At 45.4% G+C, this 72,089-nt stretch overlaps 1 protein-coding gene across 1 annotated transcript; it reads right to left on the reverse strand.

Moving 5' to 3' along the window:
- Window positions 1-19,909: 19,909 nt before the first annotated feature.
- Window positions 19,910-46,287, reverse strand: LOC147673411 (mucosal pentraxin-like). Its single transcript, XM_086947278.1, has 2 exons — window positions 46,212-46,287; window positions 19,910-21,391 (listed from the first exon to the last, which is right to left on the reverse strand). The coding sequence occupies exons 1-2, from the start codon at window positions 46,267-46,269 to the stop codon at window positions 20,724-20,726; spliced, it is 726 nt and encodes a 241-aa protein (XP_086803404.1). The 5' UTR covers window positions 46,270-46,287; the 3' UTR covers window positions 19,910-20,723.
- Window positions 46,288-72,089: the final 25,802 nt, after the last annotated feature.

The raw sequence follows: 72,089 nt of genomic DNA on the forward strand, positions 1-72,089 counted from the left end.
ATCTGGAACCCCCCTACTGTCCCCAGGGCTTGTGAAGCCCCACTTCAGGAGTTCAGGCTGCCGTGTGGGAGGAGGCCACGCTGCAGTGGGGATGGTGAAAGCCTGCCACCCTGCTTTGATGATGCCCCCACTACCTGCTGACCTGGCCCAGTAGTGCCTACTGCTCTGTCCCCCGGGCCCCTGAAGGAGGGCGCCCCCCAGGTCCCTGAAGCTGCCGGGACCCTGCCCACGCAAGCGCTGCGCAAAGAAGCACCTAGAAGGGAAGGAGCATCTTGGACCCCCCCCCCCAGGAGGTGAGGAGTGTTACCCCGGGGCTTGCTGCTGGGACTGTCCACCCCCCTTGCGCTGTGTGCCTGGAAGTCCTGGCCTGCAGAAGACTGCTTGTGTCCCAAGAGCGCTGTGACCAAGACTGCCCTGCTGATTGCCTGCCAAGCCCTATAATATGGGAAGCGCTGTCCTGTTAAAGAACTGAATTGATGAGTGCCGCCTGCTAAGCGCTATAATCCTGGAAGCGCTGTGCTGCAGAAGCCATGGGTAGTCCTAAATTGCCTGGCCCTGGATAAGTGCTGCCTGCTAAGCGCTGTGATCTAGAAGCGCTGTATGAGGGGCTGGGCTGAGGAGAAGCGCTGTGTGGTGGCTAGCGCTGCACAGCTGGAAGAGGCTGCTTTTGTGTTCCAAAGCGCTACTGCGCCAGATCCTGCCGCCTCTCAGCCTTGTAAATAGGGCAGGAGCCTACCCCACCTCCGCTCAGGGAGCAGGGTCTGCATCTGTCTGGTGAGGCCTCGAGGCACATTGTCGGTGCCTGCCTCCCAGCCTACTGCCCAGGAAGCGAGGAGCAGAAGCGTGGAGACATTGCCAAGAGCCCGGTGAGTGGGGCCACAAACAGACTGTGTGGAGGGGTGGAGAGGGTAACAGGGCACAGGGTCGGTGCTCTTCCCCCCTCCCCTTCTCTTGGGAGACTGTTGTCGGGCCCTGGTGGCCCCCACTAGGCGACTGAACTGGGCAGGAGCCCGCCTTAAGTGCTGAGTGACAGACAGTTGGTAGAGTGAATCCCTGGCTAAGGAGTCATGTTCCCCAGGTCTTTTCCCTAAGGCTACAGCACTGGGGTTCTGCATGCCCTGTAGATCTTGTGAAGGCGGCCTAATGGTCCTATGGTTATACCCGCCTGCTATTAGATGCTGGGATGCCATGATGTCTTTCCTTACAGGGGTTATGTCTAATGTTGTATTTTGCAATTACCGCCTACTACCAAGGATTAGGGCCCGAGTTGGCCCCGCCGTATTGACCCCAGGTTTAATGTCAATTTAATCACATTCTTTTCATTTCAGCCACGGACTCATGGACTCAACCATTTTTCCCATTGTCCCCTTGTAAATAATCCCCCCGGATATACTTGGCTCTGGCGCCAGTTGGCGCTCTGTTGTGATTACCACTGTTTTGCATTTTTGCCTTGCAGGTTAGAGATACTACTAAACTACCTCTTGTTTTTCCAACTCAAGCTGGTGTCCTGCCTCTTTTGTGGTGTGCCTGGTGTGTCGTCTGTGGGTACTGCGTGAGTGCTTCACATGTCCTCCGAAGTTTGGCCTGCCCGCTTGGTTCCGTACTACCCCCCTGGAGATTTGGCAACCCCATTCCTTACACTGGGAGATTAAGTTATTTGCCCAGAATCACAAGATGTTGAGCCGACGCTGAGATTCGAACCAGGTTCCCCAGCTTCAAAGTCAGCAGCTCTGGCTGTTTAGGCCACAACCTCTCCGCACGTCCTGCGCCATCACCCTGAGCCAACCCCCCCCCCCCCAAAAAGGCTGCAAATGAGCATTTCATGGTCGCTCACACATGCAGGTGCCACTCTACATAGTAAGCGCTACCCCCGGTACAGCGTGCTACCCCTCTCACTTATGCTCGTCGGCACACCACAAGAAAGTAGGAAGCTCTATATAAAGGCTACTGCTACAAAAGACATAGTAATGGGGCGGTTGATGATGTATGAAAATGAGAGAGCGCAATTTGAATAAAACGTATATCCGAGTCATATTTACAAGCATATCGTATAAACGTAGAAATGAAATGCATACTGTAACGTGAAATAACACTTATAGCATAAAGTTAGCCAATGTAACCAATGTAATGGGAAATGTATTTGTATATACTTTAGAAATGCATTAGAATTAGAAAGACCCGTATATATAGTGGGCTAATGTAGAAATGTATAGAAATGCTTAAGAACTGAAGAACGTGCAAAGTAGAGTTCATGTCTGTATGTAACTTTAAATGGAGAAACGGCGAGAAATGTAAATGAAGAAATGTGCAGAGAGCATATATAACGATGTAACAAATGAGAATATAAAGTTGTATTCTATGTACTTTATATTCTATGTAAAATGTATTCACTTATAACCAATGATTAGCTAAAGACGATTACATATATAAATGTGTGTTAAAGGTTATACTGTGTAGAAGAGTTTGTAGGAATGTTAGAAGAGTTTGGTCATGTGTGATTTTAACCTGACTTGACCAAGGGTTCGCAGGAGTGTAGTCCGCTGTATGTGATTTAGTGGGCTCACAGGAGTCGTGAATAGCTTGATCTGAACGTGCGAGCCAAAAGTCTAGGGTTTTGTTAGATTTAAGGTGACAATGCCGGACGAAGTTTATGGTCTAAACGTGATAAGAGACGCTTGGAATTTGAGTCTTGTTTTGAAATGACCAGTCGCAGTACCAAGGAAGGTTAAAAACATAGTCGTAAAGAGTAGAGTTCTGCTGAGGTGATAGACTTTTGCTCCGAAAGTGTCAAATGAAGTCACCAGCACGAAGACGAAGATGGCGCCGAAGGAGAAAGGTCAACTTAACGGACGACGTGAAGAGATGAAGTTATGGAAAGAGCTAGAAATGACATCATGAGAATGTACGTGGTGGGAGTCAAAGGGGCGTTCCATCCATACTGTGATTGTGTATTTAGGGACAGCACCCTGGGGAGAAGTCAGCGGAGAGCGAAGAGCTCAGAGCGCAAGCAAGTTAGGAACAGCAAGAGAGCAGTAGGCCGAGGACCCTTAGAGAGCGGATGGGTAGGCAGAGAGGGTACTGCTTCTCAACATAAATTACCATTAGGAGTTAAGAGAGTTTGAACTTCTTTGGAAGTCAAACTGCTGACACCTTTTTTAGGTAAGGAACTTGCGAAGTAGGGAAGTCACTTAGCATAGAGTAGGGACAGATTTAACTTGTTTATTCTTTTCTTAGATGACGCAACGGAACCACATCATATCTATGCTTTTTAATTTGTTGATTCTGGAACTGACTTTAATTGTATTCGTTTGTAGACTGAGGTTCTTTAGGGAATTTATGTTCCTTCTAGTTCCTGTATATTTGGTGAATCTTATCCTGCGAGGATTGTATATGCAACTGATCTTGATTTTATATTAAACTCTTAAAACTTTATCAGTTGTAAGTGGTTCTTCAGAGTTGCGTCAGTCAATGGGGTTGATCTAACCTATGCGGGGTTTGTCTTTTACTCAACGACAGAAAATAACCGATCCAAAAAGAACGAATGAGATAGGTATCTAGGTAATCAGAAAAGATATCAAAATCTCATTCCCCGCAGTTGGTAGCAGAGAAAGATGGTTTTCTTCTTGAGGAAGACAACCTAGGTCAGGTCTAGATTACCCCAAGGTCCCTAGTCATCGACGACCAGAAGAAGAATCCCTGCCGAAGAAGGTGCTGACGGTGCGTCGAGAGAAACGCAGCAGAGTCGGTCGAGAGTGAGTATAAGGGTCATGCGTTGCCAGATTGCGGTGTTTTATGTTGTACCTGTGTTGTAATGTCAAGCGGAGTTGAATGCCTGTAGAGTGATTGAGGGAAGGTTGTGAGCGCGCGCAACCGGATAAAATCTTGAGTCCAGAGAGGGCTTAAGTGGTTCGGGTGTATCGAACACCCAGAGTAATTTGTCTACCATTGAAAGGGGGTCATGAGGTACCATTGATCGCCCGCAGACCGATGATAGGGGGAGTGTTTGAGTGAGTGTATGAGTAAACGGACGCTGGTCGTACGTTTACTGTGTGTAAGTAACCTATCATTTAAGGCGAACGTCCGAAGTGAGAGGAAGACGTTTCGCCAGTTGAGGTGACAATTACAGTTAGACTGTGGACGTACAGTCAGAGAAAAGTGATCGCTTGGACGGAAGTAGTCATTTTTCAGCGTGTGAATGAGACGTATGCAAGACCGCGAGGCAAGCTGAGAAAGGAGGGGAACTGCTGCAGAGGGGACGAGTGACGTCAGCGTAGAGCCGCGCTGAGATTGGCCGGTTGGTATAGAACCGTGCTGAGATAGGCCGATTAGCGAGAGTCGCACAGGGATTGGTGGTTGTCATCGGGACGTAAACAAGGAAGAGAATTAAAAGGAAAATCGTAGATTATTGAAGATGAAGTGTTTTAAGCGTTTAAGGGCGATCTTTAAGAGAGATAAAAGAAACTTGTATGCAGGAGAAGAAGCTCCACCAGAAGGCACACCAGCTTATCATATGGCAGTAAATGTAGGCTTACACTCAATACTACGGATCTCTGAGTGGAATAAGCTAACAGAAGGGAATAAGGAACTGACGTTCCCGAGATACGGGACGTTTAAGTTAGAAGTGTTGAACCAACTGAAAGCGGTAATGCTCGCAACAAAACCTCTACCGAGGCCAACACAGTTCGAAGCCCTTAGTGCATGGTTCAGAGCAGCACACGAAAAGAGCGTAAAGAGGCACCAAGAAAGAGTGAGACGATCGGTAAAAGCATTGCAGGATGCTAAATGGGATGATGAAGCTAAAAAGTGGAGGGTGCAAAAGATAGAAGCAGACAAATTGTACCCAATGCTTGAGGTTACGGGAGAAAAGAAACTTCTAGAAGAAGATGAGGATAGCGAGACAGAAGAGGATCTGATAGAGAGGCTATTATTAGATAGACCACCTCCGTACAATAGGGAAGCTGAAAGTCCCGTACTACAGCAAGGGGACGGAGCTAGATGGGGGGAATATACACCACTCCCGGTAACAGAGTGGGATACCAGGAAAGGTGAGGAAGTACCTCAATTTAGTCCCGAACAGAGAGTAGTAGGAAGAGTCGTGGTCCAGAAGGTGCCAGAAACGGAGCACGCAAGGTCATATCAATTGCCAGATGCTCTACAAGTACCTGTTACCATAGGTCCTATAGTGTCAATCTACAACCCAGAGGGAGTCCAGCAGGAGGAACAGGCACGGTGGGACAGGGAAAGGGCAGAGATGGAGAATAGGAATAATACGATCAATTCCCAAAGGCAGTTGCTAGGACCAAAGAATCGGAGTACCCCATTAGATTCAGCAACGGGTCCCTGGATAGAACAAGGGGGTCAAAGAGGACAGATGGATTTGAGGGGACCAAAACCAAAATCCTATAAGGAATTAAGGGAATATCTGAGAGAATGGGATGCTGCCGAAGAGACACAGAATAAAAGATTAGAAACAGGAGCAGAATGGAGAGAACAGGATAACAGGATCCTCTCTCATTGTGGAGCTGGCGAAAGCAGCCCGGAGTGGGAGAGAGGGAGTCAAGGAAGCAGGGGAGATACTTGCCATACTACCAGTGGCAATAGGCAAATGTGCGATGACAGGAGTGCAGGGTGTGGGGAAGTGCCTCGTGTCACCTTCAGTGAGGGAGAACGAAGGACGCAAGAGTACCGAAATAGTTTAAGGTGCACTCACCATGCCCCGGACGAAAATTTGCGACATTGGAATCACGTGAACATGGAGAGTCGCGAAGGGTCTCGCCATGCATCTGGTGATCATGGACGAAGTCATGAGAATATAGGGAGTCGCGAAACGTCTCGCCATACATCCGGTGATCACGAATGAGATCGCGGGAACATGGAGGGCCGTGAAGGACCTTATCGTTTATTGAGCGACACTAGACAGCAAGCGAGTTACAGTGGTTTAGAACAGAACGGGGGATCCTATCTCGTATCTGGAGAAACCGAGCCAAAGAAACGGAATGTAGTGATGGGGGAGGGAGCATTGTTCCACCATACCCCAAGGGAAGATGGAAAGGCTTGGGATCTAGAGAGATGGGAACAAAGAGATGCAAAGAGAATTCCTCACAACTCACCTGTGCTTAGACGTAGGGCGCATAGTGGAGGTGAGAGGGACGTAAGAGAACAGCCTAGGACTGACGTACTGAGAGCCGAAATAAAAGCAAGACGGCTCGATGTAATGAGTTTAAAATCAGACTTGGATGAAATAATAGACGGCACAGTGGCAATAGAAAGGTTAGAGCTGTACGAACGAGATGAAATACTGTTTTTATCTAAGGATGTTACTCGAAAAGCAAGGGCAGCTCATGAGAAATTATCTGAATTAGCAGACAAGTACATGATAGACATGTCACGAACTAAAGCCTTACAGGCCAACCATAGGCTGAATTGCACGGATCAGGATCTAGATGAGCGGAGGACGATCGGGCTAAGAGTACACATAAGGGAACTAATCATGTGTATCAGAATATGGAGGGATCTGGATAGATGGGAAGAAAGATGGTCCAAGAGGGGATCTGTCAGAAGGAGTACACTTGCGAAGTCCCAGGATGGAGACCTAATGCGAATGGAAGCTTTCCCTTTGCGAGAAATCGCGAACGGAAACTACGTCCATGTGCCCTGGAGTAGGGGGGATTTAGCGGCATTTACTAATTCTTTCCCCAAGTTAAGAGAGAACCCCGTGGAGTGGTACAAGCAGGTAGAGAGATTCGTGAAGATCTCTAAGGTGCTGTGGATCGATCTGAACACCCTATTTGATATCGTAGTACCCGGAGATTTGTGGACGGCATGCAAACTTAGTATCGAATGGCCCACTTGTGAGCCACCGAGAGATACTCAGATAAATGGTCCATCAGATAGAGTCATGGAAAAGTACGAAAGGGTAATAGCATGGTTAAAAGAGAAAGTGCCGGTGCAAGACATAGACTGGGTTAAGATAGATCGAACAACTCAGGAGCCTAAAGAGACCGTTCACGAGTTCTATGAGAGATTGCTGAAAGCATTCAAACAGTATAGTGGGTTGGATGTGATGGATCCTAAAGACATAGGACAGTTTGTGTCGAAGTTTGTTTTAGGATTGAGACCAGACATAAGCCTGATGATTCAACAGCATTTGATTTGTTGGCAGAACAAACCTTTAGATGAGATTCTGAGGTATGCAAGGTACTGTAGCGACGAAATAGATTCGAAGGCAAAGAAGCTTAAGGAAAAGCTGATGTTGGTGCAGATGCAATCAGCTGGAAAGGGTGGACAGCGACAACAGGGAACAGGAACACAAGGAAAGAAACAGAATAATCAGAGCAGAGATGAGGAAGAAAGACCGAGACCAAGATTAGATATCGCGACACTGAAAAGGACAACGAGGTGTCATCAGTGTAACGAGGTGGGACATTGGAGACGCGAGTGTCCTTATAATGTTGAGACAGGGGAATTAGAACAGGAGGAGGATGAGGTTCAGAACAACGTGGTTAAGGGAACAGCAGTCCCGAAAGGAAAGTTTGTTAAAGGGGGGACTCAGACTCTTCGAGCCCCGTTCCCTCAACCGCCTCGCATTACAAATGGAGGGAAAACCTATAGACAAATGCCATTGTTTGTAGGAGGAGAAGAATGCTACTACGTTGATCCTCTTACAGGGCAACGAGTGAATAGGGAAGAAGACTGTACTCTAGGAGCAGCCCTGGAGGTAGATCAGAGAGGACCATACATAGAAGCTGAAGTAGCTGGATGTCCTACGACCTTTTTGGTGGATACAGGGGCCACTCGATCCACGTTGAGATCAGCGGTAGTCCCAGGTCTGCCAATGTCGGGAGAAACGATTCAGGTGGTAGGAGTCGCAAACAGGAGGATGACGAATCCTCTGACAGAACCAGTGTCAGTGAAGATAGGGAATTACAGTGACGAACACCAGTTTGTGATCTGTGATTCTAGCCCTGTGTGTTTGCTAGGAAGAGATTTATTGTGTAAACTGAATTGCACAATACATTGCACACCTGAAGGAGTAGAAGTACAGACCAACGATGAGGATGCCGATTTTAAGGTTGTAAACTCGCAGGAATGTGTGGAACTATATCCTACCTTAACAATGGAGGAGCTTCCACAGGATTTGAGGGAGAAAGTGTCAGCTGAGGTGTGGGATTTTACTGGCGAAGAAATAGGATTGATCAAAGGGGTAGAACCAGTAAAGATCATGGTAAAACCCAATGCCGAGTACCCAAGAACACCACAATACAAGTTGACCCCGGAGACGATTGCAGGAATAAAGCCTGTGATCGAGTCCATGATTAGACAGGGAATACTGAAGGAAATCGTGGGAAGTCCATGTAACTCCCCGATTATGGGTTTGCAGAAGCCTAGTGGGAAATACAGAATAGTGCAGGATCTTCGAAAGATTAATAATATCGTTGTCTCATGTTGTCCAGTGGTACCGAATCCATCAGTGATATTGTTTCAGATACCGTTCCAAGCTGAATGGTTCACAGTGATAGACTTGTGCCAGGCTTTCTTTTCGATTCCTTTAGATGAGGAGAGCCAGTATCTTTTCGCTTTTAAGCTGGAAGATCGCGTTCTAACATGGTGTCGTATCCCCCAGGGGTATACAGAAAGCCCATCGATTTTTAACCAGCTACTGAAGAAAAATCTTGAAAGTCTAGTACTGCCCATGAACTCGATTCTGGTCCAGTACATAGACGACCTCCTAGTTGCGTCAGAAACTGAGGAAGCTTGCAAGGTAGACACCATCACCTTGTTGAATCACTTGGCCGAGAACGGACACAAGGTGTCTCCAAGTAAATTGCAGTATTGTCTGACTGAAGTGCAATACTTGGGTCACAGGATTGAAAAGGGAAAACGGAAGGTGTCTCCAGACAGAATAGAGGCGATCATGAAAATGAACGCGCCTAAAACACAAAGAGAAGTCAGGATGTTTCTAGGCATGGTTGGTTATTGTCGGCAGTGGATAGCCAACTTTTCACTGAAGGCAAACCCTTTACTACAACTGACGCACAAAGGAGTGAGTGATCCGGTACCATGGGACAAGGATTGTTTGATGGCGTTTTTGCAGCTGAGGGAGGACTTATGTCGCGCCCCGGCTTTAGGAATGCCTGATTACACAAAACCATTTTTGCTTTACTGCTGCGAGAGAGAGGGATGCGCTTTAGCAGTTTTGGCCCAGATACACGGAGATGCGCGTAGGCCAGTTGCTTATTTTTCGGCTACATTAGATCCAGTAGCCGCAGCGTTGCCCGGATGTCTCAAATCCGTAGCTGCAACGGGTGTCAGCATTGAAAGATGTGAAAGTGTGGTAATGGGACATCAGTTAGTGGTGTACGTACCGCATTCTGTGGAATTGCTAATGACCAGGACTAAGACCCAGCATCTGACGAATAGCAGGCTCACACGCTACGAGCAAGTCATATTGGCTGCCGAGAATGTGACCCTAAAGAGATGCTCCGTCTTGAATCCTGCTACTTTGATGCCACTTCCAAATGAGAGTGATGATGAAATTTGTACAGATCATGACTGCCTTGATGTGACGGAACTATGTACCAAACCGAGACCTGATATCGTAGATGAGCCATTGACTGACCCCGATGAAATATACTTTGTTGATGGTTCATGTGTAAGAGACGATATCGGTCAGCTGAGAGCAGCATATGCAGTTTGTACTATTACCAGAGTTGTGGAAGCCGCTTGCCTGGAAGGAGTACATTCCGCTCAGGTAGCTGAAATTGTCGCTTTGACGCGTGCCTGTTTAGCAGGTAACAAAATTCGAGTCACCATATACACCGATAGCCAGTATGGTTTCGGGGTAGTTCACGATTATGGGCAGTTATGGTCTCAAAGAGGTTTCATGACCTCCTCGGGTTCTCCCATTAGGAATGGAGAATTCGTGAGACTTTTGTTAGAAGCATTGCAAGGTCCAACAGCCATAGCAGTTGTCAAATGTGCTGCGCACACAAAAACATGGATTTTGTGTCGCTAGGAAACCGCTATGCCGATGAAGTAGCACGCTATTGTGCAGAACAGGGATATTCTCACACCGATGTAAAAGTGGGGGGAATACAAGAAAGAACTGAGTTAACAATGTTGTTAGATACTGTAGATACGTGGGACGAATTAAAATGTGTACAGGATAATGCACCAGATGATGAGAAAAAGAGCTGGGAGACAGCTGGATGTACTAAAAGTGAAATGAACTTTTGGATATCTGCAGATGGGAGAGCAGTCTTACCAAACGAACTTGTTAGTCCAATGGCAAGGAAATTGCATGGATCAGCACACATAGGTAGAGATGCTATGGTGAGAGTATTCAGACAAACATGGTTTAACCCGAAGTTTAGAGTAGCGGCAGAAGCAGTATGTCAGCGATGTGCGATCTGTCAGCAACTAAACGTAGGGAAGAGAACACCAGTCACATTGAGTCACATAGGAAGGTCTGGGGGGCCTTTCAATAGAATGCAGCTGGATTTTATTGAAATGCCTAAATGCAATCGACTCAGATACGTTTTGGTGATTGTCTGTATCTTTTCTAGATGGGTTGAAGCTTACCCTACACGTAGGTGCGATACACTTACAGTAGCAAAATTGTTACTTAGAGAGTTGATACCGAGGTTTGGGGTGCCATCCTCTTTGGAATCGGACAGAGGAACTCATTTTAACAGCGAAATAGTGAAGATGCTGTGTTCAGCTTTGGGTATCGATCAGAAGTTACATTGTAGCTATCGACCAGAAGCTTCAGGGATTGTAGAACAAATCAACAGCACAATCAAGTCCAGACTCGCCAAAGTTTGTTCATCAACATCCCTGAGTTGGCCAGACGCACTTCCAGTGGTTCTTATGAGCATACGTAGCACACCAGATAGAAAAACAGGTCTCTCTCCACATGAAGTGCTAATGGGGAGAGCTATGAGACTGCCATCAGTTCCGACTGCAGCATTATTGAACATCACAGACGATTTGATCTTGGACTACTGCAAGGGACTATCTGATGCCATTAATTCTGTGTCCCTCCAGGTCCAGGCTGCAGAGGTTCCATCAGCACAAGACTTGTGCCATGACCTGTGTCCGGGGGACTGGGTCCTGGTGAAGAAGCATGTCAGGAAGAACTGTTTAGACGTGCGCTGGCGAGGACCGTTTCAAGTCATACTAGTTACGAACACTGCAGTAAAGTGCGGAGGCTTACCAAACTGGATACACGCCTCACACACCCGAAGAGTGCCAACACCTCTAGAAGAAACAGCTCCTCTCTCAGATGAAAATCCAGCGGAAAGCGGAGAAGCTACAGAGGGGGAAAGCCAAGCTGTAGAGGTGATCGAAGAGGCTGAGCCTGTATCAGAACATGTTGATGACGGTCAAGACACTAGTGGGACCGAAGTCGCCTCAGGAGAAGAGAGTACCTGGGAGCTCGAATCAGATACCGAACAAACTATAAGTGATCAAGAGACGAGTCCAAGGACAAGGAGTGGGAGGACAAAGAATGGAGAAGCCAGTTGGCCGGAGAGAAGGAGAAGGCCAAGCTTAAAGGCAAATCAAGAGAAAACCCTTGTCCCGATCTCTGAAGATTCGGACCAAGAGGAAGAAACTACAGATTCAGGCACTGAGAGTCCAAGAAGATCAAGAAGGGTACGTGTGCCCTGCAGAAGGTACGCCACCCCAGAGTGGACTTATCTAGCAGATGTCTTGGGGACAGAAATCTGGGAGAGTGAGAGACGTGAAAGTGATCGATCTCGATCCATTTGTGGCAGTGGAGATATGGATGTTGACGCCTGGACTCGAGACTGAGGGGTTACTGACTTTCACACTTCCCATACCCCCATACTTGAGTCGGATCAAAGATCTAGTGCTAAATCGATTAGAGTTTCCGACTTTTGGTCATCAAATACCAGAACAAGAAGAAAAAGTCATTCGTTTTGAATTATTGGAACTTGTTATTAAAGCTGCAGGTACGAGAATTATTGTGGATGCATAAAGACTTTTGTGTTTAAGCTATAAAGAAGAAGATAACCTAGCGCCGAGAGGAAAGAAGAATACAATTAGGGATTACATTTAGAGGACGGAGAAGGGTTAGGGTTGTCTGTTGCTAAAGATAAAAAGACATTGTTGTGAAAAGAGACTTTGTTGATTAAGAGCACTTTACAGACTGAGAAAGAAAATAAAGCAAACAAAGACTGAAAAGAAAGACTTTTTTTCTCAGAAAGGAAAGAGCTACGCTGTTTGATAACATGGAGAACGGCAACCCAAACCGAAAAGCCAAATGCATAATAGGAACACTAATAGCAGTAGTAATTTTTCTCATTATTATAGTAGTGACCATATAATACATAGTAGGACATGAAAGTGATAAAGAAACAGCAGATGTAAAGCCTGTAACGACTTTGAAACCTGCTCTTGTTGGGAAGAAGGAGGAGAGCAATGTTATCCGTGAAAAAGCGTTACTGGCAAAAGAAGCTCGTAGGTTACACGTAGACGAGTCACAGGGAAATTTTAGATCAAACGCATATGCCAAGTTATTGTACGAGTATATCGATGCCATGGAGGCCAAAGATTGCTATGTTTGTATGCAATTGCCGGCTTCTGTAGATGAAGGCATCAGATATCATCATCTCCCACTGACATATGGGATAACATGTAGTTTATTGCTCAGTATATTTTATGGTAGAGAAGGGTTTGAGTACTACTTTTCAAATTATGATTCGGTACTGCCTGAAGTCCCGAATTATAAACAAATGAATAAGTGGGACTATCACAAAAAGGAAGATAGATTAGCAAAATTCTTTCTTCCTTGGGATACATTAGACACTTCATACGCACGCAGAAATAATCTGACTTGCAAAGTATCAGAGGTAGAGAAAAAGTTCATAGGACAAGTAGATGACAGATACAGAAGGCAGAATATTTAAAAAATGTCAGGACAGTGGAAAACAGATTGGACCGAAGAAGAAAAGGCACATAGAAGGAAAGGTAGTAATGGTCCAATAGCTTTGGATAGAACGCAGAAAGGAAAGTTATGTTTAACTCGAAGCAAGACATATTATGAGAGTGTATTTGTAGGTGAAGTAAATTGCGAACATGCTTTTAGGATAGAGTATTATACGAAAGATTTTATGAAAGGGATGCAAGCTATTCCTAACGTATATTTTGTATGTGGAAGAAATGCCTATGTAAAACTACCTGACAATTGGTATGGTTCGTGTTACTTGGCAATTGTCTTCCCCAAAATATATCATGCAAAGGATTTAGCAATCATAGAAGGAAAGGCTTCGATAAGAGCGAAAAGAGAAGTAGGAGATGCTGAAGTAGTTGGAGACATATTTGGAGCGATGTTTCCTATATTAGGTTTAATACTTAACGATGTTAAGATCAGGAGACTAGCTACAGTTGTAGATAGATTATCTGCAAGTACTGCAAGGTCATTGATGCTAGTAGAAGGAGAGATGCAGTCGATTAGAGCAATGGTTCTTCAGAACCGACTTGCTTTAGATGTTCTGTTAGCAAAAGAGGGCGGAGTTTGCAAGGCTTTGAAGGTCCAGGAATGTTGTACCTATATTCCTGATAATTCAAAACCACTTGAGAAAGTCATACAAAACATTACAGAGATACACCAAGAAATAGAAGATTTAACGAAAGTAAATGTTTGGGAAAAAGTAGGTCATGGAGTAGGAAAGGTTGGAAGTTGGTTTGCCAACCTAGGTAAAGGTATTGTGTGGTACATACTAAAACCTATTTTAATAATATTGATTTGCATAATCACATTGTTAGGATTGGTGAAATTGTATAAATGGTATAGGTCGAACCGGTTACAAAGGTCCATGAGAGAGCAAGAAAGGAGATTAGCTGCTTTACAAGATCAACAGTATAAAAGTTTAAGAGCTCTCGAAACGATAAAAAGAGGGAATCTTGTAACTAGTTCTGTGTAAGGTGTTATTCAAATTGCATTTAGTGATGACCCCTAGAGGTCATCAAAGGGGGGAACTGAGAGAGCGCAATTTGAATAAAACGTATATCCGAGTCATATTTACAAGCATATCGTATAAACGTAGAAATGAAATGCATACTGTAACGTGAAATAACACTTATAGCATAAAGTTAGCCAATGTAACCAATGTAATGGGAAATGTATTTGTATATACTTTAGAAATGCATTAGAATTAGAAAGACCCGTATATATAGTGGGCTAATGTAGAAATGTATAGAAATGCTTAAGAACTGAAGAACGTGCAAAGTAGAGTTCATATCTGTATGTAACTTTAAATGGAGAAACGGCGAGAAATGTAAATGAAGAAATGTGCAGAGAGCATATATAACGATGTAACAAATGAGAATATAAAGTTGTATTCTATGTACTTTATATTCTATGTAAAATGTATTCACTTATAACCAATGATTAGCTAAAGACGATTACATATATAAATGTGTGTTAAAGGTTATACTGTGTAGAAGAGTTTGTAGGAATGTTAGAAGAGTTTGGTCATGTGTGATTTTAACCTGACTTGACCAAGGGTTCGCAGGAGTGTAGTCCGCTGTATGTGATTTAGTGGGCTCACAGGAGTCGTGAATAGCTTGATCTGAACGTGCGAGCCAAAAGTCTAGGGTTTTGTTAGATTTAAGGTGACAATGCCGGACGAAGTTTATGGTCTAAACGTGATAAGAGACGCTTGGAATTTGAGTCTTGTTTTGAAATGACCAGTCGCAGGACCAAGGAAGGTTAAAAACATAGTCGTAAAGAGTAGAGTTCTGCTGAGGTGATAGACTTTTGCTCCGAAAGTGTCAAATGAAGTCACCAGCACGAAGACGAAGATGGCGCCGAAGGAGAAAGGTCAACTTAACGGACGACGTGAAGAGATGAAGTTATGGAAAGAGCTAGAAATGACATCATGAGAATGTACGTGGTGGGCGTCAAAGGGGCGTTCCATCCATACTGTGATTGTGTATTTAGGGACAGCACCCTGGGGAGAAGTCAGCGGAGAGCGAAGAGCTCAGAGCGCAAGCAAGTTAGGAACAGCAAGAGAGCAGTAGGCCGAGGACCCTTAGAGAGCGGATGGGTAGGCAGAGAGGGTACTGCTTCTCAACATAAATTACCATTAGGAGTTAAGAGAGTTTGAACTTCTTTGGAAGTCAAACTGCTGACACCTTTTTTAGGTAAGGAACTTGCGAAGTAGGGAAGTCACTTAGCATAGAGTAGGGACAGATTTAACTTGTTTATTCTTTTCTTAGATGACGCAACGGAACCACATCATATCTATGCTTTTTAATTTGTTGATTCTGGAACTGACTTTAATTGTATTCGTTTGTAGACTGAGGTTCTTTAGGGAATTTATGTTCCTTCTAGTTCCTGTATATTTGGTGAATCTTATCCTGCGAGGATTGTATATGCAACTGATCTTGATTTTATATTAAACTCTTAAAACTTTATCAGTTGTAAGTGGTTCTTCAGAGTTGCGTCAGTCAATGGGGTTGATCTAACCTATGCGGGGTTTGTCTTTTACTCAACGACAGAAAATAACCGATCCAAAAAGAACGAATGAGATAGGTATCTAGGTAATCAGAAAAGATATCAAAATCTCATTCCCCGCAAAAACGTACATGTCAGATGCGAAGCAACCGTCGTTGAAAACCAACTTTGTCAGAAAGTTGTTGACTGGACAGTAGCAGCACCTGCGTTTTATAGCCCCCATGTGAGATGCTTGTGACACATCAACCAATCCTATTTGCCCAAGTGTCAGCGGCAGAGGGCCATATATTTTGCAATCCAGCTCTCAAACATTGAGGAAGGGAAACTTTTGGGACGTTCGGGTGTCTTGAAGGAAGGCCGTTGACAGAACTCTTGATTCGTGTAGCAATAATCTGATTTTGATGATGTATACTCTTCTACTGAACTGAGCTGCCAACTTAAAGGCTGGCCCGGAAGATTTAGCTTTCAAAAACGTGGCTTGTCTTAGCATCCATGTGGGGTGAAAATTGCAAAAACCACAGTTGATGGACAGAATGTAGAACAATGTCATACATTCACCCCAGTACAAGGATCTGGGCCTAAATCCATCGTTTTTTTGCACTCCACACCACCCTAGGTCAGACAATGGCTATATGCAAATCAGCCTTGACCCTGTGCCTCATGGGAACAGTCCAGCCCGAACTACCAAGCCATGTCTTTCCTAGACCGGAATCAAGCATCCAAGGACCGGTTTCTGGCCATCAGCCTTCTTCAGCCTGTATAGCTTGACTCCAGTGATGTGGAGAGCCTGGGACTCACTTCTGAGCATACACATCCCACTCGGGGTGAAAATTGCTGCTCACAGGTGTACACAATTCTCCCCATGCCTTCAGGATCTACTGTGTTGTAGCCTTATTCTCACATCCTGCCTGTCAAAAGTTTTTCTGCATATACAAGCGGTTTAAGGCTGCAATAATATTTGGATCTAACTTAAAGTGACTTTTGTATGTGAAAGACCATCTACCCAGATTTTAAAGGAAGTGCTGTAACACTGCATATGGCCATGTCTGAATTGGGGTGGTGTGGAGTGCAAAAAAACGATGGATTTAGGCCCAGATCTCTGTACTGGGGTGAATGTATCACATTGTTCTGCATTCTGTCCATCAACTGTTTTTGCATTCGTCACCCCGAGTGGGACGGGTATGCCCAGACATGAGTCCCGTGCTCTCCACACCACTGCAGTCAAGCTATCCTGGCTGATGACGGCTGATAGCCAGAAACAGGTCCTATGATGCTGGATTCCGGTCCAGGGGAGACATGGCGTGGCAGTTCAGGCTGGACAGTTCCCATAAGGGTAAAGGGTCAAGGCTGATTTGCATATGACCATGTCTGAACTGGGGTGGTGTAGAGTGCAAAAAAAGCGATGATTTAGGCCCAGATCTTTGTACTAGGGTGAATGTAAGACATTGTTCTGCATTCTGTCCATCAACTGTGTTTTTTGCAATTTTCACCCCGAGTGGGCTGGGTATGCTCAGACGGAGTCCCAGGCTCTCCACATCACTGGAGTCAAGCTATCCAGGCTGAAGAAGGCTGATAGCCAGAAACCGGTCCTTGGATGCTTGATTTCGGTCTAGGAAAGACATGGCTTGGTAGTTCGGGCTGGTCTGTTCCCATGAGGCACAGGGTCAAGGCTGATTTGCATATAGCCATTGTCTGACCTAGGGTGGTGTGGAGTGCAAAAAAACGATGGATTTAGGCCCAGATCTTTGTACTGGGGTGAATGTAAGACATTGTTCTGCATTCTGTCCATCAACTGTGTTTTTTGCAATTAGCCTCCATGTGGGGCAGCCTGAAGCTAGGCCATCTCTCTGTAAACCCACATCACTGGAATAAACACCTCCAAGACTTACAAGTATCCTTCCACCTCAATTCCCAAGATTTACCAAGCAGTGGCAAAGCCAACAGGTCACATCTTGTGGTTTACACTGCCAACCTATTGGCTTTGCCAATGCTATTGCACGGTGTCCCAGCGTGATAACTTATACGTGTGCATGCATAACCATGCATGCTAGCACATCTGACAAGACATGGCTGACAATTATACAACAGTGAAAAATCAGATTTACGCACGGTCAAGTGTTGTGTGGTTCTGTAATTTCACAATAAACTCCAAATCTCATATTTCCAACCTGCCTCACTCTAGTGATCAACTGCCGACTTTCACCCAGTGTGATAAAAGAGAGTGGGAGGGGGTTTGATGCCACACATCTCTAAAAAGTCCTCCATTTGACACCATAGACGGTAACAACTTCCAATCGACATCTTCCTACGGTGATAGATGATTTTATCTCGTAAACCAACCACGGGCCATTTGGAAAAATAGTCTCTCCACTTCCTGAGATGAAATGGTAATTTGTAAACAAACTGTTGTCAACAGTTTGTTGGGTCATTCAAAAGTCGCTAAGTGGCCAAAATCAAAAGAAATTATTTGCTATTACTTCAGTAAGTCATGTTCCAGTAGCTTTGATCAATGTGTCTTAACGGGTGAGGCAATGTCAGTAGAAGGTGCATCCAGTGTACTCCCAAAATCTAGATACTGTGACCACTGCTTCTAGAAGACAATCTTTAGATTTTCCAGCCAATACCTAGAAAAGTAACTTGCGGGGACCAGTGCATCTTGGTCAGGCAAGGCAAGTGAAAAACCTTGTTCTGCTTTGATGATGGCTGCACCACGACGCCGGCACACTGGGCGACATCCAGCTCTCTCTTGCTGGACGTTCTTTAGAACACAGTTTCATAACATAAGTTTGGAAGTTACCATGTGTATCCGGATGCATGCTTTCTGGCTTGACCTTCTTTACCGGGGTGCGGGGTGTTTGTTACACCAGTGCATGACATATGCTTCTTTTTGCCTGACATTTACTCTGGTATTGGAACAGCTGATCGCAATTAGGCCAAACCAGAGATCCGATTCAGCAATGTCTTCCGCTCCCAAGAGGAAGAATAGCAGGATGTTTGTAGCATGTTGTTCGCAATCAATTGGTCGTCTAGAGTTAAACACGTAACCAGTTGCTTCTGAGTTAAAACCAGAAAGCACATGTAGGGAGAGAATGCTGTTGGCACATAAACCTTGTTACACCTGAAAATAACTTCAGTTTGCAAGACTTGGGGCCATCTTACACATGCGGCGCATTGTCTTTGTTTGCGCCAGGCGCACCTTTTAAAAGTCAAAACTCACGCTGCACTGAGGACAGCGTATTCATGTGTAAAACGGAGAGGCTGCTTTGAAGCCGCTCCGTGTTTCTCGAGGCAGGCGGAGACGCGCCTGCACTTTTAAGAGTGGAGAGAGATCCCCTTGCAGGTGGGTGCAGTGAGTGACTGCACCCCCAGCAAGGGGATGTCTGGGGGTCCATGGTGCCCCCTTTCCCCCTCCAGAGGGTTGTCGTATGGGGCGCACTGTTAATTTGCCTCCTGACAGCTTCTTTGCCTCTGTGCCCGCATCCATAATATGGACGGGCGCAGAGGCAAAGGAATTCCCTCAATTGCATTGGGTCAAGCCCCCATGAAAATGAGGGAATACCCTCTGGTGATAGAGCTGGCACTATATGTGCGCCAGCGCTATCGGTATTACAGAAGGGGCTGCACCAGCATTTGCAGCCCTTTTGTAATACCAAAGTACCTCACGGGCGCAGAAAGCGGGAGCAAATACCCAAAGTACCTCCAGGGCACTTGTGTTAATGTGTTCCATGGATGGTATTAAGATGTATTGATGGGGTAACATTTAAGCAGAGGTCCGCCCACATCAACAGGCAGGCAGAACATTTGAGCCAAAATGTCCTGCTATGTTGACCCTAAACATTCTATCCCTAAATTCCATGTTCTAACATTGATCAATACAACATTATTATTAAGGATGCAACAAAGGCTACCAATTTGAGTTTTTATTTTGAGTGAATAACAAACTCGCCATCTCTGGTGACAATCAGCACAATCCCATCCTGATCATATCTTTGCATTTGACTCCGAATGGCGCTCGGCTAGGTTTGTGGTATACAAGATAGCATACAAACTGGTTATACATCACAGAAAGCATATTACATTTCAATAACAATGACCAAAAGTAATGAATCCGTTAAAAGCAAAACAATTTTGTATTTGAATTTCCAACTTTCAGATATACCCAGTGTGGAAGCAACCTTTAAATTGCCACTCCTCTTGAAAGTAGAACCCTCTCAGCTTTTTAGGCAAAATATACAAGTTACCTCTATAAGGACCTATATTGCTTTAACATGGAGTAAATCCTAACAATATTTATAAGAAGATGCCAAAGAGGAAAGCTGAAGCTTCAAAGTATTGTCAAAACCTATTTTTATTTATTTTTTTCTTTTTTTTCAGATAAATTTATTTGAAAACATTTATGCATCTGTACATATCATTTTGTCATATATCATGCTCAACAAAAGTTCATCACCATTAGCTATACATTTTTGAAAATCCGTAAAGTGCAAATGCAAACAATAAGGCATAAGAAGAAATGTGCCCCTAACAATATATTATAATCCTGACATTCATACATACATCCTCACATATCAATCATACCATTTCAATTCTTAAAAAACATACCTAACAAACATAAATACATAAACTAAGTACCACAAGACAAAAAAGAGACAACCCAAAGGTGTACTTGGTGGATTACAGTATGAACTTAGATGTAATAGTTCTGCCAGTTAAGTTTTGGTCTGTATGGAATTGACCAATTTATATCCAAATTGTGGATGTTGGGCTTTTTATCCAGCATTCCATTCCTCAAATTAATACGGTGAACCATATCCCAGGACAGGAAACCTAACAAACCCATCACATTGAAATTTAAATGTACATTTAACAGACATAGTTAGACCTACTCACTCTCCATGTACACGCTTTACCTGGTACTTGAAACTCAATAAGTTGGACCTGGTGTGCTCAGGCCTACACCTCGGGTTCAGGGCCTTTAAAAACCGGTATAGCCTCAGGCAGCATGCTCCAAGACTATAGTCTAGATTCTGATGCCTCTGCCTTCAGTTCCTGCCCAAAATGATTGCAGTTTCCCAACATCAAATTCGCCACTTGTGCAACAGGGTGTGGAGCTTCAGAATCACAAGTTCTGAAAATACTGGGCCACTTCCAGTAGCCAGGAATAGTATCGTCAACCGGGATGCCACTTTCTGCAACTCAAAATATGGCACTAAATATCTAGAAAAATGATCTGCAGCCACTAGTTTGCATCACATCTTGGGGAACTTTCATAACACGCCTGGTTATCACAACTACTCTGCTGCGCCGGCTCCACCAGCACATCTCCTGTGATGCCATACCACAGGTTTTGCCAGCTGATGACATTGCCATTTAAGTGTTTGTTATTCATAAAGGCCTGGTGTATTTCTGCAGATGTCAAAACATAATCCCACATGTGTACATTATCAATTTCACCCGCAAAAGACTGGTTTACGTCAAAGCTTCCTCCGAACGAGTCCTGCTCTTGGCCAAGAATACATTTCAGAGGACCCTGAATGGAGTAGCCTTTTTTCATGACTTTTCTGACAAGTGGCTTTCCATTGAGAAACATCTGGACCACCCCTGTGAATGAATCCCAGGTGCCACATATATGGTGACTTCTGTCCAATGAGGGGCTTGTAGCTCTGAAGCGTGTTTCCTTGCCACCCACGTAGAACTCAAATGGAGTTTCCTTAGATTTACTGTAATAAATTAGAAGATTGTTGTCTTGAGTAGGGCTGTTGCAAGAAAGGTAGCCGTACTCCTCCGTTAGCTCTGTGAATGCACGTAGACAGGCGGTGAAACCTATCAGCGAGGTCACTTCTTGCTGAAGTGTCACATAGTTGGTGGCAGATCGACTTGCGAAAAGAAATACCTGGCCATCCATGTCTGTAACAAAAGAAAAGAGGCATTAAGAATGTATTGTTCCTTGGAAGGGGGATGATGGCACATAAGTATGGAAGGCATTTTGATTAATTCTTCATATAGCTGTGTATGGTCACCCTATGATATCTATACTGTACTGGAACCTGTTTATTGTACTGTTGTATAAATGACAAATGCAATAAAAAAAATCAAACTAAATAATTTAAAAAAAAGTATGGAAGCCATTTATGTATCCATTTATTTTCCCAGTATCATATGTATGCAAACATTTGTGTGCATATTCTATATGTATTGATGGATTAAATTGATAACACATTTAACCACTAATGTAATATTTATGCTTGCATTTATTTATCCATTTATCATTTATATATCTTATCATTTATTCTATATGTTTTGTGTCATGGAGCACTCTAATGTGTCACACTTCATTATTTACTCACAACTTAGAGTAATACTTCCTGCTGTAAAAACTAGATTGTAATCCAATCTTTAAATTGACAAAAAAAGTTAACACCAAGTTTAAACACTTGTATGACAACTGTTTACTGACTGCTGATGAATATCACTATTTGCAGATAGACTGTCCAAGATACCCTTGTCTGTGCACACTTCCAAATATTCAGTCAGATTTTCTCCAGGAAGACCCACAGTATAAGGTATTTGGGGGGCCACTGGAGAGACTCTCTGAATATGTGGATCTATTTTTACAAGCATTTTTGAAGAAACTTCCATCACACATACGTGACACCAAACATGTTTTAAACCTACTGAATGATATACAATGGGAACCTGGGATGTGAATTATCACCTTGGATGTGGTATCTCTCTATGACAGTATTTCGCATAAAATGGGGTTACATGCTCTGAATCGCATATTGAATACGAGACCGGTGACGCTTCTAGAACATACCCAAATTTTGATTTCTATGGCAGAGATGATAAAGGTAACTGGTTTTTTTTTTGAGGCATCATGGTACAAACAATTGTAGGGCACCGCCATGGAGTCCAGATTTGCCCCCTCGTACACCACCCTTTTTATGGGTGCATTTGAGAAGGACCATATCTGGGGCCGGAATGGCGCAAAACGAGCATATACTGTACTTGGGCCGTTATATTGATGATTGCCTAATGATATGGACAGGCAGTAAAACAACTTAAGGAATTTGTAATTAACCTTAATCAAAATGAAGTTGATATGAGGTTTACGTCAAAACACAGTAATACAGTAATTAAATCCCTAGATGTGGAATCATACATAAAGGGGGACTAAATACATAGTAGGCTATACCGTAAGCCCCCATCATGAAATGCAACCCTTCATGCTACCAGTGCTCGCCCAAACTTTCAGATTAATGGGGTACCATTTGGTGAGATAAGAGTCAGAAGGAACTGCAGCGAGGAGCATAAATACAAAACATCTATACAAGAAATAGAGACACGGTTCATAGAAAGAGACTAAACATACATGTAGTAAGTTCGGCAAGGAAAAGAATCATTGGTATAGACAGGAAACACACGTTAGTACACAAGCGGTGATGGGGGACAAGAACACACAGATACATTACATTGATTATAATTAAAGCTCCCCGTTTTCCCTCTTCACAGATAAATACAGACTGAAAATCATTTATTTTCATGTCTGTATTTATTTTTAAATGTGGATGAAAACGGAAATTATGTTGCTTTTTTAGTGATTCTACATACTCTCGACCATTACTGCAAGGCCAATAGCTGTGTTTAAAAAAATAAATAAATTAAAAAAAAGAGTTTTAGTAAAGAGTCGTAAACAGCAGTAGATCTGCACAAGGTGGATACTGAAATTTGCATATTTTCATATTAGTGCATGGATTCATCTTCTGCGGGTGTCAGCACTGAAACTTGGCAGGTATTCAAGCATAAGTGCATATTTATTAGTTAAATACATGAAGAAATACCAGTTTCAGCTTCATTTTTTCAGAACACCCAAAATAAATATGGATAAATACAGACGGAAATATCAAAAAAATAAATACTATAAAACCGGGACCCCTAATTATAATGGACTGTCTAACAAATATCGGAAGTGTTTGAAGAAACACTGGCATCTACCTATGGCGGATAAGATGTTGAAGATTTAATCCCACCAAGGCCAGGTCTGGCTCTCCGCAGGTCACCCATTAATTTGTGGTATACATTATGGTGTGTAAGTGTGACCGTATGAATGTGGGAAGCACCATCCGCGCTCTCAAGGATAGCGGAGAAAACCGGTGACATGAGATGCCCAGTGGCGGGTCACATGAACGATTGCGAGTCACAAGGAATGCATAGCAAATTTATGTTGTACGGAATTGATCATGTGCCCAAGGAACCCAGGGGTGGTAATAGGGAATTGATCATGAGAAGAAGAGAAGCTAAGTGGATCATGAAATTATAGACAGTGGAATATGATCTGAACATAGACCAGGAATTATACTATCTTCTGGGTAACTGAATAATCACCTCTGTAATGATAGTTTTTGCCTGTCGCAGAGTTGACATTTTATGCATATGTGAGTGTGATACTCGCAGTTGTAAAATACATGCAGAAAATGCTAGGCTAATGTTTACGGATCTATTTTGTGAATGGATGTAGAATCAGTAATGTTGCAAATTACATATGATCTGTATAATATGTACTCAATTAAGAAACTTTGTAATCATTTACCACTATATACCCTGTTAAATTATTTGCTCTTTATGAATATAGAAGCGGTCATGTCTTCATACAAGTACAGGTTGTTTTACTTCGAGTAAAAACCATGACAGGTTCTTATTCAAATATACATGATTAGGTGCCTTATACTCTTATGTTGAATGCTATATGATTATCTTGTTTCACAAGACGGATACAAGGTCGAAGGCCGGTTTTGAGAGATATATCAGTCGGTGTCCGATTCCTATGAGGAGTATAAATTCACACAATAGAAGATGACCATACCATCAGTCTGTTAGGAACAAGAATATTATTTACGCAATTACTATATACATTTTACTAAATCAATACACACTGACTTATGTTTTATGAAATGATTTTTTTATGCATTAAGGCATGCACATTAATGTACACATAATAACCTCATCTATTTATTCGAGTGATACAGACACCCCAAGATTATGGAACCAACGCGCACGAACTTTAGTTTGTCCATTTTCTAACCATGAATAGGTCTGTGTATTTAAGACATGGCCAAGATGGCGTCGATTGTGAACACGATTCGGTCGGATACGCCAAAAACAGAAGTCAGAGCTTTTGCCAGCACTGGGGTAAGGAACTGGCAGGCTATTAATACAATTACTTATTGTAGTATTTAGATCTGGACTAGTTACTCAGTATCGTTTTGTTCATTGTAGTTACAAGTGACACATACCAGCTTGAACTTGGATTCGCAATCTACTTTTATTATAGCTATAGTTTGGGGAAATAACTACGGATTTAAGTTAAGTGGATAAGAGTACGTAATGATTTCTTCAGGATTATCACATACTAGCACTCTTTTTTGATCCTGAGCTTTTGCCTTGTTACTTTTTAGATAGATACTGAAGAATACAGGTACCGAGGAGTATATAGATTTACTTACATACTTATACGAGGCGCCTAATTTAGATACAGGTCTTACAGGCTTTCAGAGTTTGTCACTTTCTCTTATGCTCGGACATACGCATCTCTTCCAGCACACAATGTCACATTGTTGTCGCCCATAGTTTTCATTGTTCACGGATCATGAGTGCACACCTTACAGGCATATACTAACATTGCATACTTAATTCGAGATACGGTTCCGCACACTTCTTTGACTCAGTTGGTGGTTTCAATTGCACAGAGCTTGAGTGTACACTTTACAGGTGTTTACTAACATCACATACTTATTGCGAGATATGGTCAGTTCGTAAACCTGTACGGATGATTACGGGCCACTTCCCAAACTGTATATCTAATTAATATACAGGTTGTAGTAGCAACCAAAGGAATCTAATTCTGTAAAGCACTTAAAGCATGTGCATATGTATATGTATAATGTATGGCAACACCAGCTGTGGCATAAAACAGCATGATTCCATTGCTGCACGTCCAAAGACCGAACGGGTGATCTAAATAAGGGCTGTATAATTTAAAGAGAACAAACCGGATGTATATCTAAGATGGGTCTTAATTGGTTTTCAGCCCTGAGGAAGTCGTAGGGTGACACACCCAATGGCAAAACACGTGTAGGCTGGCAGATGAACCAAAATCTAAATTAAAGAAAGGCTGGCAATTGAACCAAAATCAAAATTAAAGGAAAAACTGAAGAGCCTAAGGACTATTGGAAGATTGATTTGTGCTATTGACTTTGCAAGTGCGAAGAGATTGGTCTTGGTTCATGATGTGAATGTGGTATACTGCTATCCTCTACCGCATGACCCCTTCATAGCCCGCTATATACCAGACCCCCCAGGATATAGCGGCATGGATTCGCAAATTTAGCGGCACAAATATGGAAATTTTTAGCGGCATTTTAGCAGCACTTGAGGTAGATGTGCCATTTTTTGAGGGGGACAAAGGTGAAGTCATCCTGGAATCAGAATTGAAACGTATGTTTTCTTTTCCATGGGCGCCTCTAAAGTAATTTTCATCTCCTTTCAGGTGGCAGGAGTAGGTCGGCTTCACGCTTCCTGCATAGGGGAGGCAGAGTAGGGAGGAGGGCAGGGGGGAATTAGAGTGGCGGTCCATTCACAGCTAACTATATATATATATATATATATATATATATATATATATATATATAGTAGAAATCAGGACATGCCAGACATAGACTAAAGGCTTTGGGCCTTTTATATCTAGCCTGTTCCGGTTTTTGCTTCTCAAATAAAGGGGTGTTTTGTTATGACCCAGGTATGAGGTAACCAGATTTTAAGTCCATTCCTGTCTTTCTAGCCCCTCTTTTTGCATGGATCCAAATGCCCATCTATTGCCTCCACCCCTTGTGCCCCTCCCCAAACACCTTAAGCGACTGGTTTACCTCAGCATACAGACTTCCACCATCATGCATGCCGCTCCGACATACAGCTATCCACTTGGAACATTGGTATTGTTACACACCCAGCCTGCCCTGGAGTGGGAGTGTGTCACCACTGCAATATGACCGGTACTGGCACACTGATTTATCTAAGCAGCACTGTGATCTCGTTGGCAGCACCCTGGATTATTTGAACCCCTCGCCACGTTATCTATTTGCACAGCAGCCGCACGTGGTTTCAACAGTTCCAGTTGTATTTTCATTCTGGCACAGAGATAGACATTATATAATGGCGTAGTATTTCAGTGTGTTTCAGGCACACTGTTCCCCATTTCCGAACGACTCTATAGGGTACTACTACTTTTTTCCCTTGTGGCACAAGCTTTTGGGCACGATTAGTTCTCTGGGGCATAATTTTGTCTGCTGTGCATCCAGTGTTTACACCTTGCACACAGCTTTGTAATGAGCACATAAATCCATTTACAGACACAAAGTAATAATGATGCAAATTAAATTTTTAATCGGAGCTATTGAGAGAAGGGACATGTCTACCTTTTTCCAGCCATATCCAGTTGAGGTTGGAAACTGAGAAGTAAGCTTTAGCCGTAAAAGAGTGTGGCTGTCGTTGTGAATTATTTACCGCTCTGTGTCTGACCCACTTCCTCTTCTTGTGCCGCGCTTACATTGCCCCAAGGAAGCAGTGCCCCCAAAACCACCGCAAGCCCCCGACACCTGCCAGAGCCGAGGATAACAGGCGGGGGCGTGAGAAACAAAGCCTCATTAACGAGTGAAAGGTCTTTTAATGACCTGTGAAGTACTCGGGTGCGGCTGGCAGCCATCTGAAAACTGACTGTCTGTGTGTCCCCGGAAGCTGCTGACACACAGCCAATAAAAGGCATTGTTTGAAATATCGCGGCCAATATGGTTATTATCGCGGCCATCGCGGTAACCTGCCGATTTCGCGAATCGCGATAAACTGGAGGGTCTGATATACCTGGCTTATGTACTACTCTCCTTGACTCAATTGTCCTCTAATTATACGATCATTCTTGTTTCCTATTGTTACCTGATGTTGATATTCTATTTATGTCCTTCCTTCCATCCTATTGTAAAGCGCTCTGATATCCCTCAGGATCTTGTACGCGCTATATAAAACTTTATAAATAAATAAACAAAATACAATTATAAGATGATAAAGGGAATGTAAGTGTGCCCCCTATTTGAATAACAAAAACATGTTGCATTTCACCTACTTTAAAGACCTTCAGGTCAATGAACAACAAAACAGTGTAATTGAATATAGTAAATATATACAGTTGCAGCCGTCTATAGCACTGTCATAAGCGGGGAGGAGGCGTATGAGGTATGAGGCAACTAGGGATAGCATTGGTGCAGTATTTGCCGGATCTGGTAGGCACATCCTTTTTCAAGTTCACACTCGGAAATCAGGCATAAGAATCATAATTCGGTGTCTCCTGCACCAAATTCTGCATGTCCAGTTGATAACCTTGGATTTCTCTCATTAAATGTCAGAGAGATTGACCACTTTAGTCTGCATGGGCGAAATCATTTATTGCACCTATAAAATGCCAGGTGAGGTAAACTTCTCATTACTTCGAATTCCCATCACTACACAAACAGAGGGTTGCCCAGAGATCAAACTCAACAGGCTTGCTTTCAATAGAGCCCCAAGCATTGGGCAGTTTTAAAGCACTTCTAATACACATACATTCTGAGAAGGCAGAAGAAAGAGAAAGCTGCCCCACCTATACATTATGTTTTCTTTGAAACTCATCACTTTTGCCGGCATTCTTATAAAATTCCAATAATGCCAAAGAGACCAAATCGGACGACCATAAGAGATAAAAAAAGAGGCCATTAAATTATGAGAAATACTATCTATTGGGCAACACCCTTGAATACAAATGTGTTACCATTTGTAATAATGTGATACACATGAGCTGAAAAACAGACGACTTATTGATCCAAACCTATTCAAAATAATTTGTGTCACTAAATCAGCAGCACAGACACCATTAACCCCTTCCATGCAGGGCCGTTTCTGCCGCTGTGCGGTAAACAAATGAACAGGGCGGGCCGTGACGAACCCCAGCTGTCATCAGCACACGAGCGCCGCAGAGCGTGACGGCTGGGGTTCGTCACCAGCATGGAAGGGGTTAAATTTGTGATGTGTGGTCTGTGTTGATTCCCCAATTAAAGGCAGCAGCAACGCGAACCAGGAACATTTTACTTATTGGATAGGTAGGGTACAGTCTCGACATGAGTCGTACCTAAAATCCCAAACAATCTGACCTCTAGGATTAATCCCAAGCACATCCAGGGCAGCCGGTCTCTTAAAACGAGACTTTCCTTGGGTACATGTGAAACAACAAGCCAGCGAGACAGTACAACTGAGAAGCAAATAATTTAGAATTTGCAAACCAAGTAAGAAAACAATATAAGGTTTAAAATGGCACAAACGAAGAAAAAAAGATACGGGAATTAGAACAGCAAAAACAAAAAAAAAGTGCTCCATTGAAAACCAACAAGAAAGTTGAAAGCCATTATTAGTTTATCGGGTGAGGGAGCAGCAGCGGCCGGCATGGCTCGTGGGTGGTGGGGCGAGTCGCCGGTCGCATTGGAGGGGTTGCGCATATTTAGAAAAAAAACATTAAAAAATAAATAAGCGTACCCTTGCGCAGGGTCCTGCATCTCTGCTCCTGCTCTTCTCCGTCTTGGACGGAAGCACAGCCAGGCCCCATTGACCAATAACAACGCTGCAATGCAGCATTGTGTTTGGTAGGCACCCAGGCTCCCCTGACCAATCGCAACACTGCAATTCAGCATTGTGATCGGATTTGAGCGTCCTGGTTGGACCCTCAACCAGGGAATGAGATCCTGGGCTTGGCAAAAGTGCGCATGACTGGTTGTCGGCCCGAGAGGTCTGGCCAAACAGTTATTGCGCACTTAGAAGTGGGCAAACCACTCCTCCACTGCCCTGCCCCAAGAGCAGATCAGCCCCGCCCACCCGCAAGGCAGCAGGAAGCATAACATGAGAATAACTCAAAGTTATTAACATTTTATGCTTCTTCACCCTGCTTAAAAGCAGTGGGGCAATGCTCCTCTACCATAGCAGAGGAGTCGCCACTGTGCGGGTGATTAGAAGTCAGCACCCTTTGCCACTGATTTGCAATGTTAAATACTTGGTGGTCCATCTTGATAAAAAGTGTCATCTTTAGTCTTAAAAACACAATCTTGAGTAGGGCATCGCCGGAAAATGTAGCCAACAATCACTTCACGTGGGCTTGCATTAACATCCTATCTGCCATAGAGACAAAAAATGGTTCCATCTAGAATGAATCTGTTGTGGGTTAAATATTTTTATATTGAGAGAGCGCAATTTGAATGGAATGTATATCGTAGTCATATTTAGACGTATCTATTATAAACATAGGAATATTGTGTAACGTGGGAATGAAATGCATATCGTAATGTGAAGTGATGACTATAGCGTAGAGTCGACTAAAGTGACGACATGGTATAGGAAATGTATAACTATATTCACTTTAGAATGTATTAGATTTAGAAGGCCGTATACGTAGTGGGCTAATGTAGAAATGCTTACGAACAAAAGAACGTGCAAAGAGAAATTCATGTACGTGTGAAACTTGAAATGCAGAAACGGCAAGAGAAATGTAACATGGAGAAACGTGCAAGGAGCATACACATAACGATGTAATCAATGAGAATATAAAGTTATGTTTCACGTATAGGGTTTATATTCTATGTATAGGATTACATTTGGTGTGAACTTTATATTCTATATATTAAGCTTTATACTCTACGAAATTGTATTTTAGCTAAGATGTATACACACATGAGCAAAGTTTTTGCTAAATGCGGTTATATATAAATGTATGTTAAAGGTTATACTGTGTAGAAGAAGTTGTAAGAATGTTAGAAGAGTTTAGGTCATTTGTGATTATAACCTGAATGACCAAGGGTTCGCAGGAGCATAGTCCATGTATGTAATTTAGTGGGCTCGCAGGAGTCGTGAATAGTCTTCACATGAAGGTGCGAGCCGAAGAGTCTAGCATTTGTTAGATTTAAGGTGACAAATGTCGAACGAAGTTTATTGCCTAAACATGAGAAGAGGCGATTGGAATTTGAGCTTTGTTTTTGAATGACCATTCACAGGATCTAGTAAGGTCAAAGAAAGAGTTATAATGTTAAGGTCTTGTTTAAGGTTATTTGACTTTGGATGAAGGTGTCAACTAGAAGTCGCCAATGAGAAGATGAAGATGACATCTAAGAAGAAGGGTCAACCTAACGGACGACGCGAGGAGATGAAGCAATGGAAAGAGCCAGAAACTGACATCATCGGGGAAAGTCCGAGGTGGGCGTCAAGGGGCGTTCCACCCACACTGTGATTGTGTATTTTAGGGACAGCACCCCGGGGATAAGATAGCGAAGAGCTCAGAGGGAGAACAGCGAGAGGCAAGTTAGAAGGGTAGATGCCTTGAGCAGATGCGCTGAGAGAGATCAGAGCGCAAGGGAGTAGTAGGCCGAGGACCCTTAGAAGAGCGGATGGGTAGGCAGAGAGGGTACTGCTTCTTAAACTTAAGTTACCTTTAGAGGCTAAGAGAGTTTGAACTTCTTTGGAAGTCAAACTGCTGACACCTTTTTAGGGTACAAGGAACTTGCGAAATAGGGATGTCACCTAGTATAGAGTAGGGACAGATTTAACTTGATGATTTTCTCTTTCTATAGATGACGCAAAAGGAACCACTCTACATTGAGACTTTAAATTCTGATTAAGGAACTGATTTTGTATTTTGTATACTTGAGATTTATCTGGAAAAGATTGTATTCGCATTCTAAATCTGACTTTTATATAAAAGCCTTAAAACTTTATCAGTTGTAAGTGGTTCTTCAGAGTGGCGTCATTTAATGGGGTTTAACTAACCTATGTGGGAGTTGTCTTTTACTCAATGACAGATATTAGCGGTCCAAATCACGAATGAGATAAATTATTAATTCGATCATAAATTGATACCAAAATCTCATTCCCCGCAGTTGGTAGCAGAGTAATGATGGTTATCTTCTTGAGGAAGACAACCTAGGCCAGGTTTAGTTTACCCCAAGGTCCCTAGTCATCGACGACCAGAAGAAGAATCCCTGCCGAAGAAGGTGCTGACGGTGCGTCGAGAGAAAAGCAGCAGAATCGGTCGAGAGTGAGTATAAGGGTCAATGCGTTGTAAGATTGCGGTGTTTTATGTTGTTCCTGTGTTGTAATGTCAAGCGGAGTTGAATGCCTGTAGTGTGATTGAGGGAAGGTTGTGAGCGCGCGCAACCAGATAAAATCTTATGTCCAGAGGACTTAAGTGGTTCGGGTGTATCGAACACCCAGAGTAATTTGTCTACCATTTAATGGGGGTCATGAGGTACCATTGATCGCCCACAGACCGATGATAGGGGGAGCGTTTGAGTGAGTGTATGAGTAAACGCATGCTGGTCGTACGTTTACTGTGCGTAAGTAACCTATCAGTTGAGGTGAACGTCTGACCGTACGAGGAAAGACGTCTCGCCAATTGAGGTGACAATTACAGTTAGACTGTGGCCGTACAGTCAGAGAAAAGTGATCGCTTGGACGGAAGTAGTCATTTTTCGGCGTATGAATGAAAACACATGTGATAACGTGAGAGAAGTTGAGAAACGAAGGAAATTGCTGCAGAGAGAACAAGTGACGTCAGCGTAGAGTCGCGCTGAGATTGGTCAGTCGGCGTAGAACAGCGTTGAGATAGGCTGACTAGCGAGAGTCGCACCGGGATTGGTGGTTGTCATCGGGACGTAAATAAGGAAGAGAATTAATAAGAGAAAAATCGTAGATCAGAAAAAATGAAGTGCTTTAAGGGTTTAAGAAAGATCTTTAGGAAGAATAGAAGAAACTTATATGCCGGAGAAGAAGCTCCACCTGAAGGCACACCAGCCTATCATATGGCAGTAAATGTAGGCTTACACTCGATACTATGGATTTCCGAGTGGAATAGGCTAACAGAAGGAGAAAAGGAACTGACGTTTCCGAGATTCGGAACATTCAAACTAGACGTGTTGAACCAACTGAAAGCGGTAATGCTTGCAACAAGACCTCTACCGAGGCCAACACAATTCGAAGCTCTTAGTGCATGGTTTAAAGCAGCACACGCAAAAGGCGTAAAGAGGCGTCAGGAAAGAGTGAGACGATCAGTAAAGGCATTACAAGATGCTAAATGGGATGAGGAAGCTAAGAAGTGGAGAGTGCAAAAGATAGAAGCAGACAAACTGTTCACCATGATAGAAGCTACAGGAGAAAAGAAACCTCTAGAGGAAGATGAGGATAGCGAAACGGAAGAAGATCTGTTAGAGAGGTTGTTAACAGAGAGACCACCTCCGTATAGCGGTGAATCCGCAAGTCCCATATTACAGCAAGGGGAAGGAGCTAGATGGGGAGAATATAAATCGATCCCAGTAACAGAATGGGACTCCAACAAGAGTGAGGAAATACCCCAAGCTAGTTCCGAACAGAGAGTAGTGGGAAGATTTGTGGTCCAGAAGGTACCAGAGACGCAATGTGCAAGGTCGTACCAAATGCCGGACGCCTTACAAGTACCTGTTACCATAGGCCCTATTGTGTCAATCTACAACCCAGAAGGGGTCCAGCAGGAGGAACAGGCACGATGGGACAGGGAAAGGGCGGAGATGGAGAATAGGAATGACACGATGAATCCTCAAAGACAGAGATTAGCACCAGTGAGTCGGGGTACCCCATTAGATTCCGCGACGGGTCCCTGGATAGAACAAGGGGATCAAAGAGGATCGATGGATTTGAGGGGACCAAAACCGAAATCCTATAAGGAATTAAGGGAATATCTGAGAGAATGGGACACTGCTGAGGAAGTTAGGAATAAAAGCTTAGAAACAGGAGCGGAGTGGAGAGAACAAGATAGCAAGGTCCTCTCTCATTGTGGAGCTGGCGAAAGCAGCCCAGAGTGGGAGAGAGGGAGTCAAGGAAGCAGAAGAGATAATTGCCCTACCATTAGTGGCAATAGGCAAATGTGCGATGACAGGAGTGCAGGGTGTGGCGAAGTGCCTCGCGTCACTTTCAGTGAAGGGGAACGAAGGACGCAGGAATACCGGAACACTTTCAGATGCACACACCATGCCCCAGATGAAAATGTGCAACACTGGAATCACGGGAACATGGAGAGTCGCGAAGCGTCTCGACATGCATCCAGTGATAGTGGACGAAGTCACGAGAATTTAGGGAGTCGCGAAACGTCTCGCCATACATCCGGTGATCCCGAAAGAGATCGCGGGAGCATGGAGAGCCATGAAGGACCTTATCGTTTGTTAAGTGATACCAGACAGCAAGCAAGTTACAGTGGTTTAGAACAACACGGAGGATCTTATCTTGTATCCGGAGAAACCGAATCGAAAAGACAGAATGTAGGGTTGAAGGAAGGAGCATTGTTCCACCACACCCCAAGGGAAGATGGAAAGGCTTGGGATCTAGAGAGGTGGGAACAAAGAGATGGAAGAAAGATTCCTCATAACTCACCTGTGCTCAGGCGTAGGGCGCATAGTGGAGGAGAGAGGGACGCAAGAGAACAACCTAGAACTGACGTACTGAGAGCCGAAATAAAAGCAAGACGCATAGATGTAATGAGTTTAAAATCAGACTTAGATGAAATAATTGACGGCACAGTGGCAATCGAGAGGTTAGATCTGTACGCTCCAGATGAGATATTGTTTTTATCCAAGGATGTTACTCGGAAAGCAAGGGCAGCTCACGAAAAGTTATCTGAATTGGCTGATAAGTACATGATAGACATATCACGAACTAAAGCTTTGCAGGCCAACCATAGGCTGAATTGCACTGATCTAGACTTAGATGAGCGCAGAACGATTGGACTAAGAGTACACATAAGGGAATTGGTCATGTGTATTAGAATTTGGAGAGATCTGGATAGATGGGAGGAAAGATGGTCCAAGAAGGGGTCTGTCAGACGGAGTACACTTGTGAAATCTCAGGATACAGACCTAATGCGAATGGAAGCTTTCCCTTTGCGAGAAATCGCGAACGGAAACTACGTGCATGTACCATGGAGTAGGGGGGATTTAGCGGCATTCACTAATTCCTTCCCGAAACTTAGAGAAAATCCCGTTGAGTGGTACAAGCAAGTAGAGAGATTCGTGAAGATCTCTAAGGTTCTCTGGATCGATTTGAACACATTGTTCGATATCGTAGTACCCGGAGACTTGTGGACGGCATGCAAACTTAGTATTGAATGGCCCACTTGTGAGCCTCAGAGAGATGCACGGACAGGTGGTCCATCAGACAGAGTCATGGAAAAATACGAGAGAGTAATAACATGGCTAAAAGAGAAAGTGCCAGTGCAGGATATAGACTGGGTTAAGATAGATCGAACAACTCAGGAGCCCAAAGAGACAGTTCATGAGTTCTACGAGAGATTATTGAAAGCATTCAAGCAGTATAGTGGGTTAGACGTAATGGATCCTAAGGACATAGGACAGTTTGTGTCAAAGTTTGTTCTCGGACTAAGACCAGACATAAGCCTAATGATTCAACAGCACCTGATCTGCTGGCAGAACAAACCTTTAGACGAAATTCTGAGGTATGCAAGATACTGTAGCGATGAGATAGACTCGAAGGCGAAGAAGCTTAAGGAAAAGTTAATGTTAGTACAGATGCAAGCAGCTGGAAAGGGTGGACAGCGACAGCAGGGAACAGTAACGCAGGCAAAGAAACAGAATAATCAGAGCAGAGATGAGGAAGAAAGACCGAGACCGAGAATGGATATCGCGACACTGAAGAGGACAACAAGGTGTCATCAGTGTAACGAAGTGGGACATTGGAGACGCGAGTGTCCTTACAATGTAGAGACAGGAGAATTAGGACAGGAGGAGGAAGAGGTACAGAATAACGTGGTTAAGGGAGCCACAGTCCCGAAAGGAAAGTTTATCAAAGGGGGGACTCAGACTCCTCGAGCCCCGTTTCCTCAACCACCTCGCATTACGAATGGAGGGAAAACCTATAGACAAATGCCATTGTTCGTAGGAGGAGAAGAATGCTACTACGTTGATCCTCTTACAGGGCAACGAGTGAATGGGAACGAAGATTGTACTTTAGGAGCAGCTCTGTAAGTAGATCAGAGAGGACCATACGTAGAAGCTGAAGTAGCTGGATGTCCTACGACCTTTTTGGTGGATACGGGAGCCACTAGATCCACGTTGAGATCAGCGGTAGTCCCAGGTCTGCCGATATCAGGAGAAATGATTCAGGTGGTAGGAGTCGCAAACAAGAGGATGACGAATCCTCTGACGGAACCAGTGTCAGTGAAGATAGGGAATTACAGTGACGAACATCAGTTTGTGATCTGTGATTCTAGTCCGGTGTGTTTGTTAGGAAGAGATCTGTTGTGTAAACTGAATTGCACAATACATTGCACACCTGAAGGAGTAGAAGTACAGACCAACGATGAGGATGCTGACTTTAAAGTCATGAAGTCGCAGGAATGCGTGGAACTATATCCTACCTTAACAGTGGAGGAGCTTCCACAGGATTTGAGGGAGAAAGTGTCAGCTGAGGTGTGGGATTTTACTGGGGAAGAAATAAGTTTGATCAAAGGAGTAGAACCAGTAAAGATCTTGGTAAGACTCAATGCTGAGTACCCAAGAACACCACAATACAAGTTGACACCAGAGACGATTGCAGGAATAAAGCCTGTGATCGAATCGATGATTAAACAAGGAATACTGAAGGAGATCGTGGGTAGTCCATGTAACTCACCGATCATGGGTTTGCAGAAACCTAGTGGAAAATACCGAATAGTGCAGGATCTTCGAAAGATTAATAATATTGTTGTCTCATGTTGTCCAGTGGTACCGAATCCATCAGTGATATTATTTCAGATACCGTTCCAAGCTGAATGGTTTACCGTGATAGATTTGTGCCAGGCTTTCTTTTCGATTCCTTTAGATGAAGAGAGCCAGTATCTTTTCGCTTTTAAACTGGAAGATCGCGTTTTAACATGGTGTCGTATTCCTCAGGGGTATACAGAAAGCCCATCGATCTTTAACCAGCTTTTAAAGAGAAATCTTGAAAGTCTAGTACTGCCCAAGAACTCAGTTCTAGTCCAGTACATAGACGACCTCCTAGTTGCGTCAGAAACAGAAGAAGCTTGCAGAGTAGACACCATAACCTTGTTAAATCACTTGGCCGAGAACGGGCACAAGGTGTCTCCGAGTAAATTGCAATATTGTCAGACTGAAGTGCAATACTTGGGCCACAGGATTGAAAAGGGGAAACGGAACGTGTCTCCAGATAGAATAGAGGCGATTATGAAAATGAACGCGCCTACAACACAAAGAGAGGTCAGGATGTTTCTAGGTATGGTCGGTTATTGTCGACAGTGGATAGCCAACTTCTCACTGAAGGCAAAGCCGTTATTACAACTGACGCACAAAGGAGTGAGTGATCCGGTACCATGGGACAAAGACTGTTTGATGGCATTTTTGCAGCTGAGGGAGGACTTATGTCGCGCCCCGGCTTTAGGGATGCCTGATTACACAAAACCATTTTTGCTTTACTGCTGCGAAAGAGAGGGATGCGCTTTAGCAGTTTTAGCTCAGATCCACGGAGATGCGCGTAGGCCAGTGGCGTATTTTTCGGCTACATTAGATCCAGTAGCCGCAGCGTTGCCCGGATGTCTCAAATCCGTAGCTGCAACGGGTGTCAGCATTGAAAGATCAGAAAGTGTAGTGATGGGACATCAGTTAGTGGTGTATGTACCGCATTCTGTGGAATTGTTAATGACCAGGACTAAGACTCAGCATCTGACGAATAGCAGGCTCACACGCTACGAGCAAGTCATACTGGCTGCCGAGAATGTGACCCTAAAAAGATGCTCCGTCTTGAATCCTGCTACTTTGATGCCACTTCCAAATGAGGTGGATGACGAGATTTGTACAGATCATGACTGCCTCGATGTGACTGAACTATGCACCAAACCGAGACCCGATATCGTAGATGAGCCATTGACTGACCCTGATGAAATTTTCTTTGTTGATGGTTCATGCGTAAGAGACGATATCGGTCAGCTGAGAGCAGCTTATGCAGTTTGCACAATCACCAGAGTTGTAGAAGCCGCTTGCCTGGAAGGAGTACACTCCGCACAGGTAGCTGAAATTGTTGCTTTGACTCGTGCTTGCTTAGCAGGCGACAAACTTCGAGTCACCATTTACACCGATAGCCAGTATGGTTTCGGGGTAGTTCACGATTATGGGCAGTTATGGTCTCAAAGAGGTTACATGACCTCCTCGGGTTCTCCCATTAGGAATGGAGAATTCGTGAGACTTTTGTTAGATGCATTACAAGGTCCGTTAGCCATAGCCGTTGTCAAGTGTGCTGCGCACACTAAAAATGTAGACTTTGTGTCGCAAGGCAACCGCTATGCCGACGAAGTAGCACGTTATTGTGCAGAGCAAGGATATTCTCACACTGATGTGAAAGTGGGGGGAATTCAAGAAAGAACTGAATTGACGATGTTATTAGACACTGTAGATACGTGGGATGAGTTAAGGAGTGTCCAAGAGAATGCACCAGATGAGGAGAAAAAGAGCTGGGAAACAGCGGGTTGTGAGAAAAGTGAGATGAAATTTTGGGTATCTGCCGATGGGAGAGCAGTTTTACCAAATGAACTCGTTAGTCCAATGGCAAGGAAATTGCATGGATCAGCACACATAGGAAGAGATGCAATGGTGAGAGTATTCAGACAAACGTGGTTCAATCCTAAGTTTAGAGTAGCGGCAGAAGCAGTATGTCAGCGATGTGCGATCTGTCAGCAACTAAACGTGGGAAAGAGAACACCAGTTACTTTGAGTCACATAGGAAGGTCTGGGGGGCCTTTCAATCGAATGCAGCTTGATTTTATAGAAATGCCTCCATGTAACAGACTCAGATACGTACTAGTAATTGTCTGTATATTTTCTAGATGGGTTGAAGCTTACCCTACACGTAGATGCGATACACTTACAGTAGCGAAACTGTTACTTAGAGAGTTGATACCGAGATTTGGGGTGCCATCCTCTTTGGAATCAGACAGAGGAACTCATTTCAATAGCGAAATAGTGAAAATGTTGTGCTCAGCTTTGAATATTGATCAGAAGTTACACTGCAGCTATCGACCAGAAGCTTCAGGGATTGTAGAGCAGATCAACAGTACAATCAAGTCCAGATTGGCTAAAGTTTGTTCATCGACATCCCTGAATTGGCCAGACGCACTTCCAGCGGTTCTTATGAGCATACGTAGCACACCTGATAGGAAAACAGGTCTCTCTCCACATGAAGTGCTAATGGGGAGAGCTATGAGATTGCCATCGGTTCCGACTGCAGCGCTAGTGAACATCACAGACGACTTGATCTTGGACTACTGCAAGGGACTATCTGATGCCATTAATTCTGTGTCCCTCCAGGTCCGGGCTGCAGAGGTTCCATCAGCACAAGACTTGTGCCATGACCTGAGTCCGGGAGACTGGGTCCTGGTGAAGAAGCATGTCAGGAAGAACTGCTTAGACGTGCGTTGGCGAGGACCGTTTCAAGTCATACTTGTCACGAACACAGCGGTGAAGTGTGGAGGCCTGCCAAATTGGATACATGCCTCACACACCGAAGAGTGCCAACACCTCTAGAAGAAACAGCTCCTCTCTCGGATGAAAATCCAGCGGAAAGTGGAGAAGCCATAGAGGGGGAAAGCCAAGCTGTGGAGGTGATCGAAGAGGCTGAAACTGTGACAGAACAGGTCGACGAAGGTCAAGACACTAGCGAGACCGAAGTCGTCTCAGGAGAAGACAGTAACTGGGAGACTGAGTCGGAAACTGAACAAGCTGAGAGTGACCAAGAGGCTGGTCCAAGAACAAGGAGCAGAAAAACAAGGAGTGACGAAGCCAGTTGGCCAGAGAGAAAAAAAAGGCCAAGTTCAGGAGAAAAGCAAGAAAGAACTCTTGTCCCGATCACTGAAGAATCGGATCAGGAGGAAGAAACGACTGACTCAGGAACTGAGAGTCCACGAAGGTCGAGGAGGGTACGTGTGCCCTGCAGAAGGTACGCCACCCCAGAGTGGACGTATCTAGCAGATGTATTGGGGACAGAAATCTGGGAGAGTGAAGAGCGTGAAAGTAATCGATCTCGATCCATTTGTGGCAGTGGAGATATGGATGTTGGCACCTGGACTCGAGACTGAGGGGTTACTGACTTTCACACTTCCCATACCCCCACGTTTGAGTAAAATTCAAGATCTAGTGCTAAAAAGATTACAGTTTCCAACAGCTAGTCAACAAATGACAGAAGAAGAAGAAAAAGTTATTCGCTTTGAACTATTAATAATTGTCGTGAAAGCTGCAGGTCCGAAAATAATTGTTGATGCATAAAGACTTTTGTATATAAGCTATAAAGAAGAAGATAACCTAGCACCGAGTGGAAAGAAGAATAAAATTAGGGATTACATTTAGTGGACGGAGAAGGGTTAGGGTTGTCTGTTGTTAAAAATAAAGAGACATTGTTGCGAAAAAGAGACCTTTTGATAAAAGAGCATTTTACAAATTGAGAAGAAGACAAGGCAAGCTAAGGACTGAATTGAAAACTTTTTGCTAAAAGAAACGAGGTACGCTGTTGGATAACATGGAGAACGGCAACCCAAACAGAAAAGCTAGATGTATAGTAGGTACACTTATAGCAATAGTGATATTTCTCATAATTACAGTAGTAACAATATCATTCATAGTAGGATATGAAACAGATAAAGAAATAGCAAATGCAAAAATTGTAACGACTTTGAAACCTGCTCTTGATGGAAAGAAGGAGGAGAGCAATGTCATACGTGAAAAGGCGTTACTAGCAGATGAAACTCGTAGATTACACATAGATGAGTCACAGGGAAATTTTAGGTCAAATGCATATGCCAAATTATTGTACGAATATATTGATGCCATGGAGGCCAAAGATTGCTACGTCTGTATGCAATTACCGGCTTCTGTAGACGAGGGCATTAGATATCATCATCTCCCATTGACTTATGGGATAACATGTAGTTTACTGCTTAGTATATTTTATGGTAGAGAAGGATTCGAGTACTACTTTTCGAATTATGATTCGGTACTGCCTGAAGTTCCGAATTATAAGCAAATGAATAAGTGGGACTATTATAAAAAGGAGGATAGATTAGCCAAATTCTTCCTTCCTTGGGATACGTTGGATACATCATATGCACGCAGAAATAACCTGACTTGCAAGGTGTCAGAGGTAGAAAAGAAGTTTATAGGACAAGTAGATGATCGATACAGAAGGCAGAAGATTCTAAAAATGTCAGGACAGTGGAAAACTGATTGGACCGAAGAAGAGAAGGCACATAAAAAGAAAGGTAGCAATGGTCCAATAGCATTGGATAGAACACAGAAAGGAAAGTTATGTTTAACTCGAAGCAAGACATATTATGAGAGTGAATTCGTAGGTGAAGTTAGTTGTGAGCACTCTTTTAAATTAGAGTACTACACGAAAGATTTTATGAAAGGGATGCAAGTGATTCCTAATGTATATTTTGTATGTGGGAGAAATGCCTATGTAAAACTGCCTGACAATTGGTATGGTTCGTGTTACTTGGCAATTGTCTTCCCCAAAATATATCATGCAAAGGATTTAGCGGTCATAGAAAGAAAGGCTTCGACAAAAACGAAAAGGGAAATAGGAGATGCAGAAATAGTAGGAGACGTATTTGGAGCGATGTTTCCTATGTTAGGTTTAATACTTAACGATGTTAAGATCAGGAGACTAGCTACAGTCGTGGATAGATTATCTGCGAGTACTGCAAGGTCATTAATGTTAATAGAAGGTGAGATGCAATCGATCAGAGCAATGGTTCTTCAGAATCGACTTGCTCTTGATGTGATATTAGCAAAAGAAGGCGGAGTTTGTAAATCTTTGAAGGTTCAGGAATGTTGTACTTATATTCCTGATAATTCAAAACCACTTGAGAAGGTTATAAGAAACATTACACAGATTCATCAAGAAATCGAAGATTTGACAAAAATAAATGTTTGGGAAAAAGTAGGTAAAGGAGTAGGAAAGGTTGGGAGTTGGTTTGCTAACCTTGGCAAAAGTATTATATGGTACATTTTGAAACCTGTATTAATAGTATTAATTTGTATAATCACATTGTTAGGATTTGTGAAATTATATAAATGGTATAAGGCGAACAAGTTACAAAGAACGATGAGAGAACAAGAAAGGAGATTAGCTGTTTTACAAGATCAACAGTATAAAAGTTTGAGAGCACTTGAAATGATGAAAAGAGGAAATTATGTAACTAGTTCGGTTTAAAAAGGGTTATATTCAAATTGCTTTTAGTGATGACTCCTAAAAGTCATCAAAGGGGGGAACTGAGAGAGCGCAATTTGAATGGAATGTATATCGTAGTCATATTTAGACGTATCTATTATAAACATAGGAATATTGTGTAACGTGGGAATGAAATGCATATCGTAATGTGAAGTGATGACTATAGCGTAGAGTCGACTAAAGTGACGACATGGTATAGGAAATGTATAACTATATTCACTTTAGAATGTATTAGATTTAGAAGGCCGTATACGTAGTGGGCTAATGTAGAAATGCTTACGAACAAAAGAACGTGCAAAGAGAAATTCATGTACGTGTGAAACTTGAAATGCAGAAACGGCAAGAGAAATGTAACATGGAGAAACGTGCAAGGAGCATACACATAACGATGTAATCAATGAGAATATAAAGTTATGTTTCACGTATAGGGTTTATATTCTATGTATAGGATTACATTTGGTGTGAACTTTATATTCTATATATTAAGCTTTATACTCTACGAAATTGTATTTTAGCTAAGATGTATACACACATGAGCAAAGTTTTTGCTAAATGCGGTTATATATAAATGTATGTTAAAGGTTATACTGTGTAGAAGAAGTTGTAAGAATGTTAGAAGAGTTTAGGTCATTTGTGATTATAACCTGAATGACCAAGGGTTCGCAGGAGCATAGTCCATGTATGTAATTTAGTGGGCTCGCAGGAGTCGTGAATAGTCTTCACATGAAGGTGCGAGCCGAAGAGTCTAGCATTTGTTAGATTTAAGGTGACAAATGTCGAACGAAGTTTATTGCCTAAACATGAGAAGAGGCGATTGGAATTTGAGCTTTGTTTTTGAATGACCATTCACAGGATCTAGTAAGGTCAAAGAAAGAGTTATAATGTTAAGGTCTTGTTTAAGGTTATTTGACTTTGGATGAAGGTGTCAACTAGAAGTCGCCAATGAGAAGATGAAGATGACATCTAAGAAGAAGGGTCAACCTAACGGACGACGCGAGGAGATGAAGCAATGGAAAGAGCCAGAAACTGACATCATCGGGGAAAGTCCGAGGTGGGCGTCAAGGGGCGTTCCACCCACACTGTGATTGTGTATTTTAGGGACAGCACCCCGGGGATAAGATAGCGAAGAGCTCAGAGGGAGAACAGCGAGAGGCAAGTTAGAAGGGTAGATGCCTTGAGCAGATGCGCTGAGAGAGATCAGAGCGCAAGGGAGTAGTAGGCCGAGGACCCTTAGAAGAGCGGATGGGTAGGCAGAGAGGGTACTGCTTCTTAAACTTAAGTTACCTTTAGAGGCTAAGAGAGTTTGAACTTCTTTGGAAGTCAAACTGCTGACACCTTTTTAGGGTACAAGGAACTTGCGAAATAGGGATGTCACCTAGTATAGAGTAGGGACAGATTTAACTTGATGATTTTCTCTTTCTATAGATGACGCAAAAGGAACCACTCTACATTGAGACTTTAAATTCTGATTAAGGAACTGATTTTGTATTTTGTATACTTGAGATTTATCTGGAAAAGATTGTATTCGCATTCTAAATCTGACTTTTATATAAAAGCCTTAAAACTTTATCAGTTGTAAGTGGTTCTTCAGAGTGGCGTCATTTAATGGGGTTTAACTAACCTATGTGGGAGTTGTCTTTTACTCAATGACAGATATTAGCGGTCCAAATCACGAATGAGATAAATTATTAATTCGATCATAAATTGATACCAAAATCTCATTCCCCGCAGTATGTTCTGACACCTTTTTAGACCTGAAAAGATTAAAAATGTTGGATTGATTCCAAAGATACCCGTTGGTTCAAGTTGCAATAGAAATCCTCATAAATCCAGGTCAGAACCACAGCAAAATGTCAAGTTCCAACTGGTTCCTGGGATTTCTCATCAGTGGCTGCACCAGCTCTATATGTCTGCACCAACTCGTACACTTCCTAGGCACAGGTGAGGGATTTAAGAACCTGAGACAGAGAAACCTCTAGGTATAACTAGCCAACACGTTTCGCCCAGGCAGGCAACCACATTCTCAGGGCCTTCTACACTCTTAACTACTGGAAAGTGGTTCCACAGGTAGAAGATGGCTTCCCTAAAGAACCATGGCCCTTGTTTCCTTGGAGGAGGGGCATAAAGAGGCTAGAACAGGTGCTCCTTTGTAGCAGTTTTTCAGTTTCAAAGACTCGAGGTAGAGCTGGAACAGATCTCTTCTTGGCTTCTGTAAGGCAGTTGGTAATTCTTCAGAAATTAATCAATTCCAGTTAAGTCTTCTCAATTGCAGTCAATTTGCTCTTTAAACGTCTCAAGCAGGATGGTATCAAAAAAGAAACTAAAGTCAACTTAACCTGCATTTCAATTACTGTGTATTGATGCAGTTAAAAAAAACGCACCAAGGGCTTAAAGTGGGTGGTACTGAAATAGCCACCAAACACAAATTAATACATTTTGTGGTTACCTTGAATGTGTGATAGTAAGCCAAGTGAACCCTATGAGTTCATCTTTATCCTCCACCTTGAATTAATAAGAGTTGGTTTGTTTTAAATAAGCAGAACAATGCCAAGATCAAAATAACTATTACAAAATTGAGCATTGTAACAATCTGATCACTGCACCACCAAACCCACATTTGGAAAAGTTCAGTTCAAGTTTGAGACTATGCACTGGCTACCTGTTTGAGTCAGGTTAACATTTCAGATCCTCACACTGTCCCATAAGACACTGATTGTCTAGGGCCATGGAATCTCTCAAGAGCAGAATACAAATCTTCTGTCCAGAGACTGTTGGTAAGCCATTTCTCACTGCACCACTGACAAAGAGCTAGAGCAGTATTTGGGTCTTTTCCCTTCATGCAAGCTCTTTGTGGAATAAGAAAGTATAACAGTGTGAACTTAAAAACAACTGCTTCCATTTTGGAAGGTGATAAAACCATTCCTTTTGTAAATGAAGAGGCAGTCTCTGCTAGGTTTCTTTGAATTTTACAATTGTAGGACTGGAGAAATAAGAAAACAGAAATAGGGGCAATACAGATCAATACATTAAAGGGTTTTTCATTGAATAGGGTAGAAATATGTAAGTGGAATATCTTCCGCGGGGCTGGTCTTGTGGGTGTTAGTAATACTTTACAAATCAAGAGAAGAATTTATCAGACTTGCTATACACTGCATTATGCATTATGTTGCAGAGTCTCACCCCACCCTAAGTGAAGAGGAGCTGTATAACCATAGGTCCAGCTTCTGTTCTCACCTGATGTTGTAGCAAATGGTATATTATAGGCATGTTTATAGAGTACAGACCAGACTGAATGTGTGCAATTAACCAACAAAAGCATACCAGAAAGAAGGTTGTTAGCAGGAATCAAGTAAAGCGGTAAGATTGGAAAAATAGAACAGCAAGCTATTCAATTATTGGCCGGATATGAGGCACTTGGGTGCATGTCTTAAACCTCTAGAGCTAGAACATTCCTGGCATTAGTTTATTACCATCAGTCTTCTCCATCAAAGGTGAATGGTGAAGCTCTGTGCATTCACTGGATGACCCACGCTATATGTCTTTGGATGAGAGGTATATTCAAACATATGTTTTGAAAGATTGGTGCGAGATGTTTGATTTTCTAGGTGCCATTGACTACCTATTTTTCATTGCGTAACATCCACCTTCTTACGTTCCCCAGTGACCTGCACCCTCAACAACTCCTCCTGTGGCTTGAAACCCCTTCTGCGATGGCCAGTGGAATCTACTATCTACTGGCATGGGCCTTCTTCACTCCACTCATCTTCTCCTCCTGCTCTCCATGGACCATCTGCCTTCTCTGACCCGCATCCCTTTCTGCACTGACCACTTACCTTCAACCTCAACAGGTTCTGGGAAATGTTCCTCTCCTCTACTTCCATGGCCGGTACCCTCGCGTATCAACAGACAAGCCTCTTCTCTACTCCACTGCACTCACCTGCCCCCTCTCCTCTTAGTGACCTTCACCATCCTCATCACTGATCCACATCCTCTCCTGTCCACTGACTTGCACCCTCGCCCCACCTTCGGTGACTTGTACTCTGTTGTCATGCACCTGCTCCACTGACCTGCCCTTTCTCCTTTCCATTGACCTAATCTGCTCCGCCATCATTCACCCACATTATCTTCTCTCGCGTCCACTGACCTGCATCTTCAACAACTCCATTTGTGGCCTGCACCCCCTTCCCTCCTTTGGTATCCCTCACCATCTCCCATCGACTGACGTACAGTCCAACCCCGAAGAGATGCAGGGTGCAAGGTAGGACAGCTTATTGGCTTCAGACCAAGAATTGTGCACCCGTCAGTAACACCCCACAAACCTCCACTGCTGCATCTTCACTGCTATAACAACACTTACTTGTCCCTTGGGAAACAGCTCCCGTGATGCTGAGAAGGAACAGAAAGGTCAGCCTCATTTTTCCTCACGGTTCTGAAAAGTAAAGTATTTAACTGATTAGCACTTTGCTTGCTATAGGTCATGGTTTTCAAAACTAAAAGGAGAGGGTGCTAGCCATGCAAGATTTTCAGGATTTCTACATTAAATGAATGAACACAATGAACTCTACATGGAAGTCGTGAATAATGAGAGATTATTATGAAAATCAGGAGTGGCTCTGATCCGTGGGAACCATCTTAAACAACCCTCTAACAGAATGAGAGTTGTATTTACTATATGCTCTCGCGCCGGTTTGACATTACATTGCAGAGTCTCATCTCACCCTAAGTGACCATGGGTCTCAAATTAGCGTGGAACAGATGTATATAAATCTCGGTGCGATGGGATCATTCATGCAATTCACAAACATTGCCATTTGATAAACACTGGCCTGTGGAAGCCTATGTGTTGGCTGAAACGCGTTGGCTGCATTTCTCTGTCTAAAGAAGAAAGAAAAGAATCAAAAAAAAAATTCAAGCACAAACTGACTTGTTTTATACTTCAGCAACAAAATTGAATACTACTTTCGATTGCCCTCCTGATCCTGCTAGACCTCACGGCTGCCTTCGACACCCTGTCTCCCTCGGCTTTAACAACGCGCCTGAGGGAGATTGGGGTTGAGGGGTCTGCCCTGCGCTTGCTGACCTCTTTCCTCGACCAAAGAGAGCAGAGGGTGAAGTTGGGGGATTTCCTATCTCCATCCCGGTCTGTGCAATGTGGGGTCCCGCAGGGGTCGGCACTAAGTCCGACCCTTTTTAACATCTATGTGACCCCACTTGCCGGACTGATTAGATCTTTCGGGATGGAGGTAGTTTCCTATGCCGACGACACCCAGATCCTCGTCTCTCTCTCCCAGCCGGCCAGCTCGGCTGCCTCCAATTTTAGATCTTGTATGGAGGCAATCGCTCAATGGATGATCTACAATTCATTGAAATTAGACGGAGGTCATGGTGTTCGGAGGGAAGGAAGAGTTATGGTTGGCGAATTGGTGGCCGGCCTCGCTGGGAGCGTGTCCTGTCCCTGTCACATTGGCCAAAAATTTAGGAGTTCTTATTGATCCTACCCTCAGCATGCGTCAACAGGTCAATAGAACAGTTTCGACCTGCTGGGGCATAATCCATGTACTGAGGAAAATCAGACATTATCCCTCTCAGCAGGCGAGAAAACAAGTTGTGGTCGCTCTTATTGGCTCCCGTCTGGACTATTCCAATGCGCTGTATGCTGGACTAAATAAGGGTCTGCTGCAGCGCTTGCAGGTGGTCCAGAATGCGGCGGCCAAATTCGTATTAGATCTACCCAGACGGGCCTCGGCCACCTCCGCCAGAAAATCGTTACACTGGCTTCCCATTGAAGATCGGATTCTTTTTAAGACCCTGTGCATGACCTACGGGGCCCTGGCTGGAGGCAGCCCTACTGGAATTGGATCCATCCTGTCTCAATAGCCCCTCTAGGAACTTGCGCTCTACTAACAAAATTCTGTTATCAGTTCCACGCACTCGTAGAGCTAAATGGGGCGGCAAAGCCTTTTCCACTCTGGCATCTAAGTGGTGGAATACTCTCCCGTTGGAACTTAAGTCCCTCCCCACCATGCAGTCATTTACAAAGGCTTTGAAAACCCGGCTTTTTGCGAAGGCATACGTGTAGTTGTGTTTTGCCTCTGTTTTGATCTGTTTTGTTAGGCGCCTTGATGCCTTCGGGTTTTAGTTGTGCAATATAAATTTTATTTCATTCATTTTTAGGCACATACTTGTCATTTAAGGTGAGGCTAAAGGAGCATGGATTAGTTGGTCACCTCTTTCTTACACAAAATGTGTAATGTCTCTTAAGCATCCTTAGGGGTGTCTGTTTCATATAAGGGATGGTGAGAAGTGTGTGCATCTACAGGGACATTAAGGGGTGTTTGTTTCATAGAAGAGTTGTGTGAATGTACCGGGACATTTGAGATGGCTGCTTCATATAAATGGTAATGAAGTGTGTGAATCTACAGGGACATTAAGGGGGTATGTTTTATATAACTGGTGGTGAGAAGTGTCTGAATGTGCAGGGAGCATGGGCATATATATGTCTACAGTGAGGCTTCTTCTGCCATGAGGGACATTATGAACACATGCTAAAAAGCAGTGGCTCAGCAGGGGTGTCCGAGACCTATACTACTATTGATAGATACACCCCTACAAATCAGAAATTACAGTGCAAGACTGGTGCCAGAAGATGTCTTCTCTCAAACTAACAGTATTAGAGTGGTGTAGGCGATTACAAATTTGCCTTAAAAACTAGTAAGGCTGATTTAAGGGTTGAGACGAGGGCAACCTAGTGGCTGCCTGCCAAGCTAGGGATTCTCAAGCTTTTTGGAAAACAGCTAGGGCAGTTTTTGCCCTGGGGGCTCCTCTGGTTTAGGGACCACTCATATGGTCTGTGAAAGATGGAAAGAGCACTTCAGTAAAATCTCCTGATCTACTGCTATTTGTGAAGAGAACGGGTCATGGACGTTTTAAGGCATGGGCAAAGTAGGCTCTGGCCCAGGGCCCCAGCCTTTCAGGGGGCCCCCTGCTCTGTTCAACAGAGTCTAGCCTTGATGGCAGTGAACAATTCTTAAACAGATTGTTTTAAATACCACTTTCCTTTGCTTTATTTTCAATGCAGGTGATGTGTGTCTCTATAACAGACAATTTGTAGAGAAATGTAATGTTTGATTCATGCAACATCCAGACCTCATATGTGAGAAATGGGAGGGTGTCAGAGATTATTTGCACTAATATTAGCGATCAGCTGCTGGGTTACAGTATTGGAAACACACATCGCTATCCCTGAATATTACATGTAAACACATTCAGAATTTGTACGAGTGTGTCTTTGCACTATCAGTGGCTCGGCCAAAGAGGGCATGAAAGAGCTGAAATAGGATCATAAATTCACAACTGTTAGTCACAGGGGCCCCCAAAATATGCTTGGTCCAGGGCCCCCAACATCCTTAAGATGTCCCTGGAACGGGTTGTTGGCAGAACCTTTACCGTTGGGCATCACTATCACTGATAGAGAAGTCCTTAAGGCGATACTAAATAGCCCTGTTAAAAATGCACCTGGGCCGGACGGGGTGTGTGCCCATGGGTTTATTTAAGATCAATCCAGTGTTATGGGCACTCTTACTTCCAATATTTGTAACTGTGTGCAAGGCAGGTATACCCCCATTTTGGCTCAATTTTCAAGAAGAGATGCATGTTGGACCCCACATGTTGCCGGCCCATTTCCCTTCTTGGCTACAAAAATAATTGGACGAATCACACTGGATCACCTGTTGGAGTGGACATCAGAGGACACTACCCTAAAACACAACCCTACACCACACAAACACCACAGCACTACCCTAAACCCTAAAACACTACCCCCAGCACGACCCTCCCCCTTCCCACAGTCCTGTCCCGGCACTGAAACACTACCCTGAACCCTAAAACATTACCCTACACTACACAACCACCACAACACTACCCTAAACAACTACCCGCAGCACAACCCTCCCCCTACCCCCAGTCCCTACACTCAAACAGTACCCTGCACGACTCCCCCCGACACTACCCTAAATACTAAAACACAACCTTACCCTACACAAACATTACAACTCCACTTCAACACTACCCCAACGGCCAAAAAAGTAACCCGCACCCCAAGCACAATCGCCCATACCTCTCCTAGTAGTTCCTCTCTCCTGGTCCCAGCGTCTCCTGAGAGGCGGGGTACTGTGCACGTCGTTGTGAGGATAAGGTACAGCCTCAGTTTCTTCACAACGATGTGGATAGCCATTCCATCGCATACATTGTAAAAGCGCATGCGATGCAATAGTATGCATAGTAATGGCTACGCTTTGTTACACTGCATGCGTTATAACGCATGCAATGTAATTACTTACGGGGTAACAGCCGCGTTGTAAAGGCTGTTTACCAATATTGATATAGTATATGGCGGGGGAGGGGTATCCAGAGGGGGTTGGGATCGAGGTCAGGGTCAATGTGTTAATTGGTCAGTGTGCTAGGTGGGTCAAGCTAGGTAATTGGGGTGGCTTTGTTTAAGAATCTGTTGAGAAGAGACAACTTTTTCCTTGAATTACATAATTCCTGCCTCTCAGAAACCAGATGATAAAGAGGGCAGTTTTTGGTCCCGATTCAAGCCCTTCGAAGAAAGGCTTCTAAGTAGGGACATTTATATAGGGACAAATATATATGTAATTTGAGAGTCTCATCACTCTGCCCATTGTGACCCAGCCGCTCTTTTTCCATCCACTGATCCCCAATTTATGACATCTGAGAGGTTTTTTTTACTCTCCATTTCCAGCCAAAGTTGACTAACCTCACCAATTGGTCATTCTATCAGTTGAATCCCTATATTCGTTCCTCCCTCCATGTCTATACGTCCCTTTTGCTTGTATCGCATGCCACTGTTATTTACTTTCCGTCTAGCGCAATACATGTTTTCTGTGTCATCGCTGGCTCCCTGCTGCTCCCTCTGTATTATTGTTCATCTATACACTTTCATGTGCTACTTTTTTTTACTGTTGCATAAAACTCCATATTGTATTAAAGTAGCGTACCACCCGCAATTACCCTCCTGATCCAAGTACGCCCCCACACCCCAACAACAGTAACGTAGCGAACTCCCTACAAAGCCCTCCAATCTGCCGGCGAACTTTGCACCTCACCTGTATCACTCACCGCTCCAAAACAATGAAGGCGTTGGCCAACCTCCAAATACATCCCTAGTTGTCCCCTTAACCCTGCAAGCCCCCTCAACACTCACCCTCTCCATGCTCCTAGCCACCTCTTGTGGCAATATGCTAGCTGGAATCAACCACCCTTCTCCTTGCTCTCAGGCCCTGGCACAGCCATCAGGGGCGGCCTTAGGCATGTGCAAGCTGTGCACCTGCACAGGGCCGCCAAACCCCAGGGGCCACCACAACACTTCTAAATGGTGTGCAGGCCCTGGCCGGGGCCCCTGAGGCTCTTAAGAAATGGTGGGGGCCCCGGCCGGGGCCCCTGAGGCTCTTAAGAAATGGTGCGGGGGCCGGGGCCTCTACCTACGCTCCCTGCCCAGGGCCGCCATGAGCCTAGACCCGCCCCTGCAGCCATAATCAAGCTGTCCCATGCCGCAAGGGTTGAAACATTAAAGCAAACTCACCTTTCCTTCTCATTTTCAGCTCACATTTGCGATGCACTGCTAAGGCTAGCGACAATGTGCAAAGTAGCGACGTTCACAAGTACAAACTGTAACCTCACTTACACACTCCTAGCTGCCGCCACTTCCCTATAAACACTCAGCAACACCGCTTATCCAACCGCCAAAACAAGCAAGCATTTACAATGCAATAGGTCTCGCAATGACTTGATTTTGAGCTATTGGTATTGTGAGTGAGGATTACAAGTTGTAGGAATCCCACGTCATCCTTATTAGCAGGCAGTATATTTCAAGTGTGTGTGGTCCAGAGGCACAAACGCAGGATTTTAAACGTACAACCGTGGTTGGTTTTACTAAAAAGAATGTATTTCTTCCCAACCTAAACCTTTTAGCAACATTGGGATCATGAAAACCTGGAGGAAAATACATTTCTAACCCATACCATGCAGTTTAAATGCAGCTCCTGGGTTGCGTTTCATGTGTATATGTGTTGCATTAGGGTTGTAACTTATGAACTTCAAGTAACAAACGGATCTCTGCCAAGAGCAGTAACCCCCTGAGCTTGCCACATAAAATGCAGTGCAGTGATCCGTCTGGCACACGTTCTATGCAGCAGGCACATTAACCATCTGCGCTACTTGATGGGTGAAACTGTCACTAGACAAAACGCTTATCTGGCTCCAGCGGGAACAGGGCACAAGTCCTAAAAAAAGAAGTGTGGGGGGGGGGGGGGGGGACGCTGTCACAGGGAGTGATGTCACGACAGGAAGTGACGTCACGAAAGGTGGCTCCGATCTCGTCCCAGAAAGGCCAAAGAGCGAAGTCCAGCTGTTTGGCAGGGGGGACGGCGTCCACCCGCGTGGTACCCCACTCGTGCCCTGAGCGAGAACATTATTCCCAGAGGTATCTTGACATTTAAATTGCTTCCTGGAGACTCCTGTGTTGACAAGAAATGTAGCAGAAGGTGGTTTTATTCCAGAGTACACAGCCCCTCAGGGTGAGGGGGTCCCCAAATCATTGTAGTTTGAAAAGCCGATTCCCATGCGTCCCGTCCGCCAAAAGAGACGGAAACTGGCCGTGGCGCTGGGATCTGCTGTTTCTGTGCAGAGAGCAAAGAGAAAGGAGGACATGATGGCTCAGTGAGCTAAAGCAGCCACTGCAGGGGCCTGTGTTCGACCTCATGATCACAGGTTCAAATCCCGGCAAGTCCGCTCGGCCTTTCATCCATTTGAGGTCGATAAAATGAGTACTTTTGAGTAACAAACATCTGTTATTCAGCGCCAGTCCCTCTAAATGTAGTCAATGTCAAACTGACATCGTGCACACATTTAGGGATACAATAATGGCCAGCTCCCTTATGCGGAAGCCCGGCACCATAAATGTGTGGCACATGCGGCGCCCGCAGCTGCGCCACATCGCAGGTCCAGGGATGCTGAGTCTTACACAGTGGTCGAAGTGGGGGGAAAAAAGTAGGGGAACAGTGGGCGGAGAATCAGAGGGCGGGAATAACCCAAGGATTGGATCTGTGGGTGGAGCCAGAGGTGTGGCTAGAATGCGCAGACATCCCAATTTTTAGTATTTGTTTGGCATTTCACTGCCCAGTTTAATCAACCAATGGATACACATGATTATTTAACCCCTTCGCTGCGGGGCTAATTTCCCCACAGCGCGTGGGGAGGGGGGCCGCGCACGGCGCCGCTGTGCTCATGACGAGCCCAGGCTCGACATGCAGCACGGTGCTCGTGTGCTGGTGACGAGCCTGGGCTCGTCATGACCACGCCCGCGCAATGGAACGCTCAGCACAGCGGGGAAATTAGCCCCGCGTGTGAGCGTTCCACGGCTCATGACGAGCCTAGGCTCGTCACCAGCACACGAGCACCGTGCTGCATGACGAGCCTAGGCTCGTCATCAGCACAGAAGGGGTTAATGTTATAATGAGTTATTGACATTAAAATCTATTCACAAAGTGGGATATGCTTCTAATCACAGAATGTACCAAATATGATAAAACACAAGCACTTTGTCTCCGAGCCATGGAGTTTCTGTCATCAGCACTTCACCCTTTTTCAACAACAGCAGTTCAAACATGAATGGCAAAATATCCTAGTTTGCAAATGTTTTCTCTAAAATTATGGCTCTGCCATATTTGCCTCATAATGCAAGATCTGCTGCATGATCTGACCATTTAAACTAATAAATTGTTTGTAGCTCAAACATATCAAAAGTTAATATAAAATGTGACTGGTGTTGCTGCAAAGTGGATGGCCTATTGAAAGGTTGACTGGTCACCTTTCTCACTGCTGCATTTATATGTTACACTGGTACTAATAGGGCAAAATGTTTCCAGAGACTGTTAGCATGTGTACACACATCAAAATAATAAAATATCTGAAAATATACTGCATTACGCTGCAGCCTTTTTTTTTAATGCATAATTTATTCAACACTAGGGCATAATGTTGTCATATTTTGCTGCATCATTAATTCCAGTGGCCCCACAGCAGGCAGCCATGTTAAAAGTGCCTGTGAATGAAGCAGGGAGACTGAAGTTTGCGAACTTAGTTTGGTGTGTGAAAATCCTGCATTGCCCATCCCTGGTGAATTGCAGCTACTGCTGCTGAAACAAGGCCAATGGAGGTACCTTTGGGTGAGGCAGACTGGCCTCAAGGGGAGGGCCAGCCATAGCACTGGTGGTGTCCTGTGTATTAATGTTTGTTAGTGCCAACCAATGACCACCTCTGCCATGGATTCCCTTACTGCCACCCTTTAACTGTGCCCCCCAAGTCTCCATAACCACTTTCTCTCAGATGCTTTTAATTTGATTTGCAGCACCACTCATACCATTGTAGGGTGTCAGAGCACTTTACATCACACACATTACACAGAGACAATCAATATGTGTGTAAATCACTGCATAGAAAATGTTACATAAGACTAAGGACTACAGGGTGTAGGAGTCACATGACAACCATACTAGTAGCCCGTATAGTTTTACAGTGATTGGTCTGGAGAAACACAATACCCGGAATTTAAAACGTAATACCATGGTTGGGGGTTCTCCTTAATAATCAGAATTGATTTCTGTCCAAAAGAACACTTTTTGGGACATTAGGATAATCAAAGACTGGGGGGGGGGGGGACATAAAGCTCTAATTTATACCTTGCAGTTTGTATGCAGCTCTTAGATCACAGTTAATGGCTCACTGCTCTAAGTTAGGATTTTACCTTATAAACTGAAAGTACCAAAAGGATCTCTCTGACAAAAGCAGTAGCCCACTGACCTATTTACATTATGTGCACTTTGTGAACTGCATGGCGCATGTTCTTTGCAGCCGGTACATTAACCCTCTGAGCTACCTTTCCACGAGTCAAAACTTTCACTAGACAAAATTCTGATCTCTCTCTAGGAAGAACATTAATCACCAGAGTCATCATGACATTTTTATTGTTGCCGAAAATTGCCGGAAGCCAGGAAGGAGGCTGCAAGCGTTTTTAAAACCATAATATACTTGCAAACATGATGCCTCCACCTAAAGTCAGCACCCGGTGCGGTCACACTGGTTGCACCGCCCTAGAGCTGGTCCTTCTCAAGGGTCCTGTGACCTCAGTGACTGTTGTTCTAGGGCGTGCTGCTTCATAGGCCTGCCCGCAAGACTGGAGGTGAACTTCAGTATGGAAAGTGGTGGACAAGCCTTGAAGGTTAACCTACACTTGTCATGCTAGGGTCCACCTGCTGGTTGCCAAGACACCAGGACTTCTAAGGTGTTGCGAAGCCTTCTAAGGTCTAGCATGTGATTGTGCTCCCCCTGGAGAGTGGTCTGGTGGACTGGTTATTAAGGCTGAACCTGGTTCTCAGTTCCAAATTCAGCAGCTCTGACCATAGTGCCACGTCCTCTCCCTCACTGAACACCGTACTGCCCCACTGAGAAAAACTCCCACTGTCTTCAACTACAACCCAATTGTTGCCCGCTATAAACACCTGGTTACAGCTCAATTTAAATTACGCACTAGACAAGATCAATATGCGGCGTACAAAAAAAAAATAAACATCCTGGAAAAAGCAAACACTTATAGGGAATGCAAAATTTAGCAAACCATGGGAATGTAAACAGGAACAACATGGTTACCTTAATGCTTTTACACTCACTATTCAGAAATCAGTGAGTGCTTTTGCCTGAAAAGTTAAGGACACGAATACAGGGCCCTGAATGGACCCATTTCAATGGCCATTGCTTATATCCTTACAAAACGTAAGCAGTAGGGTAAAAAGACCACATCCATGGACGCAGAGCCGCAGCACACATTTTGTGTTCCAATCCACACATTTTGGTACCTCCAGGATTGGTGCACTAGTTCCAAGTCCAGGGAAAACAAAGACAAGAAAACAAAAATAGCGCTTAACTGGCAAACTCTGTAAAAGTGGCGCTAATGTGTTTCAGTGTGAATAAAATCAGTTTGGCTAGTTTGCTACCACTCTGTCTTACTTTATTTAGTTATTTATCTATTTTTCATATTTTTAGCCTTTTATTCCCAATGCTGCACTTTTGAATTAAAATGTCAGAAAAAGACTACATTTCCAGCAAAAGCGTCTTTCTTTTTTGGATCCATTTCACAGGGAAGCAAATAAAAGAAAGGAGAGAAAAGTTAGTGAGAACCCCGTCTTGAAGTCAGTTTTCATGGGCGTCCGCAGGGGGACAAGGAGGGTCGCTCCAGGGGGGGCCTCTCGCCCCTCCTTGCCCCCCCCCCCCATGCGGACGCCCATGCTAGCACCCCCTTCAGGGTAGGAAGGAATGCCTAGGGGCGGTCCCCTCTACAGCCCCCCTGCGGGGAACATGGCCAACCCCCTTTCCTTTATTGCGCTGTGTGCGCAGGGGGCACGGGTTGGAGCTGCCATGGGCACAGCCGCCGGACCGAGGCGTTGTAATTATGTGATCACCAGCAGCTGAGATTAATTCGTGCATTCCTTCCATCATTTTGTTGCCTTTTGCATTTATTTGTACTGGCTTGATATAAGAATATATTGTCTGTTACTTTCCTTCCGTTTTGTGAGGACGGGCCCCCTGCTGTTAACAAAAGGGAATGTTAAATGTTTTAATTGCATCCGGGAACAGTTGGAACACGCCCCTCGTGTTGTTAGGTGAGTTGGAGGTACGTTATACTCGAAGCCTCTGCCAAGCATTACCAATATTTCTGGCCCAGGGGAACACCTCTCATTGTCCTGTCGTGCGGTATGCACAGGGCACCTGCTTTTGGTTTGTTCACAAAGTAGCCTAAAGAACAAGCATTGGCATAGCCAATAGGTCTCGCCTTTGGGACCTTTTAAGTATTTAGTTATGCAGCACAATATTCTTGGTGCAACAACAATAACTGTTGCATGGTTAAACACTTATAAGTTCCCAAAGGCGAGACCTATTGGCTTTGCCAATGCTTGTTGGGAATGCCATCAGCACATGTGATGTGCCCAGACTTCGCCATGTTAGGACAAAGCGATGGTGGATGTTGTGTGTAATTGACAGACACTGCTTAGGCCCCTTATTGGGTGTCACGGAGTGATATGCAGTTCAGAGGACCTGTGGGAGCCAATAACACGCCTGTCTTCATTATTTTTCATTAAGTTGTATAAGCTTTAATTCCCTGTTGCTGAAATGCGTAAGACAGTCTGGCCTATTTACTGAGCTGTGTCAGCTCTACAGAGATTCACGAGAGCCACGAAATTCTCAGTGCCTTCTCCAATTTTAAACACTCCAATATGATTAATTTGTTGAACCGAGTCCCCCCTGTACACCAAAATGAGTGACACAACTGTATAGGTTTAATCGTTTATAGATTAAGCAAGTGTGGCAACTCCAATTTCCTATGTACTATGTCTGCCACTGCATACTGAGGAACAGCGAGAAGTCACCACAGAAAAATGTTCTCTTGAGCTTGGAAAATATTGTGTTTGGCTTGGCCGCAAAGCCCACTACCAAAAGAGGCTACGGAAGAACATTCGGCTCTAAATATTTAAATCCTTTTCCAAATGGTTTACATCCTAATTTGGAGGCAAACCTAAAGATGCCCCTGCAGACACACATCCTCTTTAACATATTGTTATCAATGTGCTTAATTCAGAAACAATTAGTAGTAAAAAGAATGCCCTGATAGGAGAATGATGTGCTCCTCGTGATATTTATGCCTTTAATGTGGGAACTTCATGATTGACGCGACTGCTCCACAGATCAATGTATGTGTTTTTTTAAAGTTCATTTTAGGTTCCCTTGCCTCTATAAATTCAGAAGGCAGTCAATTAAACTATGCAGACCCATGGCCATGTTTGGCACTAGGACAGCGTCGCTGACATAAAGGAGGATCAGGACTGCCCTTCCATCCACTCGTGGTGAATCTGCGGCCACACCCTGGAGCAATCTGATTAATAATCATCTTTTTTTAATATAGTTAACTATAAACCATTACATTTTTTATTTTTTTTTAAAAACACAGTGAGTTAAAAATAGCACAGCACGTGAGAGCGCAGATGTTTGGCAACGTGGCAGGGAAGCTAATGTGCAAAATAAGTAAATGCCAACCTAAATGCAAGAACATGAAAATTAATTTGTAATAGAGTCAAACAACAGAGTAAAAAGCAGCAAGACCATATTAGTGGTTTGCAAACATTTGAAACAGTCATCAAGTTAAAAAGGTTGAGTAAAGTAGCAATTTCTTTCACAGCCAAATCTAGGACATTCGACCAGGGCAGGGGGAAAGGGGTTAGCAGCAGTTTTTCACAAAGCTGGCGGGTTCAACCGATGGACTGTTCAACAGGAAGCAAAGTATACTTAAGACCTGCTGTAACAAGGATGAAGCGACAGTAGAAAAGATGAACATTGGAAAGAAGACAGGAAAGGAGAGGAGACTGATGGAAAGAGTAAAAAAAGATTAAGGAAGAAGTGAATAAACAAGGAATCAATTGAAGACAGGAAATAAGGTTTAAACAGAGGGAAATAAATTACAAGCCCAGGAGTGGTGCGTGCGCGCACAGTCTGCTCATTTTCAAGCACTGCACTCGTGCTTGTGGCGCGCCCCTGCTCGCGCCCTCAAGGTGGATGCAGCGACAAGCACAAGTGTGTGCTTGAAAATGAGCAGAGCCGCGGCTAAAGGCCCTCCTTTTCAGCGCATGCGTGCTGCGTAGGCGAGACCTAAAAACCATGGGGAGAAAAAGCGTTGTTTCCTCGTGTTGTATGGCCTAGAGATAATATGCCGGTGATAAAATTGACGTATTGGGATATTTACGGGCACATTTGGAATTTTCAGGCAGAGTAACGGAAGAGAAAATTTACGTGCCCAAAAAGCGGTTCCCATTTGGGGATTAGGTATCCATTTAGATCCAAATATTGTACCAATAGTTTAGTCAGTAAATACAAGAGTACTAATCATGAGTATGTTTTGCTTTTAAAAAAGGATTTTCCATAAATTGAGGGTTTTACCACAGGATTCTAATGAAAACCAATGCCACACTCATACCCCACAGAGTCTGTAAAGTCCCCTTAAATCACAAGGAAAAACGTATAATAATCTTGCAAGATTTGTGTTCTTAGCAGATCATTGAACCAACTGAATCGTCTGCAGGCAGTAAAGAAGGTTATAATACTTGCGTAAGGAAGGCTGTCCCTCTGCTCGTGCTGGTTGGAAAATACTTGAACCGAGGGTACCTCACCTGTGTGTCCAGAATCTACTTTAAAGTCACACTGCATGCTCCTGTCATCTGTATGTAATAGAGGCGCATGCTGAGTGGAATTGTAATGTATTGCAATTCAGACACAAGTAAATGCTCTCCAGTGAATGGCCAGGAATCTGCAGCACAAAATGCAGAAACAGCTTTATGTCGTGGAAACCTGTTGCATGGTTTGTATGTGTTTTCCAGTGCTTGCTGGTTTTCTGTTTGCGTTTGTTTGACATGTGGAATGTCAGTGTGTTCTAGAGTTTGCCTCTGTCAGCATTCTTGCGCCTGGCAGCTTGTGTCGCCTCTTCCCTTGTGTGGCTTTTTGCTGCTCAAGAATAAACCGCATTACTTTTCTACTTGGATTCCTTCGAAAAACTTTACCATAAAACCCTTAAAGGGGCCCCTGGTGAATGAAGTCACCATAGACGTCAAATCCCCAGCTGACACATCAAAGGAGCAAGCATTCTAGAATGCCTCTTCTTGGGGAACGTTAACATGCAGAGTGGGCGACGAGAAACGTGGTTTTGTTCTTTACCCTGAAGGACCCTCTTAATGTGGGGCAGGCGCAGCTACTGAAAATACTCAAGAATTGCAATCATTTAACTAGCAGCACTGGTGTAACTACAGTACGTTCCCATGCTACGTCATCACACCCGATATGCCATATAATCTCTGGGCAATCATGCAGTTTGATGAAATGTTGTATCCCTTAAAAAGGTTAGGAGATAAGGTAATAGGTGACAATGGGAAATTGATGAGGGAGTCCTATCATTTGGTAAATAAGACAATGGGCCTCCCTTGATATGAAAATGTTATTAAAAACTGTGCAGCGCTTTGGATGTGAGCTCGAAGACTCATGCAGCAGAGCGAGACTTCGGTGATGCCGTATACAGAAAATGCAAGTGCCTCTCCGATGATGTATGCACCCAGGATTCATTCTGAGACCAGCAATGCATGATATGGGCATATTTAGTTGTATGTATCTATTGGTGAGTACAGTAAGTCCTATATATGTATGTTTTTACATTATTGCTACTGTGTTTGCTTTGACTGGATTCCATATCCTTAGCAGTGCTGTTTTCATAAAAGGCCACCATGTGATCTTGACGCCCAGTCCCAGGTGACGCCTGGATGTTGAGGCCTGACTTTGCTTTGCTGGTAGGCGTTCTGCATTCCAGCTGTGCCCCTGCATGCACCCCCTTCCATGGTGCCCCAGTTGTTTGCAGAAAGTCCGACGCCTGTACAGGCGGTTGGGTCTGTCAGGTGGGACCAGGCTTGTGTTCTACCTGGCTGGGCGGGCAGCAGTCATGGGCGGCAGCATGCTGTTATGTGGCGCCGCTCAACCACAGAAGAGCAGTGTTTTGTTTTGAGTGGTCAGCTGGGCAGGAAAAGTGCACAATCAGGAAGCAGAGCCATGGAAAGCGGCCTACATCGACACTGCAAGGAGAACAAGCGTTATTTACTTAGGAGTCCTCAGAATTAAAGTACTGTACTTTGCTTAATTGGTCTCGGCTGAGAAGATGTGGGAGGAGCACTCAGGTTGGAAATCCTTGACAGCCACCAGAGGGGCGGGGGGCAGTTGGAGAGGATCTCAGGTCGATTGGGGGTGTTTGTCTAGTGACCCTGTTTGAATTACACGGGTGATGCAAAGACAGTTGTGGGACTTCCAAATGAAGTGGGGGAGTTATGTGTAAACAAGACGCGTGAGCAAAAAGGAGAGGGCGGAGCGAGTGAGTGACCGGACGTGTGGGCGAGGCGCGCGCGCGCGCTTGGGAGAGCAGTCTGGTCATTTTCAAGCACTGCACTCATGCTTGTGGCGCGCCCTTGCACGCTCCGGCAAGGTGGATGCCGCCACAAGCTCCAGTGTGTGCTTGAAAATGACCAGAGCGACGGCTAAAGGTCCTCCTATGGAGTGCATGCACGCTGCGTAGGCGAGACCTAAAAATACTGCTCATCTGGCTGAGTGAGGCGCCGCTGTAGGCTGTGGCCACCACATGTTGCATGGTTTGTTCGGTGCTGGGGGGGGACACAGTGAGCAACCCACTCAGTTTATTTGTTTATAAGGGTACAAAGTTTGCCCGAAGGTGTCAGAGCGCTTTGCAAACGGACCAGTTAAAATTGCATGGGGACTTCAGAGTACACCGTTTACTTTGAAGATGGCTCTAGATTGATTCACAGGGAATGAATTCACATGGGAATGGAAGTGGGTGCTTGTTTCGACCTCAGATGCTAGTGGTTGGAGTTACATATATACAGGTTGCAAATTCAAGGAAGATTGCATTTCAATGAAATTTGAGGCTGTCGGGGTTGGAGAAATATAAAATGCATGTTTATACGGCATGCGTGGCCCGGTTGGCCCGCGGCCTAGTCTCACTCTGGCTCCCAGGGGTGAGATGGTGTTTCCCAACCTGGCATAAGTGACAGCCTCTCTCACTGGGTTGAGGTCTAACCGAGGAGTGTTGATTACTTATTGAAAACTGACTATACAAGGCTTATGCAGCGCCATCAATGGGCTCCGAGGGGGAGGGGCATGCGTAGGTTTCTCTTGGAAGTGGGGAACAGTTGGGCAGCATGAGGGTGGCTTGCGGCCCCCGGTGGGAATGCCGCCTGTGTCGTAGAGATACGTCTTGCTGCCAGAGCTGTTGGTTGTGCAGCTGTGTAGACGGGGACGGGTCCCGGTGACAGCCTGTCTGTGATTCGGGCGTGGGGTGCCAGGCTGAGCTCTCGCATAAAAATTAGCATCAGTGAGCACCTTAGGGCACACGCTGTCCACGGGGTGTCATGCCCACTGTACTGGGCAGAGTGGCATCAGGACAGTGAGCGGAGTCGGCGCCGGGGCACTTTCGGGGCTGAGGTTGGCCCAGACAGGCTCTTGGTCTGGTCATGGAGGTTCCCCCACACAAAATAAAGCTGCTTATTGGCAATGGTCGCAGTCGCTGTGAACTTGCTTCTCAGTTTAATCGAAACATGTATTTAGTGTTTAAAAACATAAATGCGACACAGTCTCACCAGTTCAACTATTGAACACCACGGAGAGCAAACGCGGGAATCAAATTGGTCCGTTTTAAAAGAAACAGCATTTATTAGCGACTGGGAAGACGAAAGCATCCCTAATCGTAATTGAGCTGGCTCGCAAACAAAGTCACTATTCGGTGTCCTTACTCAATACATTTTCACAAACACGGAACCTAGTTACCGCGTGCAAGCAGGACATTCTTATGTTATCAGATGGAAGTAGTATGAAGAGATTGATATATTCACTCGCTGAAGTGGTCTTGCAAAGTATCCATTGATAGGACCGTAGAAAATATACATAAGATTTGGCAATATTATCTATCAGAGACTGCTTAGCAACAGGAATTTCATCCTATGAGAAAGACGGGAGATATCCATCCCTTTTATGATAATCACGCCTCCTTTTAAGTTATCTGGGAAGACAGCTAATATTTCTCCTGAAGAAGACAGCTATATTACACTATGCCCGTCGAAACGCGTTGAGGATTGGGGGAGAGAATCAACTGCATAATCAAAGGACTATTCTGACTGACGCTGAATAACACCCTTTTGAGTATCTCCCTTGGTTGAGCTTTAGGAACTTATGTGATGAACTTTAGAATATATTTGTTTCGTTATATTGTCTGTTTTCCCTTGATTGATATCCTTTTTAAACTTGGTTTTTAACCTTATTTTTAATTATTAAATAAAACTGTGCATTTGGAATTTATTTGTTGTTTCAGAATTTGGTTTACTATTGCATTGCTCTGAGTTTGCTTGTATCGTTGTTGTATGTTTTGTCATTTTTGCTTTGATTAATGTGTCCAAAGGGAATTTCTTTTTTGACATAGTCAATAGTTGGTACCCCATCCCTTTGGAAGAGGGTCCCTCTCTCTTTTATTAGAGACCTCATCTGAACAGTCCAGCCCGAACTGCCAAGCCATGCCTTCCCTGGACTGGAAACAAGCTTCAGAGGACCGGTTTCTGGCATTCCAGCTGTCTTCAGCCCGGCTTGCTTGAATCGAGTGGTGAGGAGTGCATGGGACTCACATCTGAGCATACCCATCAATCAAGTTACAATAGCCTGAATTTAAATAGTATTTATATATTTGAGCCCAACTGTTGTATCATTTCAGCCCTGTATTACTCGACTAAAATATGTTTTCCCTAAAGCCTCATTTAAGGCATACGTTCATTTAATTGTCTTTGCCTTTCGCTGCTTACCGTATCAACAAACACTGCTACCTCACAAGCGTTTTATATGCTTCAAAAATTACTTTTGGGCTCTGTCAATGCCATGTTCTATTTTATTATCGAATCTGAACAGTTATCTGTATAAAATACAGGAAGAAAGGTTGAATGTGCTGGATGCCTCTCTTACGTTCAGTACTTTGCTCATCTAATCAGCTATGCCTCAAAGGAACAAAAGGACTGAAAAAACCTGTTCACAAATGAAATTCTTGGATTTATTCACGTACATTACCAAGCATCAGTCGAATATCTTTCTGAAAGGAACGGCCATTGTTTACTTCAGGTTTTTCTTAATAGCGCAAACTAGCCTTGGTTTGCTTCTCAGTGCTAAACAATGTAACAAGAGAAAAAAACAAGCATTTGCATAGCCAATAGGTCTCGCTTTTGGGGCCTTATAAGTATTTAGTTATGCAGCACAATATCCTTGGTGCAACAACATCAACTGTTGCATGGCTAAACACTTATAAGGTCCTAAAGGCGAGACCTATTGGCTATGCCAATGCTTGTTTTTTAAAAACAATTTGTAAAACAATTTTTATTGCAGAGTTCAATGCAAGCAATACAATAAATTTGCAAGTAGGTGTGCGCGGGACCTTAGATTCCTTCATTCCATCCGGTTAGCACTTACACAGCCTTATAACCCGCATCCCGGAGGCCGGGTGGCGTCTGTCGCATTCAGTACATCCTCTCCACCACTGAGTGCTGTTGTGCCCAGTGGTCAACCGCTTTCTGCTTTTAACTTTTATCAACAAACCCCCCCCCCCAGCATCCGGCTAATGTTTGCTGCGATCCCTATTACCATTGGGATGCTTCTCCCCCCCCTTCTTCCCCCCCCGCCCCCTTCTCCCCCTCCGGTGTCCCATGGCGTCCTTTGTCTGTGTCCGGAATCAGTACACTGAAGTGTGTTGGTAGTCTAAGGAGTCTGGAGTTGATCATTGAGTGTGTGTGTCCTGGGTAGGTGCTAGGACCGGGACCGATTCCCCTGGGGCCCCAGGGTCTACAGCTTCCTCCTCCTCCTCACTCTCCACTGCACTATCCCTGAGAGCCTGGGCCAGGATTTCCCACGCTAGTGCTGTTTCCTGAGCTTTCTCAACCGACCCATGCCGGGCCAGTTGGTATCTAATCGTGCTCTCTGCCGCAGCCCACTTCTGAAACTCGGTCAGCCATTTCCGGTGTGTCGGCGCTGCCTTTGATTTCCACCCCCTGGTGAGCTCTCTCTTCGCGATAAGTAGGCCCATGTCTATGAATTTGCTTGTTAGCTTGTTTTTGCATGTGTGCGGAAACCAGTGTAAGAGTGCAGCCGCACTATCATATTGCAGGTCCCTGTCTGTTACCTCGTTCAGGGTGTCGCCCACTTCCCTCCAATAGTCCTGCAAATGTGGACAGCTCCTCAGCATGTGAAGTAAATCCGCACCTAGTAGCGCACATCTGGGGCATGCTGCGTCTTCCGCGCCAAAGTATCGTGCTATTTTATCCGGGGTAAGGTAGGCCCTATGAAGAATGTAAAGATGTATCAATTGGAAGCGGGCGTTTCTGGTGCCCTTCCTGGTCCTCTGAACTAATTGGGACCACGTTGTATCCAGGATTTCTCTCTGTAGGTCCGCCTCCCACTGGGTTTTGAGTCGCGTAAGAGGCTGCAGATTCTCTGTGTGTAATCTGGAGTACAGACACGTAACGGCCTTGAACGTCCCTGCCGCCATCATCGTGTATTGGCACGACGGTAACGTTGTGGGTTCAATCAGTCCCTCCCCCCAATGTGCTTGTATTGCCCCCACCACGGCCGCGTGCAGTAAATAGTCCCCTCTTGGGAGATCGTATTGCTCCTGTAGGGTCTGGTACGGTGTGAGCACCCCATCGGTATAGAGGTCTCCCACCATCTGCAAACCAGCTTCCTCCCAAAATTGGAGGTTCGACCAGTCTCCACCATGTGGTAACGCTGTTAGCATTCCTAGCGGGATTTCGGGCGCATACGGGTGTCCAGGACCAGCTAGTTTTTGCATGCGGTTCCAACATAGTCTCGGCGACCGTTCTTCATGGGACAGCCCTCTGAGGGTTAGCTTCTGTTGTAAGGTGATATACGCTAGCACATGGCGGGGGGTGCCAATATCCCTCTCTTGTTCCGGACCCCGATATACCCTTGCCAACTCCTGCGTGAACAATTGTAGCTGGGCAGCCAGGTAGTAGAGCTCGAAATCAGGGACCGCGAGTCCTCCCTCGTTCTTCGGGCGGGTCAGGGTCGCCAATGCTATTCTCCGCCTGCCAGTTCCCCACAGGAAGGACACTATCTGGGATTTTAGGCGTTTGAAGATGCTTCCCGGTATCCACACAGGAAGGGTCCTAAAAAAGTACAATAATCGTGGCAGGGCAATCATTTTAAGCAGGTATACCCGGCCTGTCATGGACAAAGGGAGGGTGGCCCAAAAGGCCATGTTGCCCTGCAACGCTCGGATACAGCGGCCTATGTTGCCATCCAATTGGTCCGCGGGCTCATGGTAGATATTCACCCCAAGGTAGGGTAGACAGTCCGGCTCCCAGCGTAGCTCGGGGCGAGCCAAGGGGCACCGTTCCGTTTTCCGGAGAGGGAAGAGGCAAGTCTTCGCCCAATTCACTTTTAGGCCCGAGATATCCCCGAATCGCGCCAGTAGGTCCTCGGCACCCTCCACTGCCTCCTCGGCATTATCCAAGAATAGCAGGAGGTCGTCCGCGTACAGTGATATATAGTGGTGGGCCCCTCCAACCTCCAACCCTCGGTAAGAGTCACCTCTTCTAGCCAGTGTCGCTAACGGTTCCATCGCGAGGGCAAACAACAGGGGAGAAAGTGCTCACCCTTGTCTAGTTCCCCTATGCACCTCATATCGATCCGAAATCAAAGCCCCCACCAGTGCTGCTCTCCGTTCGTCCTCCGATTGAGAGATCGTCGGTTTTCTGGACCCCCGGTTGCGCCCACGGAGCCTTCGCGATCGTCTGACTGTATGGTTCTGGCGTTCCTCCTCGGCCCTGTATCGAGCTCCGTCCGTGCCCGCCTTGTAGGTGTCCCACCAGGCCCATGCCTCCGCCGATGTTGCGAAAAACAGCGCCTTTTCGTCTATTATCACTCGGAGTTTGGTCGGGAACAGCAGCGAGTACTGCAACCCCTCTGTACGCAGTTCCTTTTTGATAGAGAGGAAGGAGGCACGCAGTTTTTGGGTCTCAAGCGTGTAGTCCGGGAATAACGTAACTTTGCTATTGTCCACTTGAAACGGGCCCGCATCCCTGGCCCGCTGTAGAAGCCAGTCCCTGTCCTTGTAGTGAAGCAGCTTGATGACCACTGGGCGAGGCGGTAGACCCGGACGTGGGGGCCGGGAAGGTACGCGGTGCGCCCGTACTAGGGTGAAAAAGGGAGAAAGACCTTCCGGGGCAACCACAGTCTTTAGCCATTCGTGCAAGTAGCCTACCATGTCCGTGCCTTCTTTTTTTTCTGGAAGACCCACCAGGCGCACGTTGTTCTGCCGACTGCGGTTTTCAGCATCCTCTGCCCTCCTCTCCAGGGCTTGTATCCGCTCCATCGCTTCCGTGAGCCGCCCATCCATCGATTTATGTGCCGGCACGACATCCTTTAGGGCGTCTTCCGCATCCTTGACCCTGTCCGTCAGTTTCGCGTGGTCCGCTCGCAGAAGCCCCAGCCTCGTTGCCACCTGCACAATATCGTGATGAAGTGCCTCCTTCGTGGCAGCAATAGCGTCCAGTATCCGGTCCTGCATCTGTTGTAGTTCCGTGGGAGGTTGTGAGGAGTCTTCCGGAGTTTCCGTGGCTGGGCTCCCATCTCCCTTGGGTCCCCTAGGTTTCCCCATCCTGCACCGTCGGCGTGGGCCCGGGCTCCCAAGGACGAACAGGTGGTGTCTACGTCCCCCGCAACAGGTAGGCCGCGGGCCTCGCGGTGGTAGTACCGCGACCCGGTCGTCCAGCGGTATGCCGACCCTTCGGAATTGTTATGCGGGGTCCGAGTCGGGCACTGGGTGTGGAAGCACTCCCCTGGGACCACTCAGGCCCCTCCTGTCCCACCAAGGGCCAGTCTCTGCCGTGTCTTCACCTTCGGGATTAGTGACCTGGCGCCTCCAGCTGCCCCCCGGCGCGTGTTGGGGCGACAGGTTTCCCCTGCAGGATGACAATGTCCCGCCCGGTGGCAGCACAGGCCCCCACCGGGTTCGCCTGGGGTCGTCCGGGGACGGGGCTCCACTCCAGTCACGCCAGGCTCAGGGGTCCGCGATGCAGACGTCGTCTTCGTTCCCCTCACACAGCTTCCCCCGGTCCACCTTCACTGTGGCGCAATGCGGTTGAGCCGGAGCCGCCTCCACCGGGAAAGCAGCTAGGCCCCGCGACCGGGCCCGTCCACGTCCTGGGCTCCACACCGGCCACACCAGGATCAGGGGTCCGTGAGGCAGGCTTCGTCCCCACTCCCCTCACTCAGCTCCTCCTCGGTCCATCCTCTCTGCGCAGCAGCGTTGGTGGGTTGGAGCAGCCTCCACCGAGAAGAAAAGACAACCAGGCCCCGAAACCGGTGTATAAATTTAAGAGCACTTGGGACCGTGGCGGGTGTACCGCCCCCTCCCGCTCCCGGCTCCTTGTCCTTGCGTCACACGGGTCCAGTGCGACGGTGCCGTGGCTGGGCCCAATACCCTTCCGGGTCCCTCTTTGAAACAGCACTACTGCCCAGCTGGGCTCAGGGATAGTGATTCGCCCATCAGGATCGCAGGCCTCGAAGCCGGGTCCCAGAGTAATCCTCCCGGGCGGGGCTGGGCTTCACCAGGGCTGTTACTGCGCCCGGACCCCTCGAGGAACCTCCTGAGGTCAAAGTCTGCCGTGCATCAGCTGCTCCCTTACGCTCTGCTAGGCTCCGGGACCGAGTAGCGTCCACTGGGGACGTGGGCCTCAAAGCCGGGGTCCAGATTAATCACCTCCCGGGCGGGGCGGAGCTCCGCCAGGGCCGCTCCCGCGACCGGACCCCTCACTGACCTCAGGGTCCGCCGGTATATTGGGCGGCCGCAACTTCCTCCCGGTAGTCTAGCGCCTCTCTTCTCCCGTGCAGCGAGACATCGGGGTGGACCCGCTGTTGTCCTCCGGCGGCCGCTATTCAGGATGCCGCCATCTTGCGCTCAGGCGTCTCGGGCACTTCTCGTCAAGGTGCGCCCACAGCAGTAGTCACCTCGGCTCGCCACCCGAACCGGAGCAGACCTGGGTGTTGCCTCCGGGATCGACCCGATTTCCACAGGGATCCCGGGTCTATAACAGGATTAACGGCGGATTTTGGGCGGAGGGTCGGGAGCCTCGCTAGGCTGCGACCGTCTTCATCGGCTGCTAGCCACGCCCCCCCCAATGCTTGTTTTTAATGTTGCTGTTTTTATATAGCGCAAACTCAACCCGAAGGTACTGAAGCGCTTTACGTGAGCACCAGTTACGTTACACAGGGACACATTTATTTTTGATGGGCAGGGGGAGAATACGTGATTTGTCCAGAATCACAAGATGTTGAGCTGACGCTGAGATTCAAACCTGGTTCCCCAGCTCCAAAGTCGGCAGCTCTGTCCGTTTAGGCCACATCCTCTCCCCACTTCCTGCGCCATCACTCTGAGCCTACCCCCTCCCCCCAAAAAAGGTAACAAACGAGCACTTCATGGTCGCTCACACACGAAATAAGACGCTTCTCACATAGGAAAGATCATAGCAAGTGCAACTGTACATAGTAAACGCTACCCCACCGTACATAGAAGGGGGGGGGGGGGAGGTTTGCATTTATATAGCGCATGCTACCCTTGATGGGGTGTTGAAGCATTTTTCGGCGAGTATCACGCTATTTCAGCATAATGTGCATTGCGCAACGCCCTCAAACGGAGCTCTGGTTGGCACTAAGACAATCTGTGTTGGAGTCCTGTATTTTTATTCCCCCCGCCATGGATTGTTGGGGTGTTCAATTCTTCGCATGAAGTGTCATGCAATTCTGCGAAGTGTATCTCAACCCATTGTAGATAATGACCCTGAACAGAGTAAGATTTCATGAAGTGTAATAACCGTTTTAATTGTCTTTTGTTAAAAAATCTAATGTCTGTCACTTTGTGATAAGTTGGGGAAAAGCAAATGAGTCTACATTTATGTACTTAATGTATGTAGTTTTAATTGGTTTTGTTTTGTTTTTTGCACTTTGATGGTTTTAATTGACCGAATAAAGTTAACTTTGACTGACTGACGCCTCCTCACACTCAAAACATTTTTAGAGACACAGACCTGCCACGAAATATTTTAATTTCCTTCGTTTTATCATGATTAATGCTTTAATAATTGGTTCATACTTCTCACCTTATTGTAATGTCTTTCCATACAACAATCAAAGCTGGACATGACTCAAAGTTTACGCTGTCTATTGTAGGAAGATATTTATATGGGTCAAGATTTTGAATACTAGGTTTTGGGAAAATATTTTGTTGTGGTTAGATCTGGAAAATGTGAAATCAAATTCTCCCGTTAATGCATGGTCGAAAGGCACATTCACGTTGTCCACTGACAATCAATCAATCAATCAATCAATAATAGTTTGTAGAGCGCACTACATACCCGCAAGGGTTCCAAGGCGCTGGGTAGGGGGGGATGGGGGAGCTGTTGCTACTGGTCGAACAGCCAGGTCTTGAGTTGTCTCCTGAAGGTTAGAAGGTCTTCGGGTTGTCATAGGGTGAGGGGGAGGGTGTGCCAGGTGGTTGCGGCGCGGTGGGAGAAGGATCTGCCTCCGGCTGTGTTTCTACGGATGCGTGGGACGGTGGCCAGGGAGAGGTCTGCGGAGCGGACTTTCATGTTGGGTGCGTAGAAGGAGAGTCGACTGTTGAGGTCGGCTGGGCCGGTCTTGTGGAGGGCCTTGTGTGCGTGGATCAGGAGCTTGAAGGAAATTCTTTTGTCAACAGGGAGCCAGTGCAGGTTCCTGAGGTGGGGGGTGATGTGGTTGCGATGCGGGATGTCGAGGATCAGGCGTGCAGAGGCATTCTGGGTTCTTTGCAGTCTGTTGATGAGCTTGGTCGGGGCGCCGGCGTAGAGGGCGTTTCCGTAGTCTAGTCTCCTGCTGACTAGGGCCTGGGTGACTGTTTTCCTCGTGTCTGTTAGGATCCATCTGTAGATCTTGCGGAGCATACGGAGGGTGTTGAAGCAGGTGGAGGAGACAGCATTGACTTTTTTGGTCATGGTGAGTTTCGAGTCGAGGATGACTCCCAGGTTGCGTGCATGGTTGATGGGTGCGGGGGGTGTCCCCAGTGACGTGGGCCACCAGGAGTCATCCCATGCTGAGGGGTTGGGCCCGAGGATGAGGATCTCCGTCTTGTCTGTGTTCAGCTTGAGGTGGCTGTCCTCCATTCATTCGGCGACTGCCTTCATTCCCTGGTGGAAGTTGGATTTGGCGGTGAGAGGGTCCTTGGTGAGGGAGAGGATCAGTTGCGTGTCATCGGCATAGCAGATTATGTTGAGGTTGTGATGTCAGGCGATGCGTGCGAGGGGCACCATGTAGACGTTGAACAGCGTCGGGCTGAGGGAGGAGCCCTGCGGGACCCCGCAGATCATCTCGGAGGCTTTGGATGGGAACGGGGGGAGGCGGACTCTCTGGGTTCTGCCGGAGAGGAAGGAGGAGGTCCTGTCCAGGGCCTTGTTTCGGATCCCTGCATCGTGAAGTTGAGTGCGTAGTGTGCGGTGGCAGACGGTGTTGAAGGTTGGCGGGTAGGCCCAGAAGGAAGAGGGCTGCTGTCTCGCTATTGTCCAGTAGGATCTTGATGTCGTCTGTGGCGGCGATGATGGCGGTCTCGGTGCTGTGGTTGCTGCGGAATCCTGACTGGGAGGGGTCTAGGATGCTGTTGTCTACAAGGTAGCAGGTGAGCTGGATGTTGACTATCTTCTCGATGACCTTAGCTGGGAACGGAAGCAGGGAGATGGGCCGGAAGTTTTTGAGTTCGCTCGGGTCCACCTTGGGTGTCTTCAGTAGGGCGTTGATCTCGGCGTGTTTCCAGCTCTCAGGGAAGGTCGCGGTCTCGAAGGAGAGGTTAATGATGTTGCGCAGGTGGGGTGCGAAGGAGCTGCAGGCTTTGTTGAAGATGTGGTGTGGAAAAGGGACAGACGGCGAGCCAGAGTGGATTGTGCCCAAGGTCTTTGTAGGGATTTTGGGACCCAAGGGATGTAAATAGCCAGACCACATTACTTATGTTCTTGATTGTTTTATTCAAGATATTGGCAGTTATGAACAACACTATGTAAGGGTGGAATCCATGGGATCTCGGGGCACTGGTTCTCTGCTTCCTGCTTGTCCAGAGCGAGTCAAGATGATGGGGTCTCTCCTTGGGCTCGAAGTTCTCTGGTATCCCGGGTCTCTGGGCCTCAGAAGGGAAGAGAAAAGGGTGCAAGACACGGGGTCAATCCACTAGTCTGCCTCTCTGTTATGTGTGCTACCGTCACCAGTCAGTGGGGATGAGGGGTGTGAGGAACATTAAACAAAACCCAGTTCCACTCAAGTGCTCTGCCTCCCACCTCCCCGAATCAAGTACTCTACCTCCCACCTCCCCAAACACCCCACCAGAATGCCCCTTGCAACTGCACTTGCCTGTGGCCACGGCCCATCCCTTGGACCTCGGCGCCTGGACCCGGGGCGTCTTCTCCTCCTCCTGTCGGCCCACCGGGTTTACTCGCGTTGTATA

The sequence above is a fragment of the Lissotriton vulgaris genome, chromosome 12 (genome assembly GCF_964263255.1).
Source record: "Lissotriton vulgaris chromosome 12, aLisVul1.2, whole genome shotgun sequence".
NCBI lineage: Eukaryota > Metazoa > Chordata > Amphibia > Caudata > Salamandridae > Lissotriton > Lissotriton vulgaris.

What these genes read in the sequence shown, in the direction of transcription:
- LOC147673411 (XM_086947278.1), bottom strand. Translation starts at nt 46,269, where the DNA reads ATGAGGCTGACCTTTCTGTTCCTTCTCAGCATCACGGGAGCTGTTTCC. An exon ending in AGCTGTTTCCCAAGGGACAA is followed by an intron (nt 21,392 to 46,211) that starts GTAAGTGTTGTT and finishes CTTTTGTTACAG; the next exon opens with ACATGGATGGCCAGGTATTT.